The following is a 72,089-nucleotide window of genomic DNA, read 5'->3' on the forward strand; positions in this document are numbered from 1 at the left end:
TTCTATATTTATTTGGGTTGTTGAGTCTCTCCATGTGGTAACTTGATGAGTTTTTGGTGTTTGGGTGTGATTTAATGTCATGAATGTTAAATTTGTTTAATTTTCAAGGTTTTGATTTGATGAAAAATATTTTTATGGGATTGTATTTATGGATGATAGTTGAAAAAATAGTAATACTAAATATTTTTGGGAAGCTGATATTTACACACCACATCTGTTATTAACAAAGAGACTAAACCGCTCTTCTCGTCTAATGAATTTTTTACATCCACTTTTATATTGATTAGCATACATGATTACCAAGTTATGAAATTTATTTTGAAAACATATGTTAATATTATTTAATAAATATCCACGATTGTCGATAATTTTTTTTACATATAATTTTTTTGAAATAGTAAATATAAATTTTAAGCAATTATGTGAAGTTCCTTGATTTACATTACAACAATTAAAAAGAGTTCAATATTTAATAAAAAAGAGTTATTAAAATACAATTAAGAAGTATTTAATAAATTAAAAAATAACATTATTTATTTATATAATATGACATGCAGTTTACAAATTATAATATAATATAATTGATTATTATCTTAATGTAAAATATATAAATGAGTTTGAGGATATTTTATTCATATATCCCAATTTGGTGTACACCTATTAAATGATGACGTCCACTTATCACTAGCGCTCTAAATGAATATAGTTTTTTGTGGACAAAACTTGGAATCGACTCGTTTAAGTATATTCAGTTCAATTTATTTTTTTAAACAAGCCGATCATGAACATTAAAATGAGTTCTGATAAGTAAACGAGCCGAGCCGAACCGAGTTTTTTGTATATTCGGCTCGAACTTGGTAACTCGACTCAGTTAAAAAAAATATATATATATACATTATTGCGTAAAATACTGTTGTGCAAATGTACATAATAGCAAACAAGTAATATAGTAATAAATACCAGATATCGTTCTTCAAGGATTGTCTACGTGTGTAAATCACAATTAATATCAAACAATTTAGTTGTTGAACACAAGAACTGAGTTTTGCTTTATTTAATTGAACTAATTAATTAACAACTAAATTAACTAACTAATACCATACTGGCAAAGAGAGCGGATGAGTTTTAGATACGAAAAACTGCGTCATGATATTACTTTTGCCTAATATGTTCATTTCGGTAATAAAGTAGTGTAATACAACAAGATCACAACTCACTAGCTAGAATTCAATGGTCGTAGGTTACTCTCGAAATCACTACGATATAATTCCTATAAAATAAGCTAACATATGATTATGCCAATTTACTCTACAGAATTTATTTAAGCACCAATTCACAAAGCTATGCATGGTCACAATATATGTCTATACCGTAACAATATTATAATCAAAAGGTATAAGCATGCACCATTCAAGTATTGTATCAATTAACTATAACCCTTTTAGTATTATAATTAACTCGTTAACCTATTAGAGTTGATCAGGCAATAACAAGTATGTATCATGATAATCACTTGAATGAATAAAATGCAAACTGCATATATTAATTCTAATCAAAACACCAACAATCCCATACCAGGTTTCCATAAAATTCCTAACTCATATAGATTTAGTTCATAATCAAAGTATCAAAACAATCCCAAGATAACCAACACATGTTCATAAGAAGAGATATAAAAAGATAAGAGAAAATAAAGCTAATTAGATGTCTTTAATGACTGAATTCTTCTCTGTTGATGGCTTCTTCTCCTCCTCCCTTATGCAGATACTTCTCTTTTGCCTCCTCTCTCTCTATGTATTAGGTCTGGTTTCTAATCTCTCCAATATATTTAATAATAGTCCTTTTAATGAATTAAAATAAATACAAGGAGATTTCCCAATTAGAATTGAATTCCAGTAAAGGAAATTCGTAGTTGAATTTTTGACTCTGATTCTGGGCTGATTCGACTGGAATATAATGTTGGAAATACGGACTATTACAGCAATATAGAGGCAATTATATATCGTATTTAGCAAGCCAAGGCCAAGATAACAGTTAACAAAACAAAACATGCAGGTAAACAGTATGCAAATCAGAAACTGAAAGAACAAAGAAAAATAAGCGAGCGTACCAGTAACCATAGCTTTAACACAGAAAGAAAGAACAGAAAGCAGTGGTGTGCAACTGGCACAATGCAGAAAGTAACGAAATAGCAGAGTCGCCAGGCCTTGCTCGAAGTCCTGACTGCTCTTGAAGAGTTAGTTGCCCCCACCTGTAGCGTTGGGAAACTATGCAACAACTCCTCTAGGATAAAACAGCTCCGAGCTTTGAGTTGACAACACCTCGAAAGCTCAACTTCTACTGGAACCTCACTTCGCCCGAAAAACCACTATCTGAATATGGGAGAGCAGAAAGTATAGAGTGGAGAAGAAGAATGTAGGGTGTGGTGTAAAAAACTCAGCACCTTAGTCCTCTATTTATAGTAGAGACTGAGTGTAACTGGCCACCCCATTTAATATCATAATTAAACTATACAATTAATAGATAAATCAAAACTGATAATTTTGAATTTAAAATAAAATTGTAACAGCTTATTCATTACTCTCTCACATTATTATCAGATTTAATTTTAATTTGAATATATTATCAGTTATAAAGTTATATAACAAATGTCCAGGTTCAATGAATCCGACTAAGCCCACTTACAAAGTGACTCAGCCTAATTCAGAAATCGAACCTAGCCTAATAGTAATAACCCAACCAAAACTGATAAATAAATTCTAATTAAAATATTAAATCACAAATAAATAAAATCCTCTCGCAGAATGCCTCGCGTACGCGAGACGCCGAGACATTCGCCCAAATCGTCCTTCGACCTGACCCAGTCCGGTGCGTGGCGGGGTGGGGCAGGGCGGCTGCGCGCGCGTGTGTGTGTGCGCATGAAGCACACAAGAACACAATGCACCATCACACACCTTAGTAGTTGTACACTACCCATGTGTGTGATACTATATAAAGCCAATACCCCCTTTATTTATTTTCAATGTGGGACAAAACACATTTTCATTTTTCAAGCTCTTTCAAGCCACTAAGTTTAACTCTAATTCTCTATGGATTTCATTAAGAAAAATTCTTAAAACCATACATGAAAGTTTAAGTTCACATATCATGGAACAACTTCCAATCATTAAATTTTAGGATTATCATCAAGAACATAATAAAACTATGATCTAAAATCCAAATTTTCTAACATTCCCCCACAAATCCATACAGAAATGCGATTAGGTTTTTCATCATGACTTGTTTTTCAGAGTTGGTATCCTTCCAGGTTTGAACCATCCTAAGTCCTCTACTTCAATGGCTACCGGATTTAGATGGAATATTTCACCTTGAATCTTAATCCGTTTAGTATAACCATGTTCCATAGACGACGACAAGTCAACGACTATGGTGCCAATCTATGGCTTTGAGTCATTAATTATCTTGTCTCGATCCCGTTCGTCGAATGCTTCAAGGAAAAACCCTTTCCTCTAATTGCGACCACACAATTACATTCGCTTAGCTGGGCATCTCCAGAGATATACTGCCTCTATCTCGTCAAATGACTTGATCCCATTCAGAGTTTTAACACTCTTACTTTTCTAGAAGTGTCGGTACCTTCTAGTTTTTAGGGGATAGACTTAGATACAATAGTATCATCTATGTAGCAAAGGTACTACCAATTCATCCTTATAGCTTGTTATTACCATATTGAATACACTTCGGGGGATCTCCTCTCATGTGTATTAGGTTCCCACTCTTGATGAATTATGATGGGTTGACAGTCCCATCCCCAACCTTGACTTGAGGACCACTGTAGGTTCCAGTCCCTTAGTCAAAGGATCATCTATATTATTCTGAGTTCCTATGAACTCTATAGCTATAATCCTATCAGACACTAAACCCCTTATAGACTTGAGTCTAACTTGGATGTGTCTCTTTGTTTTAACATTATACTTTTTACTACTAATCTTGTCGATAGTTATTCGACTATCACAATGAATAGCAATATCAGGAAGTGGTCTGCTTACTACAGGTATCGCAGACATAAGTCCGTGTAACCATTCAGCCTCCGTCCCCATGACATCTAGTGCACACAACTCAGCCTCAAATGTAGACCGAGTCACTATAGTATGTCTTCTTAACTTCCAGGATATTGCTCCCCTTGCCAAGGTGAACACATATCCAGTCACTCCATTGGAACCAGACTTCTTAGCTATCCAACTTGCATCACTGTACCCTTAAAGCACACCAGGAAATCTCCTGTAGTGTAAACTAAGGTACATTTTGCCTTTTAGATATCTAAGTACTCTATCAAGAGCATCCCAATGAGTTCTGTTTAGACAGCTTGTATATCTAGCCAACTTAGACACAGAATATGAAATATCTGGTCTAGTACAGTTAGCAAGATACTGCAAGCTCCCAATAATCTGAGAATACCTTAACTGAGACACAGGAACTCCTGAGGTATTCTTGATAAGGGCAAAATTAGGATCATAGGGTGTACTAGCGATTCTACACTGTGAATAACCATATTACTCAAGTATAAATTTCTATGTATAATGAGATTGAGTCAAGGTTATTCCCTCAGTTGACTGAATCAGTTTGATTCCAAGAATCACACTAGCCTCACCCATATCCTTCATTTCAAAATGCCTTTTCAAGAATTCTTTTATCTCGTTAATAATCTCAATATTGGTTCCAAACAATAAGATGTCATCCACATATATGCATAGGATAACACACTCACTACCTTTAACTTTAGTGTAGACACACTTGTCACTTTCATTAATCTTATAACTGAATGGCAATACAGTTTCATCAAAGTTTTTATGCCAATCTCTGGGTGCTTCTTTCAAGCCATAGATGGATTTGACCAACTTACATACTTTCCTCTCATTTCCAGATACAACAAATCCCTCAGGCTGGTCCATATAAATCTCTTCTTCAAGTTCACCATAAAGAAAAGCGGTCTTTACATCCATCTGATGGATGATAAGACCATGGACGGAAGCCAATGCTATAAGCATACAAATTGTTGCCATCCTTGTAATCGGAGAGTATGTATCAAAGTAATCAATTCCTTCCTTCTGCTTAAAACCCTTAGCTACCAGTCTAGCTTTATACTTATCTATTGAGCCGTCAGGGTTTAACTTTCTTTTAAAGACCCATTTGCACCCAATAGTAGAACACCCAGGAGGGAGATCAACCAACTCCCATGCTCCATTAGAAATAATAGAGTCAATTTCACTCTTCACAGCGCCCTTTCAATGCCTAGACTCCGAAGAATCCATAGCTTTTCGAAAAGTTAAAGGTTCGTCCTCGACATTGTAAGTGATAAAATCACCTCCAAAGTCCTTAACTACCTTTGCACGCTTACTTCTCCTTGGTTCCTTTACTTCCTTAGGAATAGAGCTACTACTAGGTTCCGCCCCCACATTTGTCATCTTTTCCACATGATCAGGAATAGAAATCGATGTGTGAGTAGGATCTTCCTCAGAAGTCATTTCAGGGATTCCATTCTTCATAGGATAGACATCCTCAAAGAATGTAGCATCTCGAAATTCAACTATCGTGTTTGCCACTATACCATCCATGTCAGATTTTAATACCAAAAATCTCATAGCCGTAGTGGTTTCAAGATAGCCCAGAAAGATACAGTCAACAGTTTTTGGACCTAGTTTCTTTCTCTTGTGTTCAGGAACAAGCACCTTAGCAAGGCACCCCCACACACGAAGATACTTAAGACTAGTCATCCTGCCTTTCTATAACTCCAAGGGTGTCTTTTCCACGTGTTTTAGAGGGACTCTATTCAAAATATGGCACGCCGTATTTAGAGCCTCTCCCCACATATATTTAGGCAACCCAGAGTTAATCAACATACTATTAATCATATCTTTAAATGTTCTGTTCTTTCGCCCAGCAACCCCATTAGACTCAGGTATGTATGGTGGAGTAACTTCATGAACTATCCCATTGTTTGCACAAAATTCATTAAAAGCGTTACTCGTATACTCACCACCTCTGTTAGATCTCAATCATTTAAGTAACTTACTAGTTTGTTTTTCTACTTTTGTTTTATATATAATGAATTTACTAAGTGCTTCATCCTTATGTCTAAGTAAATAAACATAACAATATCTACTATTATCATCTATAAAAGTAATGAAGTATCTAAACTGGTCCTTGGTCAACACACCACCAAATTCATAAATATCAGTGTGTACTAAATCTAACAAGTCTGAATCCCTAACAATGTTATGAAAAGGTTTCCTTATTTGTTTAGCAGATACACATACTTGACATTTAGAATTCTTTTCTATGGTATGTTTTGGAATCAACTCTAAGTTCATCATATTCTTAAGAGCACCAATGTTTAAGTGACCTAATCTAGCATGCCATATATTCGAGGTTTCAACACAGTTAACAGAAGGAATAATATTATTATTCAAATTCCCCAAAATGAGTTCAACATTAATAACAAATAAACCATTTGACAAGTAACCCTTGCCAAAAAATGTACCAGTATGAATAAGAACTACTTTATTACACTTGAAAGAAATTTCAAAACCACTGGAGACTAAACAGCTTCCACTTATTATATTTCTATGCATGTTGGGAACATGATGCACTCTAGTCAAAGATAGTATACGTCTTGAAGGAAACTTTAGATCCATGTTTCCTATTCCAAGTACTTGAACGACACTAGCATTCCCCATCTTCACAGTCAAGCTATGACTCTGTTGATAAGATACAAATAAACTAATATCAGCACAAATATGCACATTAGCTCCAGTTTCTATCAACCATTCATTTGACAGATAGGTAGAAAATATTACAGGGTTGTAGGATACATACCGGTTGTTAGGGCGAAATCACGCACTAATATTCACGCAAGTATACGCGTTCGCAAGTAATATAGAATACTTTCTAGTTCGTTCCCTCAGAGACTCAGACTAATTTATTGTCTAATCTAACTCACTCACCAATGTATGACTACTTCTCAATGTTAAGATAATAACACTTAAAATTGTTGATTAAATATTAACTATAATTAACTACTTAATTAACCACTTAACTAACACTTCAATTTATCAATAATAAAACACTCATGAGATCACAACTTCATTATTACTTCCTTCTATAGCCATTGTTATTACCTTTAGCATGTGACAGTGATGATATTAATCGAATAACACGAAACTGATAAAAGCCAACTTTCATTGTACTAATACCATTCTACCAAACATCCACAATTAAGATAGAAGTTGAATAGTCATAAATTATGTTGAGTTCCTATATGTCTACAGAAATTGACAACACAACGATTTAAGCACAAGTTATCCCTTTTTGATTACATAGGGCAAATAAAACTGTTAGAGTTACCCACTAATCATGCACAACGTACATGAACCTATGCTAGCATGGCAAGTTCTAAATCTCAAGATCCACCGTCGCTTCACAAGAGATTAACACCCTATCTTATATGTTCGCGACGCACATAAGACGAATACGCACAACCAATACTAGATATCATGCAATCATCACATACTAAAGTATTAAACAATTAACTAAAGAATTCCATAATAAATCCGTTGCAACCCCATGATCACGATTAGCCCATAATAGAACTTATCGCCATCATGGGTTCATATGAAATCATGATAAACAAATACAAGAAAATAATAACTAAACTGATTATATTAAAACAGAGTACGTCACAAGAGTAAATAAGTCAAAGCAAGAAAACTAGCATCCAACGTTACAACGAAACAAGAATCACAAGAATATATGCTTCCTCTTCGTTGCTGTGTGCTAAATCGGTCTTCTTCCTTATCTCCTTCGCTTCTTGCAAAACACAATCTAAAACATAATCTCCTCTTAATATTCTGTGAAAAACGTCTCAAATCTACCTATATAATAGTCCCATAAAACTCAGATTACATAGAAGTTGGAAGCCAAACAGAAGTAGAAGTCTAAAATAATATATCTTTTTCCCCGACCCTGCGCGGCCGCTCAGCATTTCTGCGCGGGCGCGCAAGGCTGCTGCGCGGCCGCTCAGCATTGCTGCGCGGGCGCGCAGGACCCTTCTGGAAAAATTCCATGCTTGCTCCGTTTCTTCACCGTAATCTGCCCGTTCTTTTCCTCTCGCAATGGTGAACACATGCCAAGGCTTATTCTTGATGATTCCTCCTCCGAAATGCAACTAATACCCTGAAATGCATAAACACTAGAAAAACGCATCAAATACACAAAATACTTGATTTCAAGACACCAATTTAAGCCATTTTAAGACGTTCTAAGTGGTATAAAATGCCACTTATCACACCCCCAAACTTAAATCGATGCTTGTCCTCAAGCGTCACAGACTCAAAAACAAATAAAAATATGCATGAATGCAATCTATATGAAAATGCAACGATCCCCCTTACTACAATTAACCAACTAAATTGTCACGTCTCAACGAATGCAGTTAGACACTAAAGATCAATAAACTCATGCAAACGGACATACCGCTAGAAACGTGGTGTGTGCAAATGCTTAACAGATATGCTTTGGAACTAGACCAATTACTATGACTAGACTATCCTCAAGGCAATCCTACGATTATACAAAGAATAAAAATTCTAGGCACAAAGTGATATACAACACTACAAGAACTCTGGAGCTTACTACGGAATCGTGCTTTTTATTTACAACTCAAATGCTTATTTGACCGTGCAATGAGTGAGGTCCACAAAAGACTTATACAATGGTATCCATGTAACGAGCGTTAGGTTAGCGGATCCCAGACTCTAAAAGCCTTAGGTCACTAGGCACAAAGTCCCCTAAGAACTTAATAACTCGAATACCAAAGAGCCCACTCTTGATCAATTATGCAATTTTTTTTTTCTCTGAGCAAGTGCGTTTCGCTCCATCTTGCTCAACCCTAAACTACTCGCATAACATGCGAGCCGGCTACTAGCCATTTGACGCCTAGCCACAACTAGCAACAAATTCCATTTTTACTCCATTTTTTTTTCTTTTTCATGCCTTTACCACTAAGAACCTATTATCAAATTCTAAGCATAATAAATAGATTATCCTCGAAAATAATCAGATCATAACAACAATCTAGCCCTTAAGCATTCTCTAAGACTTAGTGACAATACAAGTGCTTCTAGCATGCATATCAACCTACACAACTTAATATCACTTTAATGCTATCACTACACTCGCATCAATATCACAATTCAGTCGATAAATCATTGCAAAAGGGATCATGGTATATGCATGAGCTATATGATATGACAAACAAATAAAGCACTATATGAACTATATGGCAAAAATTATGCAACTATATGAACTAACTATCATGAATATGCAGCTATATGACACACACAAAATATTCCTTAACTACCACCCCCAAACTTAAAATCTTCACTGTCCCCAGTGAAGGTAGTAGAAAGGAACACAGGGTATACCTACTCGGAGTCATCATCATCATCACCCTCAGTGGGTGCAGTATCAGGCGGCGGGTATGCAGAGTCCTCACCAAAAAATGGCCACTGGATATCAGCTCCAAGGCCTCGAAAAGCAGTCCCTAACGCAAGAGTGAGCTCCTGAGCAAACCTGCTCTGCGTCTCATACATGGCATCCATCCGCCGTGAAAGCCTCCTATACTGGGCATCACCCATCCCAGCACCCTCCTGAGCTCTCGAAGAACTAGCCTCACCACGCCCTGGCCTGGCCATAGTAGCACCTCGTGCTGGACGCCCTCCTGGAAGACGATAACCCAGCCCATGCTCCTCAGGCTCACCACCGGTCCACTCCTGCATCCCATTCAGAGTGCCAGAATCTATCGGAGCTGCTGGCAACTGCAACTGCTCATGAGCCGGCCAGTTCACTCCTACTGCTTGGCATAGCTTTGTAACCGTGGATGCATAAGGGATGTTCATATGCTTTGCTCCCCTCAAAAACTTCAGAATTCCTTGGTAGATAAACTCACCAAGGTCCACATAGTATTCCTCATTCAGAATTCCCCACAACAGCTGTGCTCTCTCAACTGTGACCTCGTGTGCATGTAAAGAAGGCAAAATATTAGCACATATAAATGCATTCCATGCACGGGCATACCTGTTCATGGCGATCGCCGGAAAGTGACGATACTCATTATTGGCTGGACTGCGGTTCCAAACTGTACCCGGTCGACAGAGAGTCGCACAAATCAAATCCAAGTCAAAGTCCTCAGCAGTCTTTTCATTCCAGTTCTCCTCCTCGGGCTTCCTCTCTCGCTGTCCAATCACACGGCGAATCGCCGCAGGATGATAATCAACCGTCAGCCCACGAACTACAGAAAACCCATTCTTTTCAGCCTTCGCGTTCGCGTAGAACTCGCGAACAACACTCATCGGTACTGCTTCGGGTGACTCACAAAAAGCTATCCACCCCTTCTCTGCAATCATGGGCAACAACTCACCATCCCTCCCTGATGGTAAAAACCCCCTCTCCTTCAGAATCGGCTTCCCCAACAGCCTAGTGTACTCCTCCTCCGCGGCTCTGTCAGTTAACCGAGGCCTTGCAGCAGTACCCCTTGATGAATCAGCAGTAGGAACTGTGCTGCTGCTGTCAATAGTGCGTGCTCTCTTGGGTGCCATTGATTTGTGAATAAAAGTGTGTAAGAACTGATTTTTGATGTTTATGAGAGGGTTTAAGTGTAGGAAGTTGTGGGAGATATGTAGGATAGGTGTATGTATATATAGGGTGTGGAGTAGGTTAAATTAGATTAGGAGTGGGGTTGAGGGATAAAATCATGGGGTAATGGGAAAAGAATTCGTGGGTTTATGGGCTGTAATGGGTTTTTGTGTGTTTTTTTTTTTTTTCTGAACTGTAAAAAAAAAATAAAATTCTGGAACTCGACCCCTGCGCGGCCGCTCAGCATAGCTGCGCGGGCGCGCAGAGGGCCTCTGGAAATTTTTTTTTCAGCCCCTGTTTTCTGATTTTTTTGTGTTTTTGGATAGGTTATTAACTTCTAAGGGTTCCTGTAACAACAATTCATGGGTTGCCTCCCACGCAGCGCTTCTTTTTCGTCATTAGCTTGACGTTCCGTACCTTTCTCACGTAGTCAACAAAATGGCACTAACCACCTCTCGGTTTGCCATGTCCCCATAGTAGTGTTTCAACCGCTGACCGTTAACCTTGAATGCTTGGTCCGAATCATTCTCAAAAATTTCCACCGCTCCATGTGGAAACACAGTTTTGACAATAAAAGGTCCAGACCACCTTGATTTCAACTTCCCAGGAAAAAGTCGGAGCCGAGAGTTGAATAACAGAACTTGTTGCCCTGGCACAAATAACTTAGGATGTAGCTTCCTATCGTGCCACCTCTTCACCTTTTCCTTATACATTTTGTTATTCTCGTACGCTTGAAGTCGAAATTCATCAAGTTCATTAAGCTGAAGCATTCTTTTCTTACCAGCTGCATCTAAATCCAGGTTCAATTTCTTCAATGCCCAGTAGGCCTTATGCTCAAGCTCCGCCGGTAGATGACATCCCTTACCGTACACCAACTGAAACGGTGACATCCCAAGTGGAGTTTTGTATGCTATTCTGTAAGCCCAAACAGCTTCATCGAGCTTTAAAGACCAATCCTTCCTTGACGGACAAACAACCTTCTCTAGAATGCGCTTTATCTCTCTGTTAGACACTTCCGCTTGACCATTTGTTTGCGGATGATAGGCAGTAGCTACTCGATAATTCACATTATAACGCTGCATCATAGAAGTGAACTTACGGTTGCAAAAATGCGATCCTTCATCACTTATGATTACCCGAGGTGTTCCAAACCTTGTGAAAATTTGCTTATGAAGAAAATTTAGCACTGCCTTTGCATCATTTGTCGGTAAAGCTTTAACTTCGACCCATTTTGAGACATAATCGACTGCCAGCAAGATGTACTGATTATTGCAAGACGAGATAAAAGGCCCCATGAAATCGATTCCCCATACATCAAAGACCTCGACTTCAAGCATCACATTTAATGGCATCTCATCCTTCCTTGACAAATTTCCCACTCTTTGGCAACGATCACACCTTAAAACAAACTGATGAGCATCCTTGAACAAGGTAGGCCAGAAAAAACCTGCTTGTAGAATACGAGCTGCCGTCTTCTCACCTCCATAGTGTCCACCATAAACCGTGGAATGGCAGTCTCGTAATATCCCCTCCGTCTCACAGAACGGGATACATCTCCTGATGATCTGGTCAGCTCCCTGTTTAAACAAATATGGTTCATCCCACATATACCACTTCACCTCATGCAGAAACTTCTTCTTTTGCGCGGATGTCAAATTAGGAGGCATTATATTGCTGACAAGATAGTTTACAATATCTGCAAACCATGGTTCTTCCTCCTGAATTGCAAACAACTGCTCATCCGGAAAAGATTCATTGATTAACGTCCTATCTTGTGAAGTAGAATCGGGATTCTCCAACCTAGAGAGATGGTCAGCTACTTGATTCTCAGTACCTTTTCTATCTTTGATCTCTAACTCAAATTCTTGAAGTAAAAGCACCCAACGAATGAGTCTCGGCTTCGAATCCTTCTTAGAAACCAGATAGCGAATAGCTGCATGATCAGTGAATACTGTCACTTTCGTACCAAGCAGATAAGATCGAAATTTCTCAAAGCCAAAAACTATAGCTAAAAGCTCCTTCTCAGTAGTGGTGTAGTTCAATTGGGCCCCATTTAAAGTCTTACTCGCATAGTAGACCACATGGAAGAGATTTTTCTTGCGCTGTCCCAGAATTGCACCTACCGCATAGTCACTTGCATCACACATCATCTCAAACGGTTCTGTCCAATCTGGTGCTGTAATAACTGGTGCCGTGATCAAACTCTCCTTGAGAGTCTCGAATGCTGCCAAACATTCATCATCAAATTTAAAAGGCACATCTTTCTCAAGTAAATTGCACAACGGCTTAGATATCTTTGAAAAGTCCTTGATGAATCGCCGATAAAAACCCGCATGACCGAGAAAACTACGGATTCCTTTCACCGAATTAGGTGGGGGAAGATTTTCAATGACTCCCACCTTGGCCTTGTCCACCTCCAGACCTTTGCTAGAGACCTTATGCCCAAGGATAATGCCTTCACGCACCATAAAATGACATTTCTCCCAATTAAGCACCAAATTAGTTTCCACGCATCTTTTGAGTACGGCGCACAGATTATTTAAATATTCATCATATGAGTGTCCAAAGACGGAGAAGTCATCCATGAACACTTCGACGTTATTTCCAATCATGTCAGAGAATATAGCCATCATACATCTCTGAAAGGTGGCCGGGGCGCCACATAACCCAAACGAAACTCTACGAAAAGCAAATGTGCCAAATGGACAAGTGAAGGTAGTCTTTTCCTGATCCTCTGGTGCAATACAAATCTGATTATACCCGGAATAACCATCCAGAAGACAAAAATACTCATGTCCCGCCAATCTGTCAAGCATTTGATCAATGAATGGGAGAGGGAAGTGATCCTTCCTTGTGGCTTTGTTCAATTTTCTATAATCCATGCATACTCTCCATCCTGTAACTGTTCGAGTAGGGATGAGCTCATTCTTTTCATTTGCGACCACAGTGATACCTCCTTTCTTAGGTACACATTGCACGGGGCTCACCCACGAGCTGTCAGAAATAGGATAAATGATGCCTGCATCTAGCCATTTCAGAATTTCTTTCTTCACCACCTCCTTCATGATCGGGTTCAGTCTTCGCTGCTGTTCCACAGTTGGCTTACTACCTTCCTCTAACAGAATTTTATGCATACAATATGAAGGACTTATCCCCTTGATGTCTGCTATGGTCCATCCTATAGCCGATTTGAATTCTCTCAAAATCCTTAAGAGCTTGTCTTCCTCACTACCTGAAAGGTCAGCTGAAATAATAACAGGTAATGTAGATGAATTACCTAAAAAAGCATACCTCAAGTGTTCAGGTAATGGTTTGAGCTCTAAGGTAGGCGCTTCCTCTATTGATGGTTTGAGCTTCCCTTCAGCGTTCTTGAGGTCAGAAGTACCAAGAGATTCAAATGGTATGTCGAGCTTTCGCTTCCATGGAGAAGCGTTCAGATATTGTAATTGCTCGTTGCTATCTTCATCATCACTGTCAAATTCCCCCACTAAGGCCTTTTCCAATGCATCAGACATTAGCATGTGCTCGAGTTCCGAAGTAACTGCGGAATCAATCACATCCACTTTTAAGCACTCCTCATCTTCTGTAGGGAATTTCATTGCCTTGAATACGTTGAAGGTCACATCCTGGTCTTGGACCCACATAGTAAGTTCACCTTTTTGCACATCTATCAAGGTACGGCCAGTAGCCAAGAAAGGCCTCCCCAAGATTATGGGAATCTTCTTATCTTCCTCAAAATCCAGAATAACAAAATCTGCAGGAAAGAAGAGCTTATCCACCTTGACGAGCACATCCTCAACTATGCCCCTTGGGTAAGTAATGGAACGGTCCACCAATTGTAGCGACATGTATGTGGGTTTTGGATCAGGCAGATCCAGCTTTTTAAAGATCGACAACGGCATCAGATTAATGCTTGCTCCCAAATCACAAAGGCACTTGTCAAAAGTTAGATTGCCAATGGTGCAAGGAATGGTGAAGCTTCCTGGATCTTTCAGTTTTGGTGGTAACTTTTGTTGCAGAACCGCGCTGCATTCTTCCGTGAGAGCAACGGTTTCAAGGTCATCCAGTTTCACCTTCCTTGAAAGAATAGTCTTCATAAACTTCGCATAACTAGGCATTTGTTCCAGAGCCTCAGCGAAAGGTATATTGATGTGAAGTTTCTTGAACACCTCCAGAAACTTCCCGAACTGTCTATCCAGCTTTTGTTGCTGCAATCTCTTAGGAAAAGGTGGTGGAGGATAGAGCTGTTTCTCCCCTGTATTAGCCTCAGGCAGAGTATGTTCAACAGTAGTCTTCCTTGGTTCTGCCGCTTTCTCCTTTTGCTTAGATTCTTCATCTCTAACTTCAGCTTCGACTTCTTTTGCCTTTTCAGCATCAGCTACTTTTCCAGACCTTAAGGTAATAGCCTTGACTTGCTCTTTAGCTTCCTTCCTGCCTGGTACTTCCGTGTCACTGGGAAGAGTGCCAGGTTGACGATTGAGCACTGTATTGGCTAATTGACCGATTTGATTCTCCAAGGTCTTGATAGAAACCGCCTGACTCTTGCACAACAGCTTAAGTTCCTCAAAATCAGCACTAGTAGGTGCAGCTGCACTTCCCTGTTGAGGATATGATTGCCTTATAGCATACTGCTGTGGTTGCTGGAATCCAGGTGGGTTAAACTGTTTACTCACTCCTTGCTGATATGTTGGCTGAATAGCATTTTGATTATTCCCCCAGCTGAAATTTGGATGATTTCTGTTGTTAGGATGATAGATCGCTGGCACAGGCTGTTGCTGTCGCTGATAATTATTCACATACTGAACAGATTCGTTGACAAGAGAACACTGATCCGTAGCATGAGAACCTGCACAAAGCTCACAAACCATAGCTATTTGATTAACTCCATACGTAGCCAAAGAATCAACCTTCATTGATAGCGCTTGGAGCTGGGCTGCAATAGCGGTGGCTGCATCAACTTCCAGAATACCTGCTACCTTGCCTGATGTCATCCTCTGAGTTGGGTTCTGATGCTCATTTGCAGCCATCGTCTCGATAAGATTGTACGCCTCAGTATAGCTTTTAGCCCATAAGGCGCCTCCAGCTGCTGCATCGAGCATGGGCCGAGATTGGGCCCCCAAACCATTATAAAAACCAGTGATTACCATCCAATCTGGCATTCCATGATGTGGACATTTTCTCAACATTTCCTTGTAGCGTTCCCAAGCCTCGCACATAGATTCTGTAGGTTGCTACGCAAACTGAGTAAGAGCATTCCTCATAGTAGCAGTCTTTGCCATTGGATAAAACTTCACTAGAAACTTTTGCGCAAGATCTTGCCACGTAGTGATGGACCCAGCTGGTTCAGAATGTAACCAGTCTTTAGCCTTATCCCTCAGTGAGAATGGGAAGAGCCTCAACTTGATAGCCTCATCAGTCACGCCATTATACTTAAAAGTGCTGCAGATCTCGACAAAATTCCTTATGTGCATGTTGGGGTCTTCAGTTGCCGCTCCTCCAAAATAAACAGAATTCTGCACCATCTGAATAGTGCCCGGCTTGATTTCAAAGGTGTTAGCTTGAATAGCCGGATGAAGGATGCTTGACTGAATGTCATCAATTTTAGGCCGAGAAAAATCCATAAGAGCTGGATCAGCTTGAACAATACGATCTCCCATGTTTACTGGTTCTTTCTGCTCAGTTCCTGAATCCGAATCCTCAAAATCTAACTTCTCCGGTGTATCAAGAACTTCGTCTTTCTCCTCAGTTGTATCTAAGGTCCTCTTGCGAGCACGAGAACGAGTTTGCATAAACATTTGCTAAAGTACCTGAAACACAACCGAAAAGAGTAATTCACTACTACGTCCTAATCACTGAGTCCTAATGACCAATGATGGTAAGTACATAAACTAAACAAATACGCCGAGTCCCCGGCAGCGGCGCCAAAAACTTGTTAGGGCGAAATCACGCACTAATATTCACGCAAGTATACGCGTTCGCAAGTAATATAGAATACTTTCTAGTTCGTTCCCTCAGAGACTCAGACTAATTTATTGTCTAATCTAACTCACTCACCAATGTATGACTACTTCTCAATGTTAAGATAATAACACTTAAAATTGTTGATTAAATATTAACTATAATTAACTACTTAATTAACCACTTAACTAACACTTCAATTTATCAATAATAAAACACTCATGAGATCACAACTTCATTATTACTTCCTTCTATAGCCATTGTTATTACCTTTAGCATGTGACAGTGATGATATTAATCGAATAACACGAAACTAATAAAAGCCAACTTTCATTGTACTAATACCATTCTACCAAACATCCACAATTAAGATATAAGTTGAATAGTCATCAATTATGTTGAGTTCCTATATGTCTACAGAAATTGACAACACAACGATTTAAGCACAAGTTATCCCTTTTTGATTACATAGAGCAAATAAAACTGTTAGAGTTACCCACTAATCATGCACAACGTACATGAACCTATGCTAGCATGGCAAGTTCTAAATCTCAAGATCCACCGTGGTTCACAAGAGATTAACACCCTATCTTATATGTTCGCGACGCACATAAGACGAATACGCACAACCAATACTAGATATCATGCAATCATCACATACTAAAGTATTAAACAATTAACTAAAGAATTCCATAATAAATCCGTTGCAACCCCATGATCACGATTAGCCCATAATAGAACTTATCGCCATCATGGGTTCATATGAAATCATGATAAACAAACACAAGAAAATAATAACTAAACTGATTATATTAAAACATAGTACGTCACAAGAGTAAATAAGTCAAAGCAAGAAAACTAGCATCCAACGTTACAACGAAACAAGAATCACAAGAATATATGCTTCCTCTTCGTTGCTGTGTGCTAAATCGGTCTTCTTCCTTATCTCCTTCGCTTCTTGCAAAACACAATCTAAAACATAATCTCCTCTTAATACTCTGTGAAAAACGTCTTAAATCTACCTATATAATAGTCCCATAAAACTCAGATTACATAGAAGTTGGAAGCCAAACAGAAGTAGAAGTCTAAAATAATATATCTTTTTCCCCGACCCTGCGCGGCCGCTCAGCATTTCTGCGCGGGCGCGCAAGGCTGCTGCGCGGCCGCTCAGCATTGCTGCGCGGGCGTGTAGGACCCTTCTGGAAAAATTCCATGCTTGCTCCGTTTCTTCGCCGTAATCTGCCCGTTCTTTTCCTCTCGCAATGGTGAACACATGCCAAGGCTTATTCTTGATGATTCCTCCTCCAAAATGCAACTAATACCCTGAAATGCATAAACACTAGAAAAACGCATCAAATACACAAAATACTTGATTTCAAGACACCAATTTAAGCCATTTTAAGACGTTCTAAGTGGTATAAAATGCCACTTATCACCGGTCAACGTCGGTTTCAGAAGCCGTAGCCTCACCAACAACCATGTTCACTACGGGCCCACTTGCGGTTCCAAGCACAACATTCGCTTGCGCTACCACCTTGGTTTTCTTCACTTTCTTCGTAGGGCAGTCCTTACTCCAGTGCCCAACCTGCCCACAAGACCAACATGGTTTGTTTTCCTTGGGTTTCTTGGCCTTGTCCTTGTCACCCTTAGGTCTATTACTATTAACTTTCTTGGCAACAGCCTTCCTTTTATGTCCTACAGTTGCTACGTTTACCTTCAAGGTACCGTGCTCAGTTGGCATCACATGTCCCTATTTGGACTTGTGTTATTCTTGGACCGAAATGTCCAACATAAGGTTGGTCCAAGTGATCTCTCCTTTCTTTCTTTTCAGGGAGAGAGAGAACTCTTCCCAAGACTTTGGGAGCTTTTCAATCACGCTCATAACCTTGATCTTCTCAGGGAGGTCCATTCCAGACTCCTTCAAAGCATGCATTATCATCTCGAACTCATGCACTTGCTCAGTCATGGACTTATTGTCCATTAGCTTGAACTCAAGGAACCTTGCCACATAATACTTTTCCAGAACTTGTGAGTCAGTATTATATGTCTGGTCCAGCTTCTTCCATAACAGTTTTGCGGAGTAGGAATCAGAAGAATAGACATCAAACAAAGTGTTTGTTAGAGCTGCCAAAATGGCCGCCCAAGCCACCCCATCCTTCTCAGCCCACTTTGCAAAAGCCTTAACCGTGTTAGCCTTTTCTTGATCTACTACCGGTTTCTCATATTCCACAACCGACTACAAACCCTTTATAGTCAACCACAATTTCATCCTTTTCTGCCAGCGAGAAAAGCCAATGCCACAGTTGAATTTCTCCGGTAAACCGGTTAACTCAACGACTTGTGGAAAACTATACGTGGTCCAATCTATGACCCCAAAAGTTGCACAGAAACTACTACCACCTACGTGAACCTCAGTTTCGCTAACCATTATGATAAATACTATATAACAAACTAACTCTTCAAGAATGTTGGAAATACGGACTTTACAGCAACATAGAGAAAATTATATATCATATTTAGTAAGCCAAGGCCAAGATAACAGTTAACAAAACAAAACATATAGGTAAACAACATGCAAATCAGAAACTGAAAGAACAAAGAAAAAAAGAGAGCGTACCAGTAACTTTAACACAGAAAGAAAGAACATAAATCAGTGTCATGCAACTGGTTGCAGAAAGTAACGAAATAGCTGAGTCGCCAGGCCTTGCTCGAAGTCCTGGATGCTCTTTAAGAGTTAGTTGCCCCACCTGCTGCGTTGGGATACTATGCAACAACTCCCCCAGGATAAAACAACTCTGAGCTTTGAGTTGACAGCACTTCGAAAGCTCAACTTCGACTGGAAGCTCACTTTGCTGGAAAAACCACTATCTGAATATGGGAGAGCAGAGAGTATAGAGAGGAGAAGAAGAATGTAGGGTGTGGTATAAAAAACTCAGCACCTTAGTCCTCTATTTATAGTAGAGACTAAGTGTAACTGGCCACCCCATTTAATATCAGAATTAAACTGTACAATTAATAGATAAATAAAAACTGATAATTTTGAATTTAAAATAAAATTGTAACAGCTTATTCATTACTCTCTCACATTATTATCAGATTTAAATTTAATTTGAATATATTATTAGTTACAAAGTTATATAAAAAATGTGTCACACCCCAACACACACACTCTAAATAAAAGAGAACCATAATTATTACAACTTATAAGTCCAAAGGACGATAATGATCTAATACAACCCACCCAAAATAATAAAAATCCCAAGATCTTTACAAGTTCAGAGTTTGGAACAACCCTTCTAACTAATACCACGATTACATACTGGCGGATTCCGCCTAAACTATATATATTCAACATGCGCCCTCAAATGATCTTCACCCTGCCTAGCGGTTGACTTACGGGCGGTCTGCTTGGTACGGACCATGATTGCTAGCTGTAGAACAGGGTTAAACACAAGAAAATGAGCTACAACGCTCAGCAAGTACTAATCATTCTACTAAGCAAGATATTATCTCAAAATCACGAGTTCATAAATTAAGGGGGAATATGGATACTTGTGAGAATGACAATAAGAAACATGAAGTTATAATATGAAGATATGGTAGAATTATAGCAATTGAAATAGGGTATATGGAATCATGATATCGGGAAATATGCTATAGTATAAAGACATGGTAGAATCATAATAATCGAAACATGGCATATGGTATCATGGCATCGGGCAATCATGTTATAATTATTAAATCATCAAAATCATTTTAGGACTCTACGGATTACAACCGGTGATCAGCTGCGAAGTAATCCTGAACCGCACTGGGTTCTCAAATATAATGGGATCCCTAGGCTATATGTGAGCCTATCAACAACATGAAAAGGACTTGCGTCTGGGTCCAATCCACTAAGATAGGAAAACATTTATTTTATTGATTTATAACATGGATGTCGGGGAAAGATTAGGTATCAGCTTAATTGAATTAGATTCAAGGGAAGAACAGTTGAAGGTAAAGTACAAATCAAGCTAAGAGTGATTAACGGAAGTATTGGAAATAATTATGGTCATGGGGTTGTTATAACTAAGCATTCATGGAAAATGCATGTATGTGCAACGATTATAAGAATAAAGAGGTAAGTAACTTGCCAATATTTTAAGCATAAGAAAGTAGTAACTTGCCAATAATTTTAAGCATAAGAAATTGGTAACTTGCCAACAATTTTAAGCATAAGAAATTAGTAACTTGCCAACAATTTTAAGTATAAGAAATTAGTAACTTGCCTTCCAATAGTTCTAAGATTTTTTGATCTTGACGGCACGAGTGTTCCCCTTCGCTTCGGAACCTACACATTATATTAATCTCATTACTATTAAACCTTTATCGACTTATAAGACTATAAGCTTCTAGACCAACCTTTACCCCTATTACAATTATGATTACACAAACTTATTATTACACATAACTTAATCGCATACAATTCAAGTTATCCACATAGTCACATAATCACATAACGACATGGCATATACTACGAGTTATTTATACTATAATATCATCTTAACATCTAAGCACATAAGAAATATAATTGACCTTAAATTAACCCTAAAGATGATGTGCAACACTCAGACTCTTCACTTCTTAGTCCCAAACACAACAAATACCACTACAGCTTCCTAATGCCACTCGAAAGGGTGCTCTCGGGTTTCTTGGTGGAAATGGGGTGTCTCCACCTTGGGCCTTCACTCCAAATCACTCCCTACAGGTTGTTAGGACTCTAAATTAACTTTTAAAGTTGTTGAGACTCAAATGCCTCACTCCTAAAGGTTTACAAAGGTCAAGACTTTCACCGAAGTCCCCTGTGAGCAACAGTTTGCATGTCCTGTGCTTTTTAGCCGATATCTCAATTTGTACTTGGGGCATTCTAAAAAAACCAATTCCCATGGATTTTTAAGACCTAAACCTAACTCTCAGACTTGGTTTCAGGCCAAGGCCTCACCTAGGCCTCTCTAGACTTCTGCCCAAAGTTGACACTTGACCAGCCTCCCTCGAATTCACCCTGCCCTGTTTTCAGTCACATAAAACTCACTTTTCCCATTCAGTTTTTAATTCTAAAGGTTTTTTAAGCTTCCCAGGGATGCATTATACTTATTTAAGTCAAGGCCCCATGAAGGCCTATCCTAAGGCATGATTATAATCGACCAAAGTTTAAGTTTACCCAGCCCTGCCCTGTTCTGAGTTGCTCTCGGTTATGGGGGTGTGCACCTACCTAAATGCAAGTTTTTTTGTTGAACTAAGGCTAATGGACTCAAGTATAACTTAATTCCTAATTCCAGTGAACTTAGGCCTATCAAGGCCTCACCAGTGCCTAGTGTACCTCCTTCCACCTTTACTCCCAAATCAACACCAAAACCAACATGCAAGCCCACAAATATATGCTACATTGTACACAACCCTACTAACTATCATTCTATGGAAAAATACAATCATGAACTTAGCCATAATAGTCATTTACCGAGGCAAAAAAAAAGCATAGCAGAGCAGATTTTACATGTGAACTTCTAAGCAAATTTTCGAACCAAAAACACAAGGTAACAACTTGATGGCTACAAGATTTAATCATAACTCATTAAGGCACATAACATACTAGCATTTTAGAGCAAAAATCGTGGCATGCATTGCACAAAAACTCAAATTCATGTCGCATGACACATTTATTTGAAATATCACCTATACTACGACATGCAAGCATTAACTTCAACTTTTAGTGTAAAAATCATAGCATGCAAGGATAGAAACTTTGTAAAAACATATTTTAAGAGATTATAGGTTCTTTAAAAGTCACATACAAAGCTTCTTTCTTTTTGAAATCAAATAAAATTAACACACAAAGTACAAAAACCCATTCGGCTCCTTGGAGTCATTGCCGAATGCTTGAGGCCAAGATCATGGCTTGAAAGTAGAAGCATAACACTTCATCAAGACCATCTCTTGCTCAAGTATTATAAGCCACATTTAGTTCAGCTCTAGATTTACAAGAATCAAAATTAAACCCTTTGGTTTAACTACAAGCAACTAAGAAAACTCACCTTAAATGATGATATAGAACCAAGTGAAATTGTCCTTTGCTTAGAGGGGTTGAAAGATGCAAGAAGATGAAGAAATGAAAAAGAAAAAAAAAATGAGAGGGGAAGGGGTTGAAGGCGCGGCCGAGAAAGAGGGAAAAAGAGGGAAGAGAGTGAAGTGATGTTGGTGGAAAAGAAATGATGTGAGTGGAGTGTATAAATTTGTTTTTGTCTCACTAAAATGGTAGTGGAGTTTGAACTTACTCTTTTGTCCATCCACTAATAGCCAACTATTGCATGCAAGGTTTTATTGGTCTTTTGCTTGGTCAAAATGAGTTAGTGGGGAGTGAAAGGACAGTCCTACCCTTGGTCTCTATTTGAGTGGAAATTGCATGCAAGGGTATGCTCGTAATTCAATAACTAATAAAGGTATAATTTAAAAGAATGATTTTTATTAACTAAAATACAAATCCATAAATCACCAAATAAATACCATAAATAATATGATATTTTAGAAATTTAATAAAATTGTTAAAAAAAATTTCGAACAAAATTTTATATTAAAATAATTTTTCACATATTATTATACTAACAAATAAATCATAAAAATTACACTTAACGCATTATAAATTACACAAATAATTGCATGTAAATTGATTATTAACTTACGAGAAATCTCTATTATTTACTAATCGCGTAGGGAAAATCTTACTTGCGTACGAAATTAACACGCTTAAAATTTTCCAGCAATACTTGCAATGCCATACGATAAAATTATACACAATATATAACGAATTTGCATAATCGGCCTTATAACACAGAATATTTAGGAATACATATATCGCACTTATAAAAATAACTCCAATATTTACCGGTTGTCACATCCTCTCCCCCTTATAGGATTCTATCCTCAGAATCTTGGAGAATAATTGAGGATATCGATTTCGAATTTCAGATTCTAATTCCCACGTTGCTTCTTCGAATTTAGGATTTCTCCATAATACTTTCACCAAAATTACTGATTTATTTCTAAGAATTTTCTCTTGTCGATCCAGTATCTGCACAAGTTGTTCTTCATACGATAAATCAGCTTGAATTTCCATTGGTTCAATTTCAATCACATGGTTGGCGTCTGGATTATATTTCCTTAGTAATGAGACATGAAACACATTATGCACGTGCTGATATTGTTGCGGTAAGGCTAACTCATAAGCCACTTTTCCTACTTGGTTCAAGATTTCAAAAGGTCCAATGTATCTTGGCGCTAACTTCCCTTTCTTACCGAATCGGGTCAAACCCTTCCATGGTGATACTTTTAGTAACACAGCTTCCCCAATTTCAAATTTCACATCTTTTCGGGCGGGGTCCGCGTACTTCTTTTGTCTATCCTGAGCAGCAATGAGTCTCTTCTTGATCACAGTGACAGTGTCCTTCATTTTCTGAATCAATTTAGGTCTATAAATATTTCCTTCTCCAACTTTATCCCAACTTGTTGGTGTTCTACACCTTCGTCCATATAAAGCTTCGTATGGTGGAATGCCAACACTGGAATGGTAGCTATTGTTATACGAGAATTCCATGAGTGGTAATGATCGTCCCAACTTCCCGAAAAATCAATTGCACAGCTTCACAACATATCTTCAATAGTTTGGATTGTTCGTTCGCTTTGGCCATCAGTTTGTGGATGATATGCCGTACTCATGTCTAATTTCGTCCCAAGGTTTTCTTGAAATTGCCTCCAGAATCTCGAGTTGAATCACGGGTCTTGATCTGAAACTATTGATATAGGTACACCATGGCCTAACACGATTTTGCGTACATACATATGAACCAGTCTGTCTAACGAAGACTTCTCATTGATTGGAAGAAAATGAGTCGATTTCGTAAGGCGGTCAATTATCACCCAAATTACGTCATGTCTAGAACGTGTTCGCGGTAAACCCACTACAAAATCCATGGCAATATTTTCCCACTTCCATTATAGAATCTTTAATGGTTGAATCAAACCACTTGGTTTCTGATGTTCTGCTTTCACTCTTTGGCACGTGTCGCATTTTGAAATCCACTCCGCAATCTCCCTTATCATCTGGTAATGCTAAAACCGGAGTAGTTACCAATCTTTACTTTAACTCTTGAAAACTATTTTTGCACTTCTCCGTCCATTCAAACTTTTCATTCTTCCTTGTCAATTTGGTCAGTGGTACGACAATCTTCCAAAAATCCTTTACAAATCTCCTGTAATATCCCGCTAGTCCCATAAAACTTCTCACTTCCATTGGCGTCTTCGGTCTCTCCCATTTTATTACCGCTTCGATCTTCTCAGGATCTACTCTAATTCCTTCTTTTCCAGTAATGTGTCCTAGAAACCTTACTTCAACTAACCAAAACTCGCACTTCGAGAACTTGGAATACAATCTCTCCTTCCACAGCACTTCCAAGACTATTCTTAGATGTTCAGCGTGATCAGCTTCTATCTTTGAATATACCAGAATATCATCAAGGAAAACTATAACAAACATGTCCAAATACTCCTTGAATACTCGATTCATTAAATCCATGAAAGCAACTGGTGCATTCGTCAACCCAAAAGCCATAACGAGAAACTCGTAATGTCCATATCTAGTTCGAAAAGCTATTTTCTGTATGTCTTCAGACTTAATCTTTAATTGGTGGTATCCCGATCGCAGATGAATCTTCGAAAAACAAGAGGTTCCCTTGAGTTGGTCAAACAGATCATCAATTCTAGGAAAAGGGTATCTATTCTTAATCGTTAACTTGTTCAATTCTCGATAATCTATACAAAGTTGCATGCTTCCATCCTTCTTCTTCACAAACAACACTGGCACACCCAAGGTGAAACACTTAGTCTTATAAATCCCTTGTCAAGTATTTCTTGTATTTGCTTTGCTAATTCCTTCATCTCCGTTGGTGCCATCCTATATGGAGCTTTCGAAACGGGTTCGGTGCCGGGTGCAAGATCTATTGTAAACTCAATTTGTCTGTCCGGGGTAAGCTAGGAAGTTCTTCAGGAAAAACGTCCAGAAAATCTCTTACCACTGGAATGTCTTCCGGAATGAGGGAAAATATGATTTACAAATACTCTATCTTGTTTAGCTAAGATAATGTATAAGGGTTCATGCATCAATCGGGTTTCACAATTCAACTTATCAATAAAAGATTTTGAAATAAATGATCTAGTGGTTCCTGAATAAATCAATACTTTAGCACTAGCAACATTCACAGAAAACATACGTGACACCACATCGGAACTTTGAATTGCATCCTTCACGTCCATGTTGAAATTTCTTGCTTGAGCTGGATAAGTCAAAGCTGGGCGATTTAAAGATGATGCTATCTGAGATTGATTGAAAGATATTAGGAATGATGGGGTTGACATAGGAGTTACTTGATTCACAGGGTAGGGTACAATAATCAGTTGCATCAATTGGTTGTTACCCACTCCTTTGCATTCTCGTGAGACATGTCCTGGTTTCCCAAACTTATAACACATGATGTTAGCCTTCTGATTCTTGCATTCGTGAGCATAATGGCCCTTCGTATGACACTTGAAATAAACTATATTCACCTTATTGCAGATTTCTGTATGTCGCCTACTACAAATCTTACATTCCGGAACTGATCCTTGCAGGGGTTTCTGTCCATTGGTTGATTGAGATCTTGTTTCTTGTGACTTATTCCCAAATTCTTTCTTCTTAAAGTTTCCGGGTCCACTCTGAGGTTTAAACCTTTGAACAATGTAAATCAATAACTGAATCATAAACAATCTTTATTTCGAAGTGTAAGGTTATTCAAGATTTCCAAGTATGTATAACAATCGAATCATAAAAATTGGTTTTCAGTCAAAGGAGGAATCAAAAGTAGAAGACCCAGGGTTCAAGGGTTACAAGGAGTGGTCTTCTGTTGAACAAAGCAAAGGGTTGGTATATCAAGCAATTCAGTATCTAGAATCAATGCGTGGTATATATGTGTTTGGGAAGTAGTATCGTATATATGTGGTTTATATTTGACAATTCAACAATTAATAATTTACAAAGAACAAGGCTTATGGCTCAAGATCAATAAGAATCAGGGTTAAGGTTAAGTACTTCAAGGTACTTGCAATATAGAATAGGAATTACTGGGAATAATTTCAACATAATCAAAAGAGTTCAAAGGTATTCACAAGTATACTACAAGAAAGTTCAAGGACAGTTGCCTTATCAATTCGCTTTTACTTCACTAACACTTGTCAATTGTTTCCCACTCACTAACCACTTGCTTTTCTTTTCTACGTCTCGCTTCCTCTGTTAAACATCACATATATTCATCAACACTATTTCTCAACTCATTCTATTCAATACAAGCTTCTATCTACCCTTCATTTCACCTAAATCCGACGTACAGATTAAAAGTTATAGCAGAAACAATCGAACAATGCACAAACAATCATTTTATACAGCAATCAGGTCACGTACAACACATAGCACAAAAGATATTCAATCCAAATAATTTTTCAAAGAAGATTCAGGGTCAAAATGATTTTCCCGGTATTTAATACGAATTTTCGAACATTTTTCGGAATTAAAATTAGACTCCGAATCATTTTATAATTAAATAATAGGGTTTGAACACCCGAATCTGGCTTTAAAATAATTTTATAATAATTATCGAGCCTTGAAAATAATTTAAAATAATATTTCAAAGCTCGATACTAATTTTTGGAATTTTTTTAAATCAATAGAATTAATTAATCAATTAATATTAATTAATAAATAATTAAATCAATTAATCAATTAATAATTAAACTAATCGATTAATTAAATAATTAATTATCACTTAAAATTAATTAATTAAATAATTAATATTTAATTTCAAATTTAAAATAATTTTTAGAATTAAAAATATTGATTTTTTTTGAAATTTAAAATCAATTAAAACTAATTTCTGAAAATTAAATAAATAGAAATATAAAATTTTAAAAAATTTTAAACTACCATCCAGTTTTTGTAAGTTTTACAACTAAAATACGGAATTTGAAAATATTTGTAAAGAAGAGGGTGAACAATAAAATTTTCCACCCCCCACCTTCTTCCCCGGCGAACTCCCGCCGCTCACCGCCGGCCAGTCGCCATTAACGGCGACTGGAGCTTTCCGACCATCTTCAATCATGCCCAGAAATGCACGAAACTCACGGGAACTTACCTTTGGTTTTCCAGAAACATAATCGTGTACTCAAAATCATCTAAACTTTCATAAATCGGCCCGAATAACCGATTGAAAATTATCGCCGCCGCCTTGAACAATTTTCCGACGAAGCCCTTCGGGCTATCGTCCGTTCACTACCCATACATCAATCAAATCGGTTTTCAACGATCTACAAGATGGTAACATCAATTTTAAACAATAACCCAACCCAGCAATACCCAATTTTCAATTTAGAACATTCATATCAAGAACCCTAATTTTATTTCCAAGAATCAAACACCCTTTTCTATATGTTATTGAACTCCGTTTTTGACATATAATATACCAAAATGACCAGAAAAAGATTATCTACACGATGGAATCACCAAATTATATCAACAACATCAAGAACAAATTTTCTTAATTTAATCTTTAATAAATTCGAAATAAAATAATTAAATCATAAGAATACCTTGATTTTTGCACAGAAACAGATGATTGATTCAGAAAGAGGTTTTCGAGTGCTTCGTTTTGATATATCACACGCCCGAATCAGAGTTCGATAACGTCTTCGTTCTTGGGTTTGATTATGAAGAACACAACGTTTTTAGGGTTTTTCTCTGTATTTTCTATATTCTTATTGATCGATTATGATTATACGAATAAAATGAAATAATAAAAGGGCTATATATATTTATGGAATATTGGTTCATTTTAGATCGTTTTGGATCGATAAATTAGTTACTTAGCCGCTAAGTAACTACAAAAATGATCCGATTTAATACCCGTATTGGATAATTATCCCACCCGGGCTTTTTATAAAACACTTTATACGAAGATAATGTAATATTATCCCGTCTTTCGAGAATACGGGGTTTGTTGATATATCGAAATCATTATCGTATCGAAAATTGTGCGCCGGGACGCGCACGAGTCAAACCGTAATCCGGATCGAAAAAGTCAAAACACAGAAAATGTCCGGAATTACCAGATTAGGCCAGGAAGGAGTTTTCAGAAGAGTTTCGGGTTGTAAAAACGTAAAAACGGTTGAGGTTGGACGATTCCCGGCTTTTTAAAATAATTTCGTAATTATTCAGAAAATAATTAATAAATTCATAAATCATTATAAAATCATATAATACTCCAAAAATTACCAGAAAAATACCTTAATTCCCTATATTTTATTCTGGACATAATAAAATTAACACACTCACATTTTATCACATAAATAAATCTAAATATTATAATCAATCAGCAGATAATTCACCAAAAATTCACATAATAATTACATAAAAATCATTTATTGATAAAATAATTACACGCGATATCCCGAATATTACATCTTCCCCCTTAAAAGGATTCTGTCCTCAGAATCTCCTAAGTAAACAAGTGAGGGTATTTTTCTCACATTTCACTTTCTAGTTCCCAGGTTGACTCTTCAACTTTTGGGTTTCTCCACAATACTTTTACTAACTTTATGACTTTATTCCTCAAAATCTTTTCTCTCTTCTCTAGAATCTCTATCGGATTCTCTACATATGATAAATCTGCTTGAAGTTCTATCGGCTCATACTTGATTATATGCTTAAAATCTTGGTTATACTTCCTAAGCATTGATACGTGAAAAACATTATGAATATGCTTCATGTGCGGTGGTAACGCCAATTCGTATGCTACCTTACCGATATGTTTCAAAATTTCAAAAGGTCCGACGTATCTAGGACTCAGCTTTCCTTTCTTCCCAAATCTTGACAATCCTTTCCATGGTGACACTTTTAATAACACTAGATCTCCGTCATCGAATTCCATGTCCTTTCTGGATTGATCTACAAACTTTTTTTGACGATCCTGTGCTGCAATTAGCCTTTTCTGGATGACTTCCACAACCTCTTTTGTCTGCTGTACCAATTCAGGTCCAAGTATTTTACGCTCTCCAACTTCGTCCCAATATACTGGTGATCGACATTTGCATCCATAAAGAGCTTCATAGGGAGGCATTCCGATACTGGCATGATAACTGTTATTGTAAGCAAACTCCACTAAGGGTAAATTCTCGTCCCAATTTCCTTTGAAGTCAATAGCACAAACACGTAACATATCTTCAATAGTCTGGATTGTTCTCTCACTTTGGCCATCCGTCTGCGGGTGATAAGCCGTACTCATGTTTAACCTAGTTCCCAATCATTCCTAAAAACTTCTCCAAAATCTCGAATTGAATCTTGGATCTCGATCAGATACAATAGACACAGGGACTCCGTGACGAACTACTATTTCCTTCAAATACATGTGAACCAACTTATCCAGTGAAAATATTTCATTAATAGGCAAAAAATGAGCTGATTTGGTTAGTCTGTCCACTATGACCTAAATAGCATCATGGTTCACTTTCGTCCTTGGTAATCCAACTATAAAATCCATAGCAATGTGCTCCCACTTCCATTCTGGAATTTCCAATGATTGTAATAATCCGCTTGGTCTCTGATGCTCTGCCTTAACTTTTTGACACGTATAACATTTGCTGACCCATTCCGCAATTTCTCTTTTCATGTCTGGCCACCAATAATTTTCTTTTAAATCTCTGTACATCTTGGTACTTCCCGGATGAATGGAATACCTTGAGTTGTGAGCTTCGTGTAGAATTTCATTCTTCAGTTCTGCAACTGGTGGTATCCAAATTCTGGATGAAAATCTAAGAATACCCTGATCGTCCTTTTGAGTGCATAGCTCTTCACCAACCAAATGATTGATATCCTGATCCATTATTTCCTCTTGGCATTTTCTTATTTTCTTTAGTAACTCTGGCTGAAACATCATGCTATACATCTTTATTTCACTAGGCTTGCAAATTCTGACCTCCAATTCCAACTTCTGAAATTTTTTTGTATAATTCTTCAGGTATCGTCAGCATGTTTAGTCTTTCCTTTCTGCTTAACACATCTGCCACCACATTCGCTTTTCCTGGATGATAGTTAATCGTGAAATCATAATCCTTGATCAACTCCAACCATCTTCTTTATCTCATGTTGAGCTCCTTTTACGTGAATATGTACTTCAAACTTTTGTGATCAGTATAGATTTCGCACTTTTCTCCATATAAGTAATGTCTCCAAATTTTCAAGGCGAATACTATTGCCGCTAGTTCCAAATCATGAGTAGGATACTTCTGCTCATGAGGTTTCAGTTGTCTCGACGTATATGCAATAACTTTATCATGCTACATCAAAAAACAACCTAATCCCTTATGAGAAGCATCACTATATATAACAAAATTCCCTTGATCATCTGGAAGTGACAAAACAGGTGCCGTAATCAATCTCTTCTTTAATTCTTGAAAACTTTCTCCGCATTTCTCGTTCTATATAAACTTCTCACTCTTCCTGGTAAGCTTTATCAAAGGCGTCGCAATCTTCGAGAAATCTTGAACAAAACTTCGATAATATCCCGCTAATCCCAAGAAACTTCTCACCTCTGTTGGTGTTTTATGCCATTCCCAATTCATAATAGCTTCAGTCTTTGCTGGGTCCACTTTGATTCCTTCATTACTTACTACGTGTCCTAAAAATTGGACTTCTTGTAACCAAAATTCGGACTTTGAAAACTTTACATACAACTTCTTCTTCCTCAAAATCTCCAAAGCTATCCTTAGATGTTCCGCGTGATCTTCCGTTAACTTAGAGTAGATCAAAATATCATCGATAAACACAATTACAAACTTATCCAAATATTCCTTGAAAATTCTGTTCATCAAATCCATAAATGCTGCTGGGGCATTGATCAATCCAAAAGACATCACTAAGAATTCATAATGACCGTACCTTGTTCTGAAAGCTGTCTTTGGCATATCTTCAGGTTTGATCTTTAATCGATGATATCCAGATCTCAAATCAATCTTAGAAAAATACTTGGCTCCTTTCAGTTGGTCAAACAAATCGTCAATTCGAGGTAATGGATACTTGTTCTTGATCGTAAGCTTATTAAGTTCTCGATAGTCGATGTATAGCCTCATGCTTCCGTCTTTCTTCTTAACAAATAACACCGGTGCACCCCATGGGGATACGCTGGGTCGAATCACTAATTTTTCTAATAATTCTTGCAATTGCTTTGCTAGCTCCTTCATTTCAACTGGCGCCATTCTGTGTGGGGCCTTCGATACTGGTTCCGTTCCAAGTGCTAAGTCGATTGTAAACTCAATTTCCCTATCCGGAGGAAGTCCTGGTAGTTCGTCTGGAAATACATCTGGAAATTCATTTACCACAGGAATATCTTCCAGTTTTGCTGGCTCCTGACTTTTGTCTATCACGTAGGCAATGAAATGCTTGCATCCTTATCATAATAGTTTCTGAACTTGAATCATCGTCAAGAACTTCTTCGCTTGTCTCTGGCCTCTAAATGTCACCGTTTTCTCATCTGGTGTCTTCAGTATTACTTTCTTATTACGACAGTCTATCTGAGCATCATTCTTAGATAGCCAATCCATTCCTAAAATAACGTCAAACTCTCCTAACTTAAATGGTATCAAGTCAACATCAAAATTATGGCCAATAATCTCAATCTCACAGTTTTTACACACTTGGTTAATAGATACACGCTCCTGATTTGCTAATTCTACCGTCATAATCTCACTTAACAATTCAACCGGACAATTTAACTTATTAACAACACCTTGAGAAATAAATGATCGAGTTGCTCCTGAATCTACTAGCGCTTTAACACATAAGGAGTTCACAGTAAGCATACCTGCCACAACATCAGTATCCACGATAGCATCCTTCACAGACATATCATAAACTCTAGCTCTGGGAGGTTCATGCACTGTTGGAGTAGCTCCCATGATTCACAGTGTATTATTAACTGGAACTGGTGCCTTGCAATCCCTTGCCATGTGTCCTGGCTTTCCGCACTTGAAACATGTATACCCAATTGCTAAAACTTTTCCTTCCTGATTCCTGGTAGGCTGATCCTTGTTAGCTGGTTCTATGGCTGGCTGGTTACGACACTCCCTTGAATATTGCCCCCTCTGGTTGCATCTGTAGCAGACCACATTCAACTTATTACAAACTCCTCCATGCTTCTTTCCACAGACTTGACAATCTGGTAGAGCTGGCCTCTACTGGGTTGGTTGGTTCCCCATGGCTGGGCGGTTACCTTGGCCTTCGTTGCCTGTATTCTGTCTGTTAAAATTTCTTCCGGGCTGGAACTTGCCCTTCCTCTGGTTAAAATTTGGAAACTTCCCTGCTTGAGATTGTCCTTCACCTCCTTCAAACTTCCTCTTCTTACCTTCTTTCTCTTTCTGGGACATTTCACTTTCTGTCTCTGCAATCATAACTTTCTACACAATTCCCGCATACGTGTCCAATTCAAATATGGCCACCTTCCCACGGATCCATGGCTTGAGTCCTTGCTGGAACCTCTTAGCCTTCTTCCTATTAGTGTCCACATAGGATGGTACAAACCTGGACAATTCCTTAAACTTGCTTTCGTAATCTGTCACTGACATACTCCCCTCCTTTAACTCCAGAAATTTCAATTCCATTTGGTCCTGGACGAATTGAGGAAAATACTTCCCGAGAAACAACTCCTTGAATCTCTCCCACACAACATCATCGGTACCTCCCAACACTTTAACAATTTCCCACCAGTATGTGGCTTCATTCTTCAGATAGTAACTTGCAAATTCAGTCTTTTGCTCCTCTTTCACCTTGACTAAGGCAAATGCCTTCTCAATCTCCTTCAACCAGACCCTTACCTCAATCAGATCTGCAGAACCTTTAAACTCTGGTGGATTCACCGCCTGAAAGGTCTTAAAGGTTACCTGAGGGTTAGTCTGCCTCTGCTGCTGTTGAGTCAGATGGACTGTCTGTTGGGCCAAGATCTGAAGAATCTGGGCTACAATTGGGTCTATGGGACCTGGATTCACATTCTGGTTATTGCTGTCTTGGGTATTGTTGTTGTTGTTGTTGGTTTCTTCATTTTGGTTGGTAGCACGGGTGTTTCTTCTAGGAGGCATTTTCTGTAAAGAATCAAACAACTTATTTAGCCTTTAAATCAAATCCCTTTTTCTGAAAAGATTTTTGTAAAACAGAAACATTTCCTTTTTGAAAACATTTTCAATAATTGAAATAAGTAAATTGCATGCTTCTTTACAGAATGTAAACAGTTAAGGGAAAAAGGGTACATGTTATCACAAGAGTTCATAACTGGTATAGTAAAATAAAACAGGTATAGTAAAGTATTGACAATGCTGAAAAAGGAAAGACATTGGTCTATATCAAAGTTTGGTGGTACAAGCACGAAACGTTTTATTGAAGGCAAAGGTATAACAGGTTTATCCATAAGTCAGCAAGTCTTGTTTATTTATATTCCCACCAAAATCTGATTTTTATATATCCCACATTGTTATACACATATCAGCTGTCACATCATCTTCGTTGTCTAGTTTCAAGTACTCTCCGGGTCACCTGAATCTTATTCCGAAATTCCTTCACATTTCTGTCGACATCTATAGTCCTGATAATGTGTTGAAATCCCCGGACCTGTGCCAACAGGGCTTCTTGCTCCAAAAGAAGAACCTTATACTAGACTACTGAAGAAATTCATTGTCATAGAATACCAAATAAAATTTCAAAATCAAGGAAATCGAATGAGAAGGAATAGTGAAGAAGATGTAGGTACGACTGAGAGCAACCATACAAGTACATAAGATGTCCAGTCTTAGTACCGCATAGTTCACAACACATAATTTGGTGGCATCCCACCAGACCCTTTTGTCACACATACAAATAGTCAACGCATATGCATTGTTTGCCCTCAACCGTCCGATAGAATCACCAAGAAAAGAAATAATGTTTAGATAGAAAAATTCTTAAGTAGGGAATGAGAGAATCTGATTTATAATGGGGTCAACAAAATCTTAAGACGCGCCCGCAGCCGAATGTCCAATAGAATCATAATCAACAGGTGGAGGTCCTCGAATAGGTAATCTCACGCTTAAAGATAGAATAATTTGCATTGGTGCATCCGTCGCAACATGTATTATGACTGACACCGACGGAAGAGCAGGACGTGGAACAAATGATGATCCTCCGACGAAAGGCTCCGAGTAATCAGATGATATCGAAATAAGGAATCTGCCATCGCTGCTATCCGAAAATCACGTTGCTAAATAAGAATCTCGAATCTCGAAACGAATCATACTAAAACCTATTATTTAGTCATATTCAACTTTTTGACGCTCTATTTCTTTATTTCCTAGTACTAATCTTAACCCTCTACCCCTTCCCGACAATCTAGGCTTGTGGCACTGACTTTAAACCGTAGCTCTTATACCAAACTGTAGCGCCCTCCAAACCCGGGTCAGAAGTTTGGGGGTCCACAACACACACACTCACTATATTTAAACCTGTTTATGAATATAAGGATATATATATATATATATACAATGACCCTACTTACCATATTCCAAAGATCGACGCAGTTTAAAGTATGTCCACAAGCTACAACCTTATTTATATTACAAACGTTCCAAATCCCAACTTATTTTATCTTACAACTGAAGTTTAAACTTTACTACAAACTATTAACACAACCAAGCCAAACATTATCTGCTAGTCTATTCCATTCAACCTGGATACCTAGCTTGCACACTTGTCTGAGGATCCTCGCTACCACCAGTTTCTTTTTTCACTGGAAAAAAGTATAAAACAGATTTTCAAGAGTGAGCTAACTAGCTCAGCAAGTCACAATGACAGTAACTGAGATTAACAATGATCAACTGAAATGATATAAGAAATCAAGTTTACTGATAAGCAATGATTAGAACTGGATATTCACTTTTATTTTAAAAAACCAAGGTTAGGCTGCTGATCAGTCACGCACTAACCCCGAGCAAGGCTCCCAGCTTTGCTCTATATACTGGATCCAAGGCACATATTGGCCTACTTTGACCACGAATCTGGTCCGACCACGAATCTGGTCCGTATTTGAAAACAATCCAATTCTAGAATAACAATATGATAAACAATGTAAATCAATAACTGAATCATAAACAATCTTTATCGTGTAAGGTGATTCAAGATTTCCAAGTATGTATAACAATGGAATCATAAGAATTAGTTTTCAATCAAAGGATGAATCAAAATTAGAAGACCCAGGGTTCATGGGTTACAAGGAGTGGTCTTCTGTTGAATAAAGCAAAATGGTTGGTATATCAAGTAATTCAGTATCAAGAATCAATGCGTGGTATATATGTGTTTGGGAAGTAGTATCGTATAGGTGTGGTTTGTATTTGAGAATTCAACAATTAATAGTTTACAAAGAACAAGGCTTATGGCTCAAGATCAATAAGAATCAGGGTTAGGGTTAAGTACTTCTAGGTACTTGCAATATAGAATAGGAATTACTCGGATTAATTTCAACATAATCAAAAGAGTTTAAAAGTATTCACAAGTATACTACAAGAAAGTTCAAGGACACCTGCCTTATCAATTCGCTTTTACTTCACTAACACTTGTCAATTGGTTCCCACTCACTAACCGCTTGCTTTCCTTTTCTATGTCTCGCTTCCTCTGTTAAACATCACATATGTTCATCAACACTATTTCTCAACTCATTCTATTCGATACAAGCTTCTATCTACCCTTCGTTTCACCTAAATCCGACGTACGGATTAAAAGTTATAGCAGAAACAATCGAACAATGCACAAACAATCATTTTATACAGCAATCAGGTCACGTACAACACATAGCACATAAGATATTCAATCCAAATAATTTTTCAAAGAAGATTCGGGGTCAAAATAATTTTCCCGGTATTTAATACAAATGTTCGAACATTTTTCGAAATTAAAATTGGACTCTGAATCATTTTATAATTAAATAATAGGGTTTGAACACCCGAATCTGGCTTTAAAATAATTTTATAATAATTATCGAGCCTTGAAAATAATTTAAAATAATATTTTAAAGCTCGATACTAATTTTTTGAATTTTTTTAAATCAATAGAATTAATTAAATCTAATTAATTAATCAATTAAAATTAATTAATAACTAATTAAATCAATTAATCAATTAATCAATTAATAATTAAACTAATTAATTAATTAAATAATTAATTATCACTTAAAATTAATTAATTAAATAATTAAGATTTAATTTCGAATTTAAAATAATTTTTAGAATTAAAAATATTGATTTTTTTGAAATTTAAAATCAATTAAAACTAATTTCTGAAAATTAAATAAATAGAAATATAAAATTTTAAAAATTTTAAACTGCCATCCAGTTTTTGTAAGTTTTACAACTAAAATACGGAATTTGAAAATATTTGCAAAGCAGAGGGTGAAAAATGAAATTTTCCACCCCCCACCTTCTTCCCCGGCGAACTCCCGCCGGTCACCGCTGGCCAGTCGCCATTAACGGCGACTGGAGCTTTCCATCCACCTTCAATCGTGCCCAAAAATGCACGAAACTCACGAGAACTTACCTTTGGTTTTCCAGAAACACAATCGTGTACTCAAAATCATCTAAACTTTCATAAATCGGCCCGAATAACCGATTGAAAATTATCGCCGCCGCCTTGAACAATTTTCCGACGAAGCCCTTCCGGCTATCGTCCGTTCATTACCCATACATCAATCAAATCGGTTTTCAACGATCTACAAGATGGTAACATCAATTTTAAATAATAACCCTTTACCTAGAAATACCCAATTTTCAATTTAGAACATTCATATCAAGAACCCTAATTTTTATTTCCAAGAATCAAACACCCTTTTCTATATATTATTGAACTCGGTTTTTGACATATAATATACCAAAATGACCAGAAAAAGATTATCTATACAATGAAATCATCAAATCATATGAACAATATGAAGAACAAATTTTCATAATTTAATCTTTAATAAATTCGAAATAAAATAATTAAATCATAAGAATACCTTGATTTTTGCACAGAAACAGATGATTGATTCAGAAAGAGGTTTTCGAGAGCTTCGTTTTGATATATCACACGCCCAAATCGGAGTTCAATAACATCTTCGTTCTTGGGCTTGATTGTGAAGAACACAACGTTTTTAGGGTTTTTCTCTGTATTTTCTATAATTCTACTGATCGATTATGATTATACGAATAAATTGAAATAATAAAAGGGATATATATATATATATATTTATGCAATATGGGTTTGTGTTGGATCATTTTGGATCGATAAATTAGTTACTTAGCCGCTAAGTAACTGCAAAAATGATCCGATTTAATACCCGTATTGGATAATTATCCCAACCAGGCTTTTTATAAAACACTTTATACGAAGATAATATAATATTATCCCGTCTTTCGAGAATACGGGGTTTGTTGATATATCAAAACTATTATCGTATCGAAAATTGTTCTCCGGGACGCGCACGAGTCAAACCGTAATCCGGATCGAAAAAGTCAAAACACGGAAAATGTCCGGAATTACCAGATTCGGTTAGGAAGGAGTTTTCGGAAGAGTTTCGGGTTGTAAAAATGTAAAAATGGTTAAGGTTGGACGATTCCTGGCTTTTTAAAATAATTTCGTAATTATTCAGAAAATAATTAATAAATTCATAAATCAATATAAAATCATATAATACTACAAAAATTACCAGAAAAATACCTTAATTACCTATATTTTAATCTGGACATAATAAAATTAACACACTCACATTTTATCACATATATACATCTAAATATTATTATCAATCAACAGATAATTCACCAAAAATTCACATAATAATTACATAAAAATCATTTATTGATAAACTTATTACACGCGATATCCCGGATATTACACAGACTCTGCTTGATCTTCTTCTTTCTCATTTGTTTTCAAAGTCAAGTCATTCTCCAATATTCAAAGGCAGTGAAAAATCACCAAAATATTATACTTAATACCAGCACATGTACATGGATCGTTCCTTTCATATGACATTTCACTTGCCACCCATTGAACTCATTGGAGTACTTGATACTTTGTTGTAATACATTTATTTTTTTTTCGATGATCAAGTAATTGATTCCCAGCAAAAAATCCCACTTGAACAAAGAAATCCTCATACTTATATTTTCACCAATCTCAAACATTAATCACCATGCTATACTAGTCAATCAAGACAAGAATAAAAAAGTCAGCTCAAGATTTAATTGGTGACATACAAAGAAAAAGGATATAGGCTCAAGAGGGCTCACTAAGGATTATTTTTTCAGGGTACTGTTTGGGACAATATGGTTAATCCTATCGCCTTTATCATTTTTACACATACACAATATTAATATACGCACGATCTGATTTAAAGCAAGCTCTAGATCAACAAGGACAATGATAAATATCTCACAAAAAAAAATAGATTGATAAAAGATGCATCAATCATAAATTAGGCTCAATATCTCATAGGTAATAGCATGTTATACTCGTCAAAATACGACGTACATTGAAGTTTTAAAATTTCACAAGCACATACAAGACATCATCATGCATAAGGTATTTTACTCTAAGGAAACATACATATGACACACGAAAATCTAAAAAGAAACAAATTTTAAAAAAATTATCCTAATATTTATTACTTTTTGTCTTGTTAATGTTGACATTATTTTTTTTTATTTTTTCAAAGTTGAAAACCTCTCCCCACACTAAAGTGGTTCATTATCCCCAATGAACAACAAATATAAAATATATAAAAAAAATCCTAAAAAAATACACAAATAAATAAAATAAATAAAAAAAATAAAAAAATATATAAAAAAGTTAATAATACTCCCTTAGTGGTGAACAAGAAGTGTCTCTTTGAAAATTATTGTTGGAAGTAACTCTTGCCTTTAAGTATATTATAAATTTTCAAGTCCACTTTCAATAGATAATAATTGCAGTTCATATTCTAGCACATGTACAAGGCTAGTTCAGCCGGTTTAAAGTGCCAAATTAGAGCTCTTATAGTTAGCTCTGGTCAGGGTTTTATCCTCATTGACAGCGAAATTAATATATTTTTGGCTTGATATCTTCTAACTGGAGGATTGTGCCTGTTGTGCTTGACTGCATGTGATGCTATTATAAGATGAGCTGCTATCTTCTAATGGGCCTTCAAACCGGTGCGAGAAGGAAGTCTGGTTGAGCACACGGTCCGCTCACGTGAGAAATAAGTCTGGTTGTGCACACACATGCACATGCTATTGACTAGCTTGCGCATGCCAAAATGGCAGAAGAGCTTGTCGTTGTCTAAGATGAGCATGCATGATCATACAGAGGTTCACATGGTCATGCTAAAATGAGGATACACCACAGTACCTTAGACAGGGAGAACATGAGAAAGAGCATGATCATGCTCACTTAACATTTAAAAATCACTCACGGAAAAATGCTATCGCCCTTATAGTTCTGTAACACTTCACACAAAATTCATCAAGGCACCTTGTGGAAGTAAAAATAAATACAAAAATAAACCAATCTTATTAAAAAAATTATACAAAAATATTTTATAATAATATACTAGTACTGTATTAATATTATTATTACAATAATTACATACCAACATATTGGGTTGACTCCCAAAAAACACCTTTATTTAATATCTTTTGGCTAGACATAAAACCCATCTTTTTACTTAAAAATTTCACACCGTGGTGTAAAATTTTGCACAGCGTTTCCTAGCGGCCATTTAATTATCATGTTTGGGACCACCTCCTTGATGAAAATTTTCAACCTCCTTCGCTCCTCAAAAGAATCTATTCTAGTGACCTGTAACAGGACTTGCATCCAAAAAGAGTGGACAATATCACCAAAATTTGACATAAGCCATCCAACACCAATTTTGTTCTTTAGTTGAATCTTGAACAAATTTTCTTTCTTGTCTGAAGATAATTTTGCTGAGACAATGATAGACAACGTCGAAGATAAACTCGAATAAACCTCCTTAAAATGAGAAAGCATTTTAAATTCTGAATCAGGTGGTTCCTTAATAGATGCTTTTGGAGGGTTCACTGCTCTAAATAGTACTTCCAATGATTCAAAATAAAGCACTATTTCCGCGTCTTGTGAATCAACCTCAACAAAGTTTACATCTTCCTCCTCTTTCTTATTCTCATGTCCAGAATTGAGCATGTGCTGATCCAATATATCTTCATCTAAATCATGCTTTAATTTATCAGAAACTAGAACATCAATATAGTTTTATGAAGATTCAATAACATATCCTTCAAGATTAGATGTCGTCCGTCAAACCTCCACCTCTTGTTCACTTTCAACTAACACAGCTTCCATATTTTCCCTCCCATCATTAAGCTCTTGTTGTTGAGATTGTTAAAAATAAGAATAGTTAGAGTTCTTTGGTGAAGTTCTAAGATAAGCTCCTTGATTGATCCATGAATAATTGGGAGGTTGCACCAAGGGCTGATTAATATCAAAGCAAATTGAATATGGATTAGAAGGACAATAGTCATATATATGAGCACCGCCACAATAAACACACAAAACATTGTCAGCTAGGCTCCATGATAGACTCGATGATTACCACATAGGTTGATTCCTTCCCATGTATAAATCATTAACCATCTCGTACATAGAAGCTATTCTCTCCTGCAAGGAAATAATTTTGTGAGTTCTATAAGCACACTCTTCATCATACATCACATCTATCACATATGAGAATACATAACTCTATATTGTTGAACCTGATAAACAACAAGAGTTGGTCAATTAAGCACATAAAATCAAACCAAACTGTAAGATAATTAATTTTGCAATAAATACTAAAACAATCCCCGACAGCAGTGCCAAAAACTTGTTGCGTAAAATACTGTTGTGCAAGTGTGCACAATCGCAAATAAGTAATATAGTTGTAAATACCATATATCGTTCCTCAAGGATAATCTATGTGTGTAAATCATAATTAATATCAAATAATTTAGTTATTGAACACAAGAATTGAGTTTTGCTTTATCTAATTGAACTGATTAATTAACAACTAAATTAACTAACTAATACTATACTAGCAAAGAGAGTGGATGAATTTTAGATACAAAAAGTTGAGTCGTGATATTATTTTTTCATAATATATTCATGTCAGTAATAAAGTAGTGTAACACTACAACAAGATCACAACTCACAAATTAGAATTCAATGGTCGTAGGTTCCTCTCAAACTCACTACGGTATAATTCCTATAAAATAAACTAATATATGTCTATGCCAATTTACTCTTTAGAATTAATTTAAGCACCGATTTACAAAGTTATGCATGGTCACAATATATGTCTATACCGTAACAATATTATAATAAAAAGTTATAAGCATGCACCATTCAAAGATTGTGTCAATTAACTATAATCCTCTCAGTATTATAATAAACTCGTTAACCTACTAGAGTTAATCAGACAATAGCAAGTATATATCATGATATCCATTTGAATGAATAAGCTGCAAACTGCATATAGTAATTCTTATCAAAACACCAACAATCCCATACTAGGGCTCCTTAAAAATCACAACTCATAAAAATTTAGTTCAAAATTAAAGTATCAAAACAATCTCATGATAACCAACACATGTCCATAAGAAGAGATATAAAAAGACAAGAGAAAACAAAGCCAATGTCTCCAATGACTGAATTCTTCTCCGTTGATGTCTTCTTCTCCTCCCCCTTGTGCGGCTAATTGTCTCTTGCCTCGCCTCCCCCCTCCCCCCTCTCCCCCTCTCTCTCTATGTATTATGTCTGATCTCTAATCTCTCTAATATGTTTAATAATAGTCCTTTAATTGAATTAAAATAAATACAAGACGATTTCCCAATTAGAATTAAATTCCAAGAAAGAAAATTCATAGTTGACTTTTGGGCTCTGATTCTGGGCTGATTCGGCTGTAATATAAATTCAAGACTAATTCTAAATTAAATGCCTTCTCATAAGCTTTCCGTAGGCTGTTGAATCGTAAGGATCAGACTTCTAGAACTCCAGATATGGCCCAAACAGTGTAGACTGCGAAGCTTGCCCATAAAATATGATTTTTAATAAAATTCATCTCCAACTCTGTTCGTAAAATCCAAGCCTTCCTTTATTATAACTCCTTGATACCTACAACAAAATATGAATATTTATTAAATAAAGATCCAAATCAGTACAAAATAACCAAAATATAAGGACAATATTAAGATAAAGTGCACGCTCATCATCGATATATAACAAATAATATAAATTTACAAATAGTAAATATATATCTCAACCGATTAGTTCATATTTTAAGAATTTACAATCATGAAACTATATGTTTTTTTTATAATTGTCTAACTTTCTCAAATTCATTGAAATATCTTTTTAGAAAATGAGTGTTGATTATTCAATTTGAATGAGTACTAACTTTGTCAAAAAATAATTAAATGATTCACATTTTTCTCAAAATAAAAACGCATATATGAAATTTGAATGTATGATATCGTCATGTTAGTATGCTACCGAAGTGAATATGTCACAATCAGCATTTAATAATTTTCGTTAGTATATTTTGTAATTTAAAAAAACATTATTTTCTGTAACAAAACTATCAAATATTACATTGTTATCACAATCTAATATTAAACCCTAAATATGATGACTGAGAATTTTGTGACGTAATTAAGTGAGTAAAGTATGATTTATGTGCCGTGATTATAAATTATGTGATTAAGTGACGATTGATTGTCTTTACTGTATATTAGTATCTGGAAGCATAAATAGAAGCGATCCAATTTAAAGAGTCAGTTTAGGAGTTAAGTTGTGTTGTCGGGCCGTCAGGTAGAACGGAACCCGTCCTAAAAAGGGATTAAAGTATTTAAAATATGAATTATGTGTTATTATGTGAAATTAATGTTTAAGTAAAGTATTGCGTTCTAGTGACGTGTCGATTGGTAAAGGTAATTGTGAAGCGTAATTAAAACGATAAGCGTCGGGCCGTTAGGCAGAACGTGACCCGGTACACGTAAAGAGGAATATTAATAATAAAAAGGGAAAAATTTTATGATCAGACATGAGTTGTGATGTGTGAGTATATGTCCTTGCTTGTCTGTATGCGTGATTACGCGATCTGTTAATATTTTTACGGATTTAAGGGAATTATTTGATTTAAATAAGGTTTATTTAACCTTTGCACATTTCTATAAAATTATCTGAGTAAGGTAAAGGCATGAGATTTGTTTTTTTTTTTATCTTCAAAATAGTCCTAGAGACTTTTTAAAAATGTTAAACGGATTTATTTTATGACCGTTGCGTTTTAAAATGATTTTTATATTTAAAATGCTATTTTTAGAGTGAACTTGTAAAAATCATATAAAATCAACCGTACGCTCAAAAGTTTATTATGAGTAATGGTTGGAAAGCTAATTTCGATATCTACATCTTAAAATTATCATTCACAATAATTTTCAACTTTCTGAGAGAGATATATTTAATATTCAATTTTTATTTTATTGGAGTAAAAAGAGAAAGGAAATCAAATCAAAAGGAGAATTAGTAAATTACCAAACCCCCCTAATACAAATACAAGCTCATTTCCCCCCATTCTTTCTCTTCTTTCCCATGAGCACCCCTCTCTCCCTCTCTTTCTTTCTCCCTCTCTCTCGATCACTCTTCTCTCTCCCTCGGCTCTTTCTCCATCTCTCTTCTCTCTCTTGCATGCAACAATAAATACTCATCCAAATTCAAAGATTTTACCATCCATAGTTTCTATTTTCGATATACTACTCAAACACCACTTGCATGTAAGTGTTTATATAAGTTTCATAGTTCCATCTCCATGGTTGTTTTCAAGGAAATGTGATTTCTTGATATATGATCATAAGAGAAGTTTAAAGTGATTTTATGGTTTAAAACTCAAGTGGAGACCCGTTATGGGCACTCTTAAGTTCGACCACCACCGGCCATGATCCAAGGAGAGCCGGTGGGATTTTATGAAAATGACGTGCTAGTTGAAATAATGTGATTTTTGAGCTTTATGTACTTTAAAACTTGTATGTAGCCTTTGCATGTCTTGGTTTCTTGAAAAAATCAAATAGGGTTTTGTATTTCTTTTGAAATTTAAGTGTATTGATTGATAAAAGGATTTTTATGATTGCTTTAAAAGTATTTGGACTTGTGTAGTTGATTAGATGCTTGAGAAATCAAAATTTGAGGGTTGCATGTTGAGGTTTTGGTTCGGCTTTTGTACTAATAAAAAGGCAATTGGATTTTGTGACTTGATCTTGGTGTAAACTAAGTTTAATTAGTAAGAAATGAGATTGCATGTTGGTTTAAAAGAAGAATTAGTGATGCGTGTCATTGTCTGGTTCTTGAGTTGTGATTTATGGTTATAGCCGAATAAAAAATGGGTCTAAAAGAGATTGGTTTGATACTAAGTGAATGCATGCATGTTTAATTGGAAAATTTTATTAGGGTTTGAGTCACTAAGTGATGTTTTGATGTGTAATTCGAAAATTATGAATAAAATGAGTGTTTGATTTAATTAAGAGACGAACTTGAATTGCATGTAAGCATATATGTTTGATTTGGTTCGAATTTTGTTAATAAAGAAGAGGGTGCTAGTTTAAATGTTGGATTATACTAGAACTAAAGTTGCATGGTATAATTTTTGAGAAATTTGATTGTATATATATGGTTATGGTTCGAATTTTGATGATTAAAAGAAAGGAAAATGATTCTTTAAAGGTTTTTGAATGAGTTATGTGTTTATGTGAACTAAGTGAGTATTTGATTGATTTTGTGGTTGGTATTTGCAATAAGGCCGAATAGGCCATATGAACTTAAAGTCAAAACTTGGTTTTTGATAATTAAAAGAGTGATTGGATGTATATATGTAAATATATATGGATTTGTTTATTTGATTGTGGTATGTGGTTCGAATTAAGGAATAAAAGAAAAGGGAACTAAGTTGATTGATTTTAAAAGCTATAAGTGATAGTTATGGTCGTAAAGATTTAGTTGTGAATGAATCGTGTACTCGTATGAGTTATACTAGTTTGATTTGAAGAATAGTTGAGATTAAAGCAAGTATAAGTTGATTATTGAGTATATAAAGGTATAAAGGCTATGAGAAAAGAATGTGTTATGTGCTATATGTATGTGTGTATAAACTATACTCGTATAGTTTGAGTTAAGAGTATAATTGAGCTATCATATTGTGTGAACATTCCGGGAACGAGAGTTGAGAAACTAATTAAGGTTTTAGTTTTGGATTGTAGATTCGGAGCGTGAGGGCATTCAGGCTAGGAAAGGGAAATATATACTAGGTGGCAGTAGTTCAACCTCCAGGAAAGCGAATTCAGGAAAGTAACTTTATTTACTTGTGTAAATGGTTATAGAGAGGATATTGTTCATGCCAAGTAGAGTATTGAACTGTTAAAATAATGAACCCCTGTTATTGATTTTGAGATTCCCTGTCATTGATCTTGTGAACTTGTTATTGATAAGCTTATTGATCCAACCCTTGGTAACCTTCTTTTTCTTATTCACTTGTTATACCATGAACTATTATAAACCCTATAAGTACCTTTACGAACCCCTTGTAATGATGCTTCATTCCTTGTTTACCTTATCCTCTATTGATCCTCGAAATGGTTTTGATTTCCCTAATTTGAGTACCATGTTATCATTGATCAAGATCCCTAGAATTGAACTTTGCTTATTCTTGATTCATTCCCTTAACTTTGAATTCTTGAATTTGAACTTAAGAATGAGTTTTGACTTGAAAAAGTCCGAATGATTTCATATTCTTGGTAATGATAAAATGAATTTAGTAAGCTCCAAACAAATTCCTGATGGATTGGATTGGGACGTAAGAGGCTAGTGGGACTAGTCCAGTCATAGTAAGAGGCTAGCGGGGCTAGTACAGTTTAAGGCTGAAATTATGCCGTTGGTACCTTAAAGACCGGATGGAAGTCGGTACGGGCTGATCACCCGTATTACTATTATGAAATGAAAGATAAAGTGGTCCAATCAAGGGTTCTATAATTATTTAAAAAGGAATTGAAACTTCCTACTCAGTAATTGATTCTTTGAAAATAAAATTGTTTATATTGCTTTGAAAGAGTTGATTGTGATATTGTGAAGCTTATAGCTCGTGAACCTTGATTTTTGATTCTGTTGATCACATAATTGATTCCTTATAATGAAATAATTGCCGCCTTCCATTCGAAAGATGATTTGTGATCCTGTTAATGATTTATGATGAATGTCGGCTTTCACCCTGCCTTGAGCCTTGTTCCTTGAAAGCCCAAAAATTTTCTTCATAACCCCTTTCATAGCCTAAAAAGATAAAAATCTGCCACCTAGAATTGATAAAGTAGAATGCCCTGAGATTAGTAAAGTATATTGTGGATTTTATATTGTAGGACTGCTTTTTAGTTACTTGTTGAGTTTTATACTCATATGTTTTGTTTAATCTAATCATGGCAGTTAAGCAAGAAGATGGCCAGGCTTAGGCACACTGCTCGTAAGAGCGTACCTGGTGATCCCTATCGTGTTGAGGGCTTCCGGTTGCCAGAGCAGGTAGTAGAGTTTTTGAGTGAGCAAGCGCTTAGCCAAAGAGGGGTAAAGATACAATGGGTTATCGTCGGTTCCAAGTCGGGATCGACTATATATATTTGGTTTTATTTTGGGGTTGTAAGCTATATTTTATGATTGGTAGTTGTAATCTTATCTCATACTTTATCCTGTTTGATCCTGTTAGTAGCTAATCAGGGTTTATGCTTATTTAAATTAGTAGTTTAAAGGTGTGTGGGTCCTCATTTCCTAACCCCAAGATTGAAGGCGTCACAAGTTGGTATTAGAGCTACAGGATCTAGTCCCATAGAGAAGTTAGGAATAAAAAGGGGTATTTTGGGTATATATCTATATCGCGAGAGAGTTCGACTCATATAGAGTTGAGTTAGACTATTAGGTATAGTCTAAGGAATATTGTGTATAAGCTAAAATGGTGACTAGAGTTAGGGTGTGGGTTAGCTAGAAGCTTTATTTAACCCTAAAGCTATTTCTTGGTGGCTGTTTTGTGTTTTCTCTCAAGATCCCAGTAGTGGTAGTGATTCCGATTCAGAGATTAGTTTGAATGGTACCCCAGTGGACCCCATTTCACCCTCTCCAAAGGAGCCTGTGTATGTTAGTTCAGATCCAGAGGAGGATTCTTCTGAGAGTAGTGAGATCCCTATGCAGATTTCACCCTTGAGGCCAGATTCAGAGACCCCTGCCCCTGAGCCAGAGTATGAGATGCCTAAGATTGTGCTTGTCAGTGTTGGTGGTAAGTTATCCTAGGACCGAGACTTTGTTTACTCCCGTATTCCTGAGTTGGGAGCTTAGGCAACACAGATAAACACAATCCTCCCCTCTCCTCATTCATCTCTCTCGATCGATCTCTCTCTGCTCTCTCTCACTTTAATCTCCCTCGACCTCTCTACTATCTGTTCTATCTCCTTCCTCTTCCTCTTCCTATTCCTTCTCTCTGTTTCTCTCTTATTCTCCCAGTTTTCCCCATTTTCCGCTAAGTATGGCCGCCATTCTGTTTTTCCATTCGGGTGCTTCGGTTTTGTTTTTGCTTATTGTATACATACATACATACATACATACATACATACATACATACATATAGATATACATATATGTGTATATGTGTGTGTGCAATCAGTTGGTATTTCTGTGTCACTTTTGTTCTTCCCATCGCCGCCTCTCTTTTGCTTTTCCGGTGAGGGGTTATTATTGCGTGGTATGCGTTTGTGTGTACTGCTGCGCACGTTGCGCATGTGTGTGTTGTGTTCGTGTGTTGATTGTTGTTTCGTGTTGCAGTTCAAATTCCTGTTTGATTTTGATAAAAAGAAAAATTCGAATGAAGCCTTCTTGATTCGTGAATTTTTAATTCTGGTTTATTTCGAAAATTTATCAGTGAAATTCGTGTAAGACGCCCAAAATAAATGGGTACTACAGAATTTTACCGCCATCGGCGATGCGATTTGGGGAGCCGACGGTGGACCGTGATGTATTATTTGAGTCCAACAATTATAAAAAAATATTATTTCGTAAAATTATATTCAAAACATAATTTAGTCGGTTATAAGTATTAAAGTCGCATAGGTGATTGGGATTGTGAAATTGTGTTGTTTGTGATTGGTTGTGTCGATATGATATCGACTGATAGTCCTATAAATAGGGGGAACGCTGTTCGATTTTCAAGAAATTAATTTCAGAAATACGAGAACACATCCTGTAATTATCGGGAATACCAATCGAATATATAATATTATATTTATAAATATCTTACGTAGACTACTTTCGTATCGTGGTGAAATAGTTTGCAAAAAAAAGAGTCTGGTGACCCTATTTTCTGTAACATAGGCAATTCATATTTTCAGAAAAGAATTACCGAACCGATTTTCAAGTACGCGAGCCCTATCTGTTTTGTGTATTGAGTTATTATGTATAAATACGAGTCGGGATATGATGTCGTAAGGGTAGGATTGATAGTGAGGATATGTCAAGCATTACTGATTGTCTAAAATAGTGTATTTCGATTTTGTAGGTTCCAGTCAAAAGACCCAAGACCCGAAGTAGGTCTAAGGATAGCCTAGTATGCAGTAGTTAAAGCTCAGCATGACAGTTACCTCTGACCATATCTTTTATGGTTCAATAATCTATATGAATAAACTGTTGATTTGAATTTTGTATTGGAACATAAAGTTTTGAGTTACGTATCCCCTGTTGTTATAAATATCTGTTTAAATCATGTTTTAGGGGAAAAGTAACTTATTGAAATACCTATCTCGAAATTGTGATTGATGTTGGAAAATGTTTTGAAATGTGTTGTGATAAAGAATTTTTTATAAAGAGATAGGTATAAATGATTTTGAAAATTGGATAAAAGGGATTAGATATTGGAGTTATGTAAGAGGCCCGTTATTCGGTAACGGCCCAGCATGGAGGCGTAAGAGGATAAGTCGGTTGTGCACACTATTTGAACCGATTAGTCCAGCGTGATAGAAACCTAGCTAGTCTCTAAATTCCAGAACACTTATTCTGGATGGCTTCCTAGAGCCGTCCGGTGTTGATAGACTGATTAGCTATCTTCACCTGTGAACGTCCAATGTATCTGAAAATTGGTTTTTGGTTCTCGTAACGGAATAAATGGTTTTGTGGTTCCTGTAATGGAACAAATGGTTTTGATATTGGTTCCTGTAATGGAACATATGATTTGGAAATGGAAATATCATGCTAAAATTGGACTCTGGTATTTAAACATCACATGATTTATGTTACGTTTTAAAGAGCATGCTAGTTTTGTGGATATCCAATTTTCCTGTTTTTCATGATTTTAAACATGAACAATATTATGATTTCGGTCCCTTTAACAGTTTATCATAACGTTTTATATTCTGTTATTCATATATTGGTACTCCTGAGCAATTGATTGCTCAGACTTGCAAAATTCTATATATATCTTTCAGATGCCTAGAAGACCTAATATAATCTAATATAATTGATTATTATCTTAATGTAAAATATGTAAATGAGTTTGAGGATATTTTAGTCATATATCCCAATTTGGTGTACACCTATTAAATGACGACGTCCACTCATCACTAGCGCTCTAAATGAATATAGCTTTTTATGGACAAAACTTGGGATCGACTCGTTTAAGTATATTCGGTTCGATTTATTGTTTTAAACAAGTTGATCATGAACATAAAAATGAGTTATGATAAGTAAACGAGCCGAGCCGAGTTTTTTATATATTCGGCTCGTACTCGGTAACCCGACTCAGTTAAAAACAATAAAATAATAAAAAATATATATATATTGTTGCGTAAAATACTGTTGTGCAAATGTACATAATAGCAAAAAAGTAATATAGTAATAAATACCATATATCGTTCTTCAATGACTGTCTATGTGTGTAAATCATAATTAATATCAACCAATTTAGTTGTTGAACACCAGAATTGAGTTTTGCTTTATCTAATTGAACTAATTAATTAACAATTAAATTAACTAACTAATACTATACTGGCAAAAAGAGCGGATGAGTTTTAGATACGAAAAACCGTGTCATGATATTACTTTCCCCTAATATGTTCATGTCGGTAATAAAGTAGTGTAATACTACAACAAGATCACAACTCACAAGCTAGAATTCAATGGTCGTAGGTTCCTCTCGAAATCACTACGATATAATTCCTATAAAATAAGCTAACATATGATTATTCCAATTTACTCTACATAATTTATTTAAGGACTAATTCATAAAGCTATGCATGGTCACAATATATGTCTATACCGTAACAATATTATAATCAAAATATATAAGCATACACTATTCAAGTATTGTGTCACTTAACTATAACCCTCTTAGTATTATAATTAACTCGTTAACCTATTAGAGCTGATCAGACAGTAGCAAGTATGTATCATGATAATCACTTGAATGAATAAAATGTAAACTACATATAGTAATTCTAATCAAATCACCAACAATCCCATACCAGGTTTCCATAAAAATATAAAAATACTAACTCATATAAATTTAGTTCATAATCAAAGTATCAAAAAAATCCCAAAATAACCAACACATGTTCGTAAGAAGAGATATAAAAAGATAAGAGAAAACAAAGCTAATTAGATGTCTTTAATGACTGAATTCTTCTTTATTGATGGCTTCTCTCCTCCTCCCTTGTGTGGCTACTTTTCTCTTGCCTCCTCTCTCGCTATGTATTAGGTCTGATCTCTAATCTCTCCAATATGTTTAATAATAGTCCTTTTAATGAATTAAAATAAATACAAGGAGATTTCCCAATTAGAATTGAATTCCGGGAAAGGAAATTCGTAGTTGAATTTTTGACTCTGATTCTGGGCTGATTCGGCTGGAATACAAATCCAAGATTAAATCTAAATTAAAACTCTTCTCATAAGCTTTTTGTGAGCTTTTTAATTGTCAAAATTAGACTTCTAAAACTTCAGATATGACCAAAACAGTATAGACTGCGCAACTAGCCCATAAAATCCAATTTTTAATGAAATTCATCTTCAACCATGATTTTGTAAACTCCAAGTCTTCCTTTATTATAACTCCTTGATACCTACAATAAAACATGAATATTTATAAAATAAAAATACAAATCAATACAAAATAACCAAAATATAGGGACAATATTAATATAAAGTACACGGTCATCACAACCCCACACTTAGCATTTTGCACGTCCTCGGACAAAGAAAAAGGAAAAAAAATACTAAGTCCTAACTACTAGCATTACTTCCGTAGGTGATCACAGTTATATTTGGCATATGCAACAAGAACTTTAAACCCCTAGGTAGCCCCAATGGACCAGTAAGGTCTCGTGAGGGCCTATAGTGAATATACCCACAAAGTTCCAATTTTTTTTCTGACTGCCAAGTCTCAAACATGAAATATATCATAGCACTCCACACATGAAACTTGTTGATGTATTATCTCATAGGTGTCATATAATGCATTTCCTCAACTTTACAAACTAACACAATTATTCAAGCACGCACACATAGTCCCAAAAGACTAAAATAATCATGAATAATATCAAAGTCTCAATCAACAAGAAAATAACATGTTGTGGATAGAAAAATAACCCACAAATGCTCAAATCACACAAGTGCTAAAGTGCAACTGTATCACTCAAGTTCAGTCAAATGCACATGTGCTACCATAAGCTTTTATTTGTTAACCAAAATCTCTAGACTCCATGCATGTATAAATCAAAGGGTCTTTGTCAAGGGTTGTAACGAGGCCTAGGTGAATGGTATGATATGAAGAAATAGGATAACAAGTGGCTGAACTTGATAACTAGCAGAGCATAATGTTCACTTTTAATTATAGCACCCAACATGAAAAGTAGATCATGTAAAAGTTGGCCAAAATCTCACAAGCATTAAACACCAAAGCATATATTACCATGCAATTTCACACTTTCATATTGTACAAACCAATAATCACAGACTCTGCTTGATCTTCTTTTTGCTCATTTGTTTTCAAAGTCAAGTCATTCTCCAGTATTCAAAGGCAGTGAAAAATCACCAAAATATTATACTTAATACCAGCACATGTACATGGATCATTCCTTTCATATGATATTGCACTTTCCACCCTTTGAACTCAATGAGTACTTGATACTTTTTTGTAATACATTTAATTTTTTTTCGATGATCAAGTAATTGATTCCCACCAAAAAATCCCACTTGAACAAAGAAATTCTCACACTTATATTTTCACCAATCTCAAACATAAATCACCATGCTATACAAGTCAATCAAGACAAGAATAAAAAAGTAAGATCAATATTTAATTGGTGACATACAAAGAAAAGGGATATAGGCTCAAGAGGGCTCACTAAGGATTATTTTTTCAGGGTACTGTTTGGGACAATACGGTTAATCCTATCGCCTTTATCATTTTTACACATACATAATATCAATATACGCACGATCTGATTTAAAGCAAGCTCTAGATCAACAAAGATAATGATGAATATCTCACAAAAAATAGATTGATAAAAGGATGCATCAATCATAAATTAGGCTCAATATCTCATAGGTAATAGCATGTTATACTCGTCAAAATAACGACGTACATTCAAGTTTTAAAATTTCGCAAGCACATACAAGACATCATCATGCATAAGGTATTTTACGCTAAGGAAAAATACATATGACACACGAAACATAAGTCTACATGGTGTGAATTTATCCTTATTAACATGCTCTATTGACATGACAATCATATTTTTAATTTTTTTTTTGTTTTTTTTAATTTTTTTAACTATCCTAAAAAATCTAAAAGAAACAAATTATAAAAATTATTCTAATATTTATTACTTTTTGCCTTGTTAATGTTGACATTAATTTTTTTTTTTCAAAGTTGAAAACCCCTCCCCACACTAAAGTGGTTCATTATCCCCAATGAACAACAAATATAAAATATATAAATAAAAAATCCTAAAAAAATACACAAATAAATAAAATAAATAAAAAATGCACAAAAAAAGTTAATAATACTCCCTTAGTGGTGAACAAGAAGTGTCTCTTTGAAAATTATTGTTGGAACTAACTCTTGCCTTTAAGTATATTAAATTTTCAAGTCCACTTTCAATAGATAATAATTGCAGTTCATATTCTAGCACATATACAAGGCTAGCTCTGCCGGTTTAAAGTGCCAAATTAGAGCTCATGTAGTTAGCTCTAGTAAGGGTTTTATCCTCATTGACAGCGAAATAAATATATTTTTGGCTTAATATCTTCTAACTGGAGGATTGTGCCTATTGTGCTTGACTGAATGTGATGCAATTATAAGATGAGCTGCTATCTTCTAATGGGCCTTCCAACCGGTGTGAGGAGGAAGTCTGGTTGAGCACACGGTGCGCTCGCGTGAGAAACAGGTCTGGTTGAGCACACATATGCACATGCTATTTGTAATGACCGAGGAATTACGCTGGTATTATATTATAATAATGATAAATTATGTGTATTATGATGTGATTAAATGTGTAAGTTGTTAAACCCTAACTGCTATGTGTTATGTGTTGGCTGTTTTGATCCAAACGTGTTTTGGATATTTATTGAACGTTTTATCGTCAGTTATATATATTATATCAAAACCTGTACAGCTCAAAACTATGTTTTAAAAGCCCGTATTTCAAACAAAATCATTGGCCCTATTTTTCCAAAAATGTCCTATACCATATCGCTATTCTGAACCCCTAGACGTTTTACCAATTGACCTTTTTCGCGAAAAACAACTTTTCCGGACCCCTTCAGGTACCAAAAACCCCACAAAAATTATATTTTTATTTTTATATGATCATGAAATTATCATATATCATTTTTCTTTGTATTTTTGTAATTTTCACAATTTTTGGGAATTTTTAGTATTTATTTTAGTATTTATTGGATATTTAAAAGTTCAATATTAATACCCAAAAATTATAAAAATTGGGGCCAAATATTTTTATTAGGAGTGTAATTAGACCCTTAATTTTACTTAGGGGTATTATTTTCATAAATATAAATACCTGAATTATTATTAATTAAATCAGTAAATTATATACAGAAAAATCAGAAAAATAAAAAGAAAAAGAAAAAGGGAATTAGGGTTAGGGTTTGTGAAGAACATAACAGGAGGATCAAAGGCGATTTTGATCGTGATTCCGGAGTCCAAATCGAGCGTGTGAGTATTCGTTTTGAAGCTTATGATCTCTAGTTTTCAATTATGTAATTGGTTTTCGTGTTTGATTGATTGAATAAAAATTTATATTTTCGGGTTTAATTCTTGAATTCGGGTTTTGATTTCTGTTGATTGTTTGATGATTCTGTTAGCATAGTCGTGTAGATCGTCGTTTTTCCTGTCGATTGGTACCGGGTTTGTGTTTGTAGATGTCCGTTTCGAGCTCGCCGGAGTTTAGCCGCCGCCGCCGCGTTTCTTCATTTTCCGGCTGCTGTGTCGATGAACGAGGAAGGAGGATTAGAAGGGAACGACGTGTGATTGCTGTGGAACAAAAACGGGGAAGAACGCGCCTGGAATCGAACGTTTTGGCCATGTTTTTCGTCTCGCCGGAATCAGTCCGCCGGCGTCGGATTCTGGAATTACAGCCGGTGTTCTTCCCGACCCGTTTGGGTTGGGGACGACCCGGTTGCAACCCGGTTACGACCCGGGATTGATCCTTGCAACCCTAAATCCTGTTATGTTTTTGTGTTTCTGAATAAATTAATTATTTATTTATATTTTAGTAATTAAAAATTAGTTTTAATAATTCTAAAAATTAATTAAAAATTAGTTTTATATTCTGAAAAATAGTATTTATAATTTCTGAATTATTTTATTAAATTATAAATTCGAATTTATTTATTTAATTAATTATTTAACTATTTATCTAATTATTTATTAATTATCTAATTAATTAATAATTGGATAATTAATTAATAATTAGGTAATTAATTAGTAAATAAGGATTAGAAATAATTAAGTGAGGTAATTAATAATCTAATAATTAGTTAATAGTGCGAATAATGATTCGATAATTAGAATTATTATTCGAGCGTTAGTTATTCGAATAATATTGTGATAATTATTCGTATCGTATAATAGTTATTAGTAATTATTTATTTAGCGAATCGTATGAGTTTCAATAATAATAGAATAGTTCGGCAATTAGGCGAGAATCGCGAGTAGCTCGTAGTTATACGAGTGATTAATCGTTAAGTTAGTCTATAATTCGAGTAATTCGTAGTTATTTGATAAATATCGTATCGGTTAATTAAATCGATTGATTATTTGTAAATAATCGATCTGATCGAATAAGTAATAATAATTTATAATAAATAATAATAATTCCTAATAATTAGGGATTAATTATTTTAAAATACAATAATTATTAATTAATTATTTAAAAATATGATTAAGGATTGTTTAATTATAATTAATTATTAATTAATTAAATCTTATTTAATTCATAATAATTCAACCGTTAGTCCGATTTGAGTGAAACGAAGACCCCTAGACTCAGAAAAATGAGACGAATCCAATAAAAATAGTTGTAAGTTATAATTTCTTCCGAAAGAGAGTAGTTTGGTGATAATTGATAGTTCGTAGGTCCTAGTAGGGGTATAATTGAGCCGAATAAATCCCGAAAAATTATAATAAAATCAGATAAGACTAGTAATGCAGGTATAAGTCTAGAATTGATTCTAAAATTAATTATAAATCTAGAAATTGATTATGTGCTTTATGTGCTACGTGCTTTACGTGATTATGTGAACCTATGTGCTGTATAAATGTATGTGTATATATACGAGTCAGATAGAAATGTATGGGTAGACTGATAAGGTTGCGTGTTATCAATTCAAGATACATGTATATAGTAAGTTATCTAAACGCCTATCTTTCCATGATTTGTTCAGTGTTATCAAGGCAGAGCAAGCTAGGGTCAGAAGGCAGTGAGTTAAACCAGGTTAAGTACGCGCAAGGCAAGTTTTTCCCCTATTCTAAATTCAGAATAGTGATTTATATTTCTTTTCTATCGTATCAGTTCTCTTTGATAATCATTGTTCATATACACTGTTACCAATTTATTATTGCTTATTCCAGTTTCATTTCAATTCTTGGTTTACCCAATGTTAGGTCACACACACACTGTAGAGGGGGTGAATACAGTGTATAGTACACTCAAATCGAACTTTAAGAACTTAAGTAACAGAAAACAAACTTTATTGAAACAATAAACTCTTGTTACAATATGGAACTGTTACCTCTCAGTGATGAACAAATATCACGAGAGCTGCTAGAGTTACAATGAATAATCTTCTTTAATGATGATAACACTTATAGTGTAAACCCTATGTCTGTGTTTATATACTATACAGTTATAAGATAATCGCTAATTGATATGGAATATAATTCTGCTTCCTAAAATATATCAATCAGATATCTTTTCTTCCAAGTATTCCATTCTTTACGGAATTCCTTCTTCATGCATATCTCTTCTTATGTTTATCTTGATCTTCTTTCCTTTAATCAGCTACTGTCCTTATCTGATTGTTCTTCAGCACTTAAGTTCTGATATCTATCTTCTGATGATTATCTCCTGATAACATACGTACTGATATCCTTAAGTTCTGACTTCCAGTATAAGTACTGATCAACAGTTAAGTACTGATTTATCCTGTTCAAGTAAGATCTGAAAGCTAAACATAAAACATATTAGCCATGATATTATCAAATATATCTAACAATCTCCCCCAACTTGTAAATTAACATAATATACAAGTTTAACAGATATTTGATGATGTCAAAAACATTAAGTACAAATGCATGAGAATTAGACTAGATAACTACAACTTACAGTCCTTAAAGCTTTTACCAATTTCAACTTCTGATAACAAATTCAGTCTGTATAAATATCAGTATTTAAGCAGTTGTAGATCTTCGACTTGGCTTCATCATTTTCTGATCTCTCTGATGTCAGGAGTTGTTCTGAGATAGTTCTTTAACAAATATTTCTCAGCATATCTTAGTTCATCAATCATTCTCCTTTTGACATCTTTAAGCTCTGCAGTATCTTCACCAGTTTGATAGATTGCAGCTCTGAGATCATTGATTTTTGCTTTTCTCAACTCCTGATCTAGTCTTATGACATAAGCTTTGTCAGACTCCAGATTGAATTCAAGTCCCTTAATACCAAGATATGTTCTGATCTGTGCAGTATTAGGCTTCATATCAACAATATCACCATTGTGATCTCTGTACTTTGGAACATATATGCTGTCAGACTTAACAGAATAAAGCCTTTTCTGTCTCTGAATCTGTTCTTTTAAGTAGTTTGTAGCAGTCTCTGTTATTCTGTCATCCACTTGAAGTAAGAAAAGTACATGCTCCAATTCTTCAAAATACTTCAATGGAATGGCATTTTGTCTTATATGAGAAACCCTACCATCTGTCATGAAATACAACATGATGTATTCTTTCAAGTAGGTATGGTAAACCATCTGTACAGATTCCAGTTGATTCAATCTCTCAGGAGTTGCTCCAATACCTGGTTCATTCAAGGAAGTTGGATCATTGGTAGTGTTGTGTACTCTTCTTTCATCAGCACTTCCCAATCCAGTTTTATCTCTAGCTTCCTTTCCAGTAACTACTCTTGCTTCAAAACCACTTGCAGTAGTCTTCAAAGATTGAGTCTATTTTACTTTAGTGAATCCTGGTAAGAGTATCTTTGATCTATTTTCTGATATCAAGTTAACTTGAGCTCTGTCAGAGGTTACTTGCTTCTTCTGAATATCAGAACTTACAATTTCTTGACTCTGAACAACTTGAGCCATGTCAGAGGTTGTTTTAAGAACTTTTCTTGAAGTCAGAGCAAGATCATCCTTTTCATCAGTAATTTCTTCTTCCTCAGGAGGTACATAAACCTTGATAGCTTCACCAACCTTTTCTTTACCCTTGGATCTTGGATCTATCTGTGGTTGTGATCTAGCCAACATTGCTTCAGTATGTGTCCTTTCTTTGATCACAATGCCTTTGAGTTTTGGAAGTGAATTTTTACCAGAAGCTTCAGATTTAAATGTGACTTTCTCTGATTTAAGTCTAGCTTCTTCTTTCTTTAAACTTTCCAAGTCCATTCCTGGATTTTCTTGAAGAAATAACTGTCTTGACATTTCCTCATCAAGATCTAGAAGTTCATCAGAACTTATCCTTTTACCAGCAGCAGAACTTATTCTTTTCCTAGTATCAGAACTTGTCCTGTGACTAGCTTGTCTTGATGTAAACCTTCTACCTTGACTATGACCGCTACCCATTCCAGAGTATCCTTGATCATCATTTCCATCATCCTTTCCTTGCAGTGTCTTGTTAGTGTTGCATTTGGACTTAATTACCTTCTCCCCCTTTTTGGCATCAGCAGGTAGTAAAAGAGAGATAAGTAATTCCACCGAGGATTGGATTTCAGTAAGTTACGATTGCTGAGAAGCTTGATTTGTCAGAATGTCATCAATCTGAGCTTGTTGTTTCTCTTGAGTTTTCTCAATATAAGCAATCCTGTCAATGGTAGGTTGAAAGAACTTTTTCTTATCAATTTTCCAAACTTGTTCTTGTTTGATAAAGTTTTCCTGAATCTTGTGTAGCTCTGCATGAGTAGTTGAATGAAGACCTTGTAGATGTTTAATACTCAATGCAGTGACTCTAAGCTGGGTTTTTAAATCATCAGAATTTAACATTTCATCAGCTTTAGTCAAGTGCTCAGCAAGATGTATTGCAGTTGGAACACATGAAACTGAGTTCCATTCCTTAGTCCACTCCTGACCTGCAGGAGTTTCACTCCAAGGTACTGGTGCAGCCCCGGTTACAAACTTCTGTACCAGTTCAGACTTAGGAAGAGTCTGTTGAGGAGTATGTCCTGAAGGACCTGCTTCATCAGCATCTACAGTTGGAGCAGCATCACCAGTATCTCCAGTATTTGCAGCATCAGAACTTAAAGAATCAGTATCTTCTGATAAGACAACAGTGTGAGTAGCAATGGAGGCTTCAACATCCTCTAATTGCTGATCTGATACTAAGTTCTGATCAACAACCATATCCTGATGCTCACCTAAAGTCTGATCATCAGCATCTTGATGCAGAGAAGGTGTTGTTGATAACTCTGGAGTTTGAACAGCATCAGTAACAGGTCTTGTGGAAGGATTATTTGCTGTTGGAGCTTCTAAGAGAAATACTTCAGACACAACCAAGTGTTGAACATCAATATCAGCACTTGTGCCTGGATCAACAAGAGACACGGATGGTGAGTTAGCCTTGTCAGATACAGCTTCCTGAGATGGAGTTGATGGAGAAGAAGTGACTGGAGCAAATTCCTTGTCTTGTGAGATCAGAGATTCCCGATCCCCTTCCTTAGCTGCTTCCTCTTCATCATCTGAAACTGGCCTTTGTGCCCTCTGTTTCTTGTACTTCCTTGTTGATTTGGATTCCTTGGGAGTTTCAGGAACTGTCATTCGTCTAAGCCTCTTGAGAAGCCTAGAACCCCCAATTTCAGAATCCTTCTGAGAAATCTCTTTCTCAGCTTCAGAAACAACAGGTTCTCTAGAAGAAACCTGTTCCTCAGAATCAGATTCATCTCTCAATACAATCCTCCTTCTCTTTTGAGATGTTTGAGGAACATTCTTTGTCCTCTTTGGCTTGGAAGATGAAGGCTTCACAGTAGGTGCTGAAGATGAAGGTCGAGCAGGCTGTGAAGTGGAGAGATAGGATTTGAGATATGTTCTGAGGGTAGGTTGAGTAGAATGAGAGGTAGGTACTGAGGTTGATGGAGTTTGGGTGTTTGGAGTTGGTTGGACATCAGAGTAAACAGATCTATAAGTATCAGGATCAGCATTTACCAGGATCTATTTTACAGACTTAGGAATCTGTAATGGTCTAACCACTTTTTTCTTAGTATCAGCATTTACCAGGTCATTAAAGTATCGTTTTGCAACCTTAAAAGGTGGGGTTTGAGTGCCGACTAAATGAGGTTCATCATTACAATAAGTGTAAATAAGTTGACAGAATCTAGCAAAATAAACAACATCTCAATCCTCTGTCATCCTATCCCCAATAAAACCAATTAAAGCAGTTGCAAAATCAAAATGAGTTTGATTGATAATTGCATACCCGGTGTGCTGACTCATAATTGGAATATCATCAAAATTCGAACATTTGTTCCCAAAAGCTTTGGTGATATAATCAAAGAAGAAACTCCATTCTCTTATGATATTAGCCCGTTTCAACTGTCCAAGTTTCGTCAGACTCTTTTCATGTCCCAATTCAGCCATTAACTCCCGAAGGGCTGAGTCCTCTGGAATTGAGAAAGTACAATCTTCTGGAAGATGTAAAGCCCTGCGGACTGTACCAGGATTGACTACAAAGGATGAATCACCCACTTGGAAGATAATACTGGGAGTTCCACGTTGACCACCATCATCAAAAAGTCCAGTCCTCCAAAACCTCAGAACTTGTTGGCTTGAAAAGAATTCAGGCTGTGTTAATGCATACCCAACCTCACTATGTGCAAGAAGATCTTGCACAAAGTGCAGTTCAGATGGAGCTTCAGTGTGATCAAGAACTGCAGCATAGTTGTTGGGGACAAACTTAGCTCCATCAATGATTAAATCCTTTGGTGCCATGTGAAAAAAATGAGATTCAAGTATGCCTGTTAGGTGTTTGAGATAATGTCTATATGAAAAACCAACGTGAGAAATAAAGAGAAAGAGAGTAAAAGTAAGGAGAGAGATAAAATATGAAGAAAATGAAAGATTAAAGAAATCTTCTCTCTGTTGTACTTATACTCTGAACAAAAATGTTACCGTTGGACACCTGTCAGACATGTAGTAATAACAGACAGTTACTGGGCTCGAGAAAACAGGAATCATTACTTACCCATTTGCCTAGTTTCAAGGTAAAACCATTCCATTTATCAAGAGAAACAGTTTTAATTCAAAATTTAAACCGTTATCACTGATTGAATTATTTTTCACTGCATCATTGATATTTTGAAAATACATCACATGAAAATGACTAAGATAAATTAGATAAGTAAGTGCTGAAAATGAATCAGAACTTAATATAGAACAAAATTTATATGGTCATCAGAATATCAATCAGGATTTATCAACACAAGATAAAATAACTCAGAGACAAAATCTTGAAGTAAAAAGAAACTTTCATTAATATATCAAGACAATACATTTATGAAATGGAAATTACATCAATACTTATACAAGATTTTCCCTAAGCTTCTAAATCTAACATCAACAGCCTTAGTCCTAGCTAAGAAGCCTGACAAAGCTGATGATGAAGAAAAATAGGAAGAAGACGAGATTAAGTCATCTTCTTCTTCCTACTCTCGACAAACAGAATGGCGAGTCGGATGATTCGCTCTTGCTGGCGGAGAGCTTCCAGCCTTTCCTCCTCCAATCGCTCCAGATGGCGATGGTAGTCCATATAGAAGAACAGAAGGTGTGTCAGTACCTCCTGTGGGACAGAGTCCCATATCTCCTCAGGAATGGCTGTGACATGCCATTCCTGCTGCCACTCGGCACAGCTTAGCTCCATATTGAAGTTTTGGTAGTTCAAAAACATGTTGTATCTGACCATTGTGTTTTTGAAAGAAGAAGTATGAAGATAAGTGTGTGAGAAGAATTTGATGGAAAGACTGATGTGAAGTGGCTGCTTATATAGGCAAGAGAATGCCAGGAGACGCAAAGAAATTGAATGCTGACAGATAGAATTAATTCTACCTCGTCTCCCTAGACTTTGAAAAAGAATAACATTCATTGGAAAGAGGAATCATGGTTTAAAACGCACAAGAAACAAGAAACAATGGACTGTTCAAGGACGAATACCATTAATCCTAATCATAGTGACTATTAATCTTCCACTTCAACATATTCTAGTTCAAACTGAGACTGTTATCAAATTTTATTCACAGATAAGCCAAGTAAAGGATTAGACTGAGAAATCAGAACTTAGACCTATACCAGAACTTAACAGTCATCAGAACATAATTTCTTAACTCGAAAAAGAAATGCCCATCTTAGTAAATCCTCATACAAGTTCTGAGTTATAGACGTCAGAAATTAATCATCAGAACGTGTAACTAGAACTTGTCCTCAGAATTTGTGCAATAATGACACAATGACTGTTTATCTAAAATAACATAGACCACCACAGAAATTTTCATCATTCAGATGGAGTGATTAGTGTGTGCATTAAGCTAAATAACAGACAAAGAGTAAAGTCTGATTCACTTCAGTACATCTTAGAAATAAGGCATAACTAAAATTTTGCTAAAGAGCTGTCATTGTCCTGAAACCTACTGATGAATGAGTTCATGCTTGAGTCCACCTCAACTGTTTTGTGCTAATTTTATGCATCTTTTGAAATTCTATTTTACAGTGGCTTCTCAGTGTAAGTGAGTCACGACTGTTTATCAGAATTTATGCTATTATCAGAGTATTTCTCCAGTAATCATAGAGTGTGAAAAGTCACCAAGAAAATATTTTGCTTTTCTAATGCATATCTACTTAATACCAGCAATGCACTTGGGTCGTCCCTTCCACATTTTTACTCTAGATCTCAAAGGAGTACCTGATTTTATTCTTTGATCTTTTTGCTTTTTCTTTTGATAAGTGAGGTTTATCAGCACTTAGTACATTCAGCAGTTTTACTAGTATCAGAACTTAACAGATGAGTAGCATTATTCTAATTTGTGACTTAGTAATAAGATATACAAAGTAAACTTAACTAAGCTCAATTATCAGAATTTGCTAGTGTCATAGGGTTTCCACTGAAATAATTACTTCTTACATGGAATCATTTATTTATTAAAGACTACTAGGTCAGTATCTAGCACAGTTATCCTCATAGGATTAAATAGTTACTTGAACAGACATATCACTTATCAGAGTTTAGAAACATATATCAGACAATAGTCAGTACTTAAAGACATTTATCAATTAAGCACAAAATACACAATGAGATTAATTCTGTAAATACTGAGCATAAAGTCTGATAACACAGAACAAGACTAAGCAGATTTAGAGAAAGAACCTGAAACCATTCCAAGTTCATTTACCAATCTTGTAAAAGTAGCTTCACACAGTGGTTTTGTGAAGATATCTGCTAGTTGTTGATCTGTGGGAACAAAATGCAATTCCACTGTACCTTCATCCACATGTTCCCTGATGAAGTGGTACCTGATGCTGATGTGCTTTGTCATTGAGTGTTGAACTGGATTACCTGTCATAGCAATAGCACTTTGATTATCACAGTAAATAGGGATTTTGAAATATGTTAAACCATAATCCAGTAACTGATTCTTCATCCAAAGAATCTGTGCACAACAGCTTCCTGCAGCAATATACTCTGCTTCTGCAGTTGATGTGGAAATTGACTTTTGTTTCTTGTTGTACCAAGAAACCAATCTGCCTCCAAGAAATTGGCAGCTTCCACTTGTGCTTTTCCTGTCAATTTTGTAACCTGCAAAATCTGCATCTGAGTAACCTATTAGTTTAAAATCTGATTCTCTAGGATACCATAATCCCAGAGCAGCTGTTCCTTTAAGATACTTAAAGATTCTTTTTACAGCTGTTAAGTGAGGTTCTCTTGGATCTGCTTGAAATCTTGCACAAAGACAGGTAGCATACATGATATCAGGTCTACTAGCAGTTAGATAGAGTAGAGAGCCAATCATACCTCTGTAGTCAGTAATATTTACTGATTTACCGGTATCCTTATCCAGTTTTGTCACAGTGGCCATTGGAGTGGATGCACTTGAACAATCTTGCATTCCAAATTTCTTCAGCAAGTTTCTGGTGTACTTGGTTTGACAAATAAAAGTGCCTTCCTCATTCTGCTTGACTTGAAGGCCCAGAAAATAGCTAAGTTCCCCCATCATACTCATCTGATATCTTGACTGCATTAGTTTGGCAAACTTTTTGCAAAGTTTGTCATTTGTAGATCCAAAAATGATATCATCAACATAAATCTGGACCAGAAATAAGTCCTTTCCATGGTTGAGGTAGAACAGTGTTTTGTCTATTGTCCCTCTGGTGAATCCACTTTCCAGAAGAAACTGAGCTAAAGTCTCATACCATGCTCTAGGAGCTTGCTTAAGTCCATAAAGTGCTTTATCAAGCCTGTAGACATAATCTGGATGTTTGGTATCTACAAAACCTGGAGGTTGTTCAACATATACCTCTTCCTCCAATTCTCCATTGAGAAAAGCACTTTTCACATCCAGTTGAAAGACAGTAAACTTTTTGTGAGCAGCATAAGCCAAGAATATCCTTATGGCTTCTAACCTAGCAACTGGTGCAAATGTTTCATCATAATCAATTCCCTCCTGTTGAGAATATCTTTTTGCAACCAGCCTTGCCTTATTCCTTGTAATTATGCCATCACTGTCAGTTTTGTTTCTGAATACCCACTTTGTACCAACAACAGATCTATTCTTTGGTCTTGGCACTAGGGTCCAGACTTTGTTTCTTTCAAATTCATTCAACTCTTCCTATATTGCTTGCACCCAATCAGCATCTTGAAGAGCTTCTTCCACTTTCTTTGGCTCAGTCTGAGAGAGAAAAGAATTGTAAAGACATTCATTTGAAGTACCTGTTCTAGTTCTGACACCTGCATCGGGATTTCCAATTATCAAATCAGGTGTATGTGATTTTGTCCACTTCCTTGCAGATGGAAGGTTTTCTCTAGAACTGGATGCTCCCCCATGATCCATGCTATTTTCATTTTCATTTTCTGATGCTCCCCCTGAAACTATGCTCTCTGAGTTGGATTCTTCAGTATTTAGATTTTCAGCACTATCAGAACTTGGCTTATCAGAACTTGGCTTATCAGAACTTGACGAATCAGAACTTGAAGAGCCAGATGCATGTTCTGATGTTTCTTGAGATGTGGTAGGATCTTGAGTATGCTCCCCCTGCATAGGTGCATCTTCCTTTGACGTAGTCTCCACAGTTTCAATAACATCAGAGTTTAATCCATCAGAGTTTACAGTATCAGGACTTAGACTGTCAGGATTTTCTGTATCAGAATTTGAGTCTTCATTTTCAAATCTCAGCTGATCATGGTAAATGAAATCTTCAAGACCAGTAATCTTTTTGTCATCAAAAGAGACATTGATAGATTCCATGACCACTTTTGTTCTCAAATTATAGACTCTGAAGGCTTTTATGGATAGTGGATATCCAACAAAGATTCCTTCATCAGCTTTTAGATCAAACTTTGATAGCTGTTCAGGATGAGTCTTGAGAACAAAACATTTGCATCCAAATACATGAAAATATTTCAGATTTGGCTTCTTTTTCTTCACCATCTCATATGGTGTTTTTCCATGCTTGTTAATGAGTGATGCATTTTGAGTAAAACAAGCAGTCTGCACAGCTTCAGCCCAGAAATAGGTTGGAAGCTTTGCTTCTTCAAGCATTGTACGTGCAACTTCAATGAGAGTTCTATTCTTCCTTTCAACAACTCCATTTTGCTGTGGAGTTCCAGGAGCAGAAAATTCCTGCTTTATTCCATGGTTTTTGCAGAACTCTTCCATTATCAAATTCTTGAACTCAGTGCCATTATCACTCCTTAAAACTTTCACAGAATCTTTGACCATTTTATCCAGATGTTTGATATGATCAATCAAGGTTGATGCAGTTTCACTTTTTGTATGCAAGAAATACACCCATGTGTATCTGGCGAACTCATCCACTATGACCAACGCATACTTCTTCTTTGCAATAGACATGACATTTACTGGACCAAATAGATCAACATGTAGTAGATGATAAGGCTCAAGAATTGATGATTCAGTCTTGCTCTTGAATGAAGATTTTCTTTGTTTGGCTTTCTAACATGAATCACAAAGACCATCAGGAGCAAATACTGTGTTTGGCAATCCTCTCACAAGATCTTTCTTGACCAGTTCATTTATATTGTTGAAATTTAAATGAGAGAGTTTCTTATGCCAATTCCAGCTTTCTTCAATTGATGCTCTACTCATCAGACAGATTGCAGAACCATCAGTACTTGTTGAAAGCTTAGCTTCATAAATGTTACCACGCCTGTATCCTTTCAGAACAACTTTGCCTTTAGATTTACTTACAATTTCACAGTGTTCTTCAAAGAAATCAACATGATAACCTCTGTCACAGATTTGACTTATACTCAGTAGGTTGTGTTTAAGTCCTGAGACTAGAGCTACTTGTTTAATTATGACACTTCCAAGATTGATATTGCCATATCCCAATGTTTTTCCAATGTTGCCATCTCCATAAGAAACACTTGGGCCAGCTTTCTCCACAAAGTCTGATAGCAGGGCCTTATTTCCAGTCATATGTCCTGAACATCCACTGTCCAGAACTAGAATATTTTTCCTGTTGCCCTGCAATCACAAAGACCACTAATTATTAATTTTAAGGACCCAGACTTGCTTGAATCCTTTGGCCTTATTAAGTTTGTTAACATTTGCAGCGGATTTAGCATCAGAGTTTATGTTAACATTTTTCTTATCAGAACTTACACTATCAGACTTTGAATCAGAATTTACACTAGAAGGAACAATGGAAACTTTCTTCAAAGAAGGTTTTATTTGATAATAATCATAGTACAAACTATGATATTCCTTACAAGTATAAATGGAATGCCATAAACTACCACAATGAAAACAAGGATTTTGTGGTTTGTATCTAACAGACTGACTCTTAACTCCTGATTTTGAAGGTAAGGAGTTAATATTCTTATTCTTCCTGCAAAAAGAAGCCAGATGGTTAGAACTTCCATAGTTATGACATGTTTTCCTAGGAGCATCAGGAACAGGTTTATAATCATTGCTTTTATTCACACCTTCCTTTCCATTCCTATTTTTCCTAGGTGATTTTACCTTGTTTGCATTCTTGACATCTTTCAGCTTATGCTTAAGCTGTTTCTTTGTCATTAAGCCTATGTTCACTTTAGCTGTCTTTTCCTGTTTTAGTTTGTCAGAAGTTGATTCCTTTGTAACTTCTGATTTTTCATTTTCAGACTTTACAGTTACAAACTTAACAGGTTTTAACTTTGGCTTTTGCTTATCAACAGACTTAATTTCTTCAGTTCCTTTATCTTTCTTATCTTCTCCATAACCTAAGCCCTCTTTCCAGTTTCCACTACTTAGCAAATTTTGAGTTGTTTTGCCAGAGTTAGTCCAAGTCCTGATAATCTCTCTTTCCTTTTCTAACTCAGTTTTTAGAGATTCATTTAATTTTAGCACTTCATTCCTAACATCAAAAGCATCATCTCTATCCTTCTGAGTTTGATGGAACATGACTAACTCTTTTTCTAAGAAACCATTTCTTTTCTTAAATGCAAGATTTTCAGAAGTTAATCTTTCACATGTTAAAGTTTGATCTCTATAACTAACAAACATGGTTTTAAGATATCTTCTCAACTCATTAATATCATCAGTATGAAAAGCATAAGTAGTCTGAGGTACCTTTGTTTCAGCAGCTTCAGAACTGCTCTCATCACTTTCTTTATCAGCATTTGCCATCAATGCATAGTTTTCCTCACTTTCAGAGTCTGAGGTGTCTGTCCAGCTTTTCTGCTTTGTGACAAGAGCCTTGCCTTTGTCACCCTTTACCTTCTTGCAGTCAGGAGATATGTGGCCTTTCTCACCACAGTTATAGCATTTAATATTGGTGTAATCTCCTCTGTCAGACTTTCCTCCTCTGCCTTCAGATCTTCTGAAATTCTTCTTATCAGAACTTATACCTTTCCTGGAAAACTTCTTTCCCTTCCTGAACTTCCTGTATGCAATCTTTGTGATTCCTTTCACCATAAGAGAACACAGCTTCATCATCTCCTCATCAGCATCAGTCTCAGGCAAGCTTTCAGAATCTGAGTCATCATCACTCTCAGAACTTGATGACTCAGTATCAGACTTTATGAAAAGAGCTTTACCCTTGTCTTTCTTTGAGGAAGCTGCTTTGGGGAATTCTTCTTCAGCCTTAGGAGCAACTGTCCTTGACTTTCCACCTTTCCTCTTGCTTCTTTGTTCCATCTCCAGCTCATGAGTCTTGAACATTCCATAGATTTCGTCAAGAGTTGTTTCATCAAGATTGTAGTTGTCTCTTATTGTCGTTGCCTTCAAATCCCAGCATTCAGGAAAAGCTAACAGGAACTTAAGGTTTGAATCTTCAAGATAATACTCTTTATCAACCAATGACAAATCATTCAAAAGTTTGACAAATCTATCATATAAATCATTCAATGACTCATTAGTCTTTGAGTCAAAGTGTTCATACTCTTGAGTGAGTATTGTCTTCCTGTTTTTCTTAATTGTGTTAGTTCCCTGACACCTTGTTTCCAGAGCATCCCATATCTCCTTAGCAGTCTTGTAGTTGATTACCCTGTTTGACATTACATTATCAATGGGACTATGCAGTAAGTGTCGTACCTTAGCATCCTTAGCAATTGATGCTATGTCTTCAGCAGTATAATCACTCTTCTCTTTTGGTACGGTCTTTGCTGCTTCACCTGCAACTGCAACAGCGAGCTTGGTTGGTTTGTGAGGGCCTTCCTTGATTCTATCAAGGTATTCTGGATCTGTTGCTTCCAGGAACATGGTCATCCTTACCTTCCATATGGGATATTCAGATGGTCTCAGTATGGGAACTCTGATGATCTCATACCGACTCTGAATTTGTGTCTTTGGTGATTCCTCAGTTTTGGTAGGCTTAGTTGGAGTTTCTGTGTCCGACATGATTGTGTTTGGATCTTTAACTGTATGTATGTTAACAGATAGGCTCTGATACCAATTGTTAGGTCACACACACACTGTAGAGGGGGTGAATACAATATATAGTACACTCAAATCAAACTTTAAGAACTTAAGTAACAGAAAAAAAACTTTATTGAAACAATAAACTCTTGTTACAGTATGGAACTGTTACCTCTCAGTGATGAACAAATATCACGAGAGCTGCTAGAGTTACAATGAATAATCTTCTCTAATAATGATAACACTTATAGTGTAAACCCTATGTCTGTGTTTATATACTACACAGTTACAAGATAATCGCTAATTGATATGGAATATAATTCTGCTTCCTAAAATATATCAATCAGATATCTTTTCTTCCAAGTATTCCATTCTTTACGGAATTCCTTCTTCATGCATATCTCTTCTTATGTTTATCTTGATCTTCTTTCCTTTAATCAGCTACTGTCCTTATCTGATTGTCCTTCAGCACTTAAGTTCTGATATCTATCTTCTGATGATTATCTCCTGATAACATACGTACTGATATCCTTAAGTCCTGACTTCCAGTATAAGTACTGATCAACAGTTAAGTACTGATTTATCCTGTTCAAGTAAGATCTGAAAGCTAAACATAAAACATATTAGCCATGACATTATCAAATATATCTAACACCCAATTTTATTGAATTCCCTGTTCATATTTCAATTCCTTTACCCTTGTTACATATACTCTGGTATATCCTGGTGTTGGGATATATCAATAGCATTCCGATTGTTCCGGATGCTAAGCCTTGGACTGGATGGTTACTATACGGGCTGGGTTTTACCCAGACCATTATTTAATAGGCCATAGTTGCCTGAGTACTCCTTATGTTGGTTGGGTCTATGCAGTTGGGTATAGATCCGCACTATATTCTGACTAATCAGCAGATTATAGTACATATGTTGGTTCTTGTTTCCAGTCTTGTTCATTTGGCACTCGCCATCATTGGCAAATTACTATTCGATACAGATACAGATGGTTGTTACAACCAGCAGCTTATTGTTTCTCTCATTTCTCTTTCTCTATACCATATATATATTTTTGCAGGCTTGTTGAGCAATTTTGGCTCATCCCTTTTTATTGTTACTCCTATTGTTTTACAGTTAAGGTAGAGAATGAAACCAATCAGGACCCGCATAGTCAAGAAGCGAGTCAAGCAGCGGGACCCTCTTATACCAAGAGTATTCTTTCCTATTCCCGAAGAGAGCTTTGAATTGCCAGATCAGGTGTAGCAGGATAAGTAGTAATGTTGGGTTGAATAAAAGTCTTGTGTAGTTTGAATAAAAGTTGTGTAGTGAAACTGTAGATAGAATAAAGTTTTGTATCAAAGATAGTTCTTGAGACAGGTTTTATTTAGTTGGGTTTGTAATAAAGTGTAGTGCGTGATTCTTGTTTTCAAACTCAGACCTTAAAAGATCCTGAGTAATGATAGTTCGGGGTATTTATTATATTTATATTCCGCTTGTGCAGGTATAGTTGGTAATTGTTGTTAATAATGCCCCAAATCTATACCCCGGATTTGGAATATAGTATATATGTTGGTTCTTGTTTCCAGTCTTGTTCATTTGGCACTCGCCATCATTGGCAAATTACTATTCGATACAGATACAGATGGTTGTTACAACCAGCAGCTTATTTTTCTCTCATTTCTCTTTCTCTATACCATATATATATTTTTGCAGGCTTGTTGAGCAATTTTGGCTCATCCCTTTTTATTGTTACTCCTATTGTTTTACAGTTAAGGTAGAGAATGAAACCCATCAGGACCCGCATAGTCAAGAAGCGAGTCAAGCAGCGGGACCCTCTTATACCAAGAGTGTTCCTTCCTATTCCCGAAGAGAGCTTTGAATTGCCAGATCAGGTATAGCAGGATAAGTAGTAATGTTGGGTTGAATAAAAGTCTTGTGTAGTTTGAATAAAAGTTGTGTAGTGAAACTGTAGATAGAATAAAGTTTTGTATCAAAGATAGTTCTTGAGACAGGTTTTATTTAGTTGGGTTTGTAATAAAGTGTAGTGCGTGATTCTTGTTTTCAAACTCAGACTTTAAAAGATCCTGAGTAATGATAGTTCGGGGTAATTATTATATTTATATTCCGCTTGTGCAGGTATAGTTGGTAATTGTTGTTAATAATGCCCCAAATCTATACCCCCGATTTGGAGGGTGTTATAGTTGCCATCAGAGCTTAGGTTTGACCTTTGAAAACAAGAACGTTAGGGTTAAGATAAGATAGGAAAATGAGATAGGATGAGAGTAAGAGTGTTAGGATTGTTTGTCTATGTGATTAGAAGTTATGAGTTGTAGGATTGTGATTTGATTGTTTTTGTGTTATTATTTTTATGTCTATTAGATGGCTTC

General features: G+C 36.0%; 1 protein-coding gene and 1 non-coding gene across 2 annotated transcripts; one reads left to right on the forward strand and one right to left on the reverse strand.

Moving 5' to 3' along the window:
• The first annotated feature begins 15,849 nt into the window (after window positions 1-15,849).
• On the forward strand, window positions 15,850-15,956 carry LOC141675373 (small nucleolar RNA R71). The gene has a single exon (XR_012556029.1). It is a non-coding gene; the product is annotated as a small nucleolar RNA R71 (small nucleolar RNA).
• An 8,864-nt stretch (window positions 15,957-24,820) lies between these two features.
• Window positions 24,821-41,178, reverse strand: LOC141674002 (uncharacterized). Its single transcript, XM_074480730.1, has 6 exons — window positions 41,154-41,178; window positions 40,643-41,055; window positions 33,338-33,675; window positions 32,723-32,911; window positions 25,921-26,446; window positions 24,821-25,174 (listed from the first exon to the last, which is right to left on the reverse strand). The coding sequence occupies exons 1-6, from the start codon at window positions 41,176-41,178 to the stop codon at window positions 24,821-24,823; spliced, it is 1,845 nt and encodes a 614-aa protein (XP_074336831.1).
• Between the last annotated feature and the right edge of the window lie 30,911 nt (window positions 41,179-72,089).

The sequence above is a fragment of the Apium graveolens genome, chromosome 7, assembly GCF_009905375.1.
Source record: "Apium graveolens cultivar Ventura chromosome 7, ASM990537v1, whole genome shotgun sequence".
In the NCBI taxonomy this organism is placed as follows: Eukaryota; Viridiplantae; Streptophyta; class Magnoliopsida; order Apiales; family Apiaceae; genus Apium; species Apium graveolens.

Bases quoted from the DNA above. Each gene is read 5' to 3' on its own strand.
- LOC141674002 (XM_074480730.1), bottom strand. From the start codon at position 41,178: ATGGGAGGGAAAATATGGAAGCTGT. The intron at 32,912-33,337 runs GTTTGTACCATC...GGTCTGCTACAG, and splicing joins AAGTTTAAGGAATTGTCCAG to ATGCAACCAGAGGGGGCAAT. The intron at 26,447-32,722 runs GTGAATCATGGG...CATTGTTCAAAG, and splicing joins GTTCCAGTTAATAATACACT to GTTTAAACCTCAGAGTGGAC.